Source organism: Mixophyes fleayi, chromosome 10, assembly GCF_038048845.1.
Source record: "Mixophyes fleayi isolate aMixFle1 chromosome 10, aMixFle1.hap1, whole genome shotgun sequence".
NCBI classification, from domain to species: domain Eukaryota; kingdom Metazoa; phylum Chordata; class Amphibia; order Anura; family Limnodynastidae; genus Mixophyes; species Mixophyes fleayi.
The window spans coordinates 35,539,951-35,610,979 of record NC_134411.1 but is presented as its reverse complement, the minus strand read 5'-3'; the positions used below and the strand labels follow the sequence as shown (position 1 = coordinate 35,610,979).

The 71,029-nt window shown below is 42.0% G+C and overlaps 2 protein-coding genes across 2 annotated transcripts in view; one reads left to right on the top strand and one right to left on the bottom strand.

Moving 5' to 3' along the window:
* PTPN5 (protein tyrosine phosphatase non-receptor type 5) overlaps positions 1 to 6,488 on the top strand; it is a 44,126-nt gene extending 37,638 nt beyond the window's left edge. Inside the window, exons 5-10 of the mRNA XM_075188493.1 lie at positions 685 to 846; positions 1,188 to 1,325; positions 1,516 to 1,626; positions 5,119 to 5,279; positions 5,676 to 5,789; positions 6,338 to 6,488. Of these exons, the coding sequence (XP_075044594.1) occupies positions 685 to 846; positions 1,188 to 1,325; positions 1,516 to 1,626; positions 5,119 to 5,279; positions 5,676 to 5,789; positions 6,338 to 6,431 (780 nt within the window). The 3' untranslated portion in view covers positions 6,432 to 6,488. The remainder of the gene's footprint in view (positions 1 to 684; positions 847 to 1,187; positions 1,326 to 1,515; positions 1,627 to 5,118; positions 5,280 to 5,675; positions 5,790 to 6,337) is intronic.
* A 15,049-nt stretch (positions 6,489 to 21,537) lies between these two features.
* On the bottom strand, positions 21,538 to 54,406 carry TMEM86A (transmembrane protein 86A). The gene is made up of 3 exons (XM_075188403.1): positions 54,259 to 54,406; positions 31,974 to 32,238; positions 21,538 to 29,386 (listed from the first exon to the last, which is right to left on the bottom strand). Exons 1-3 carry the CDS (start codon positions 54,277 to 54,279, stop codon positions 28,959 to 28,961), a joined length of 714 nt encoding a protein of 237 aa, XP_075044504.1. The 5' UTR covers positions 54,280 to 54,406; the 3' UTR covers positions 21,538 to 28,958.
* Positions 54,407 to 71,029: the final 16,623 nt, after the last annotated feature.

Below are 71,029 nucleotides of genomic sequence, written 5' to 3'. Positions count from 1 at the left end.
TTGTTACTACACTGCAGCAGCAATTGTGCTTTTTTGCCATCCTAAGCAAAATGTGTAGAGCAATTAGGAATTCAGGTCTTCCATTACCAGGGCCTGATAATCCAATAGACTGACTAGGCTGCAACCTACGGCACTAGGCTTTAGGGAGGGGGGTGTCAATTTTTTTTCGAAAACAGAGAAACATAAATATTGGGGGGGGGGGGGAAGGGGGGAAGAGAAAAGCCGGATATTAAATCATACTTGCCTAGTAGGCGACGTCTGGGACAGGGGCGTGACTAGAGAGCGGGAGGGGGCGGGGCGCCCCGAATCACGTCATTTTGGCCCCGCCCCCACGGGTAAAATGACGTTTTGTTGCGGGGGCGGGGCCAAAATGATGCGATTCTCGGTGAATATAGATCTCTGAATTATAAAGACTTAGCAGATAATAGATCTCTGAATTATAATGACTTAGCAGATAATAGATCTCTGAATTATAATGACTTAGCAGATAATAGATCTCTGAATTATAATGACTTAGCAGATAATAGATCTCTGAATTATAATTTAGCAGTTAACAGTCTATATTCCATGTAGCCCGAGCCAAACATAAGAACAGGAACGCAAAATACATTATCACCAAGTGAGATCTGACTGCTGTGCGTAGCTCTTATAGAAACACAATACACAAGGACAAACAATAATTAGAAATTAATAAAAAGAGAGAAAATCTTTAGCCATAATGCTTTCAGACACCCTATGTCTTACGTCTTTTTATATTTTGCAGACCCACATAGCAGAGTGTGCCTTATGTCACCCGATCAAGAGGACGACCCACTGAGTTCCTATATAAACGCCAACTATATACGGGTGAGCGGAGATGGACATTCCTTGCTCTGGGAATTTCACGTTCTATCTCCATGGACTGAAATGTTGTTGCCGTGTCTATATTTATGTTTTAGAGAAACAAATATGTTGCCCATAGCAACCAATCAGATTCCAGCTATCACTTATCTAGTACATTCCAGAAAGTGATAGCTAGAATATGATTGGTTGCTGTGGGCAACACCTCCACTTTCTATTAAATGCTCCCCAGACGCAAAAGAAATCCCATTTTGAAATAATTGTTATTTTATGCATGTGGGTTACCAGCTAATATCACAGCCGGCCCCCCGGCACGTTCCCCCTGACCCCTCCGCTCTGTGTCACAGGGTTACGATGAAGAGGAAAAAGTTTACATTGCAACTCAGGGACCTACGGTGAATACCGTAGGTGACTTCTGGAAGATGGTTTGGCAACAGCATTCTCCTATCATAGTCATGATCACCAACATCGAGGAGGTCAATGAGGTCAGTGGCTTTTATTTAATCCTGGACAAAATTAAATTTGGGCTCACATAAGAGAGATCCCTATGGGAGTGGTTGCATCCTAGTTCAGCTACTCCAGAAGGAGAACCAGTAAGTGTTGCTTATGTCCTGTGCATGACCACAATATAAGCCTGACCTGTCTTATCTCCTTATCTCCTGTCATTTTACTCAGAAATGTACGGAATACTGGCCCGAGAAACAAGCTGTCTATGACGGAATAGAGGTGACTGTGAATCAGATTATCCAGGAAGATGACTATGTATTAAGACTCATGACCTTAAAGGTTAGTAAAATGTACCTACTGAACTAAGACACGTGTGTGTGTGTGTGTGTGTGTGTGTGTCTGTGTGTGTGTGTGTGTGTGTGTGTGTATTACGTTCTAATAATAAGCTGCACATACATGAACCTGAATGGGTCCAAATCTGTGGGCAATTTGGTCACACACACACGTAGGACCAATTTGACGAAAATGTCTAGTGCAGGCCTGTATTAATGCACAGTGGTGGCGGCTGTCCTGTGGGCTGAAACAACAAGGCTGATTTATGGCTGTTTGAGGATCCCAACTTTGATCATCAGCTTTTTACGTAGGTTGAGTATTACAATCCGACCAAAAATTATAGCAGGAAGTACACTTAAGGTCAAATTCCACCAATGAAATATGCGAAATATCACGACCACTCACAGAATAGGTCAGTATTAAGCTGGACAGTTTTGATCATTTTGTCCATGTCTACATGCGCAGTTCTCTGCACTCTCTAGCGCCCTCTACATGTCTTGAGAGGAAAACAGCAGAATTATTTGCTAGGTTTCCTAACACATTACTGTATATCTATTTTATTATAAACCAACATAGGGAATAAAGAGTGCATGACATTTTGGGGACTCACTCTCAGGGCCTGATTAAGGGTTCTGGCCGCCCTAGGCTAATACGGCCGCAGCGCCCCCCCCCCCCCCCTCCTCCGAATGTATAGTTGTATAGGAACACTCCTGAATATGAATGTTCAGGTGTATTCTCCAGCATTCAAATTTAGACAGATTGTGCCATTGTCTCTTACCTGTCCTTGCTCTTCTCTCTTGCAACTTTGTTATCCTCTCGCTGGCTTCTGGAAAGTTGGCGTCCTTTTTTGAAAATGCAAAAATGTATTATAATGCAAACCCTGAATGATTAGGCCCTTTAGTTAAAACAAAACACTCCATTATGGCCAGCTAAAAGTACCCCATTGGACAGGCATATATAAGCAATATCTGAATATTTGTTGTCAATCAAATACAAACCTCTACCAGCCCCATCTCACTAATATTTAGTATTCTAGTGATTGCTGAGACCACCCATGTGACCACCACACAATCATGAGATTCTGCCCCCCAAAGCTGCTCTATTTTTTAAATACCCCCTGCAGCCATTTTCCTTAACCACAACCCCCCCCCCCCCCCCCCCGCACAGCCATTTTCCTTAACCCCTGCTGCAGCCATTTTCTTTACCTCCCACCCTGCATCCATCCCCCTTGCAGCTATTTTCCTTACCTCCACTCTGCTAGCTAGCTATCCCCCCCCCCCCGTCACATCAAAACTCCCCCAGTCACATATATCAGCCCCACTCCTCTGCCCTCCTTCATACATATCAACCTCTCTACCTCCCTATAGATTTTCATGGCAGCCCCCCCCCTCCCACCCTATAGATTTGTATGACAGTCCCCCTCTCCCTCCCTATACATATGCATGACAGTCCCCCCCTCTCCCTCCCTATAGATATGCAGGGTAGTCCCCCCCCCCTCCCTATAGATATGCAGGGTAGTTCCCCCCCCTCCCTATAGATATGCAGGGTAGTTCCCCCCCCTTCCTATAGATATGCAGGGCAGTTCCCCCTCCCTATAGATATGCAGGGCAGTTCTCCCCCTCCCTATAGATATGCAGGGCAGTTCCCCCCCCCTCCTTATAGATATGCAGGGCAGTTCCCCTCCCTCCCTATAGATAAGCAGGGCAGTCCCCCCCCCTCCCTATAGATATGCAGGGTAGTTCCCCCCTCCCTATAGATATGCAGGGTAGTTCCCCCCCCTCCCTATAGATATGCAGGGTAGTTCCCCCCCCCCCCTTCCTATAGATATGCAGGGCAGTTCCCCCCTTCCTTATAGATATGCAGGGCAGTTCCCCCCCCCTCCCTATAGATATGCAGGGCAGTTCCCCCCCCCCTCCCTATAGATATGCAGGGCAGTTCCCCCCTCCCTATAGATATGCAGGGCAGTTCCCCCCCCCTCCCTATAGATATGCAGGGTAGTTCCCCCCCTCCCTATAGATATGCAGGGTAGTTCCCTCCCCTTCCTATAGATATGCAGGGCAGGTCCCCCCTCCCTATAGATATGCAGGGCAGTTCTCCCCCTCCCTATAGATATGCAGGGCAGTTCCCCCCCTCCTTATAGATATGCAGGGCAGTTCCCCCCCCCCTCCCTATAGATATGTAGGGCAGTTCCCCCCCCCTCCCTATAGATATGCAGGGCAGTTCCCCCCCCACTCCCTATAGATATGCAGGGCAGTTCCCCCCCCCCCCTCCCTATAGATATGCAGGGCAGTTCCCCCCCTCCCTATAGATATGCAGGGCAGTTCCCCCCCCTCCCTATAGATATGCAGGGCAGTTCCCCCCCCTCCCTATAGATATGCAGGGCAGTTCCCCCTCCCTATAGATGTGCAGGGCAGTTCCCCCCCCCTCCCTAAAGATATGCAGGGCAGTTCCCCCCTCCCTCCCTATAGATATGCAGGGCAGTTCCCCCCCCCCTCCCTATAGATATGCAGGGCAGTTCCCCCTCCCTATAGATGTGCAGGGCAGTTCCCCCCCCCTCCCTATAGATATGCAGGGCAGTTCCCCCCCCCTCCCTATAGATATGCAGGGCAGTTCCCCCCCTCCCTATAGATATGCAGGGCAGTCCCCCCCCCTCCCTATAGATATGCAGGGCAGTTCCCCCCCCCCTCCCTATAGATATGCAGGGCAGTTCCCCCCCCTCCCTATAGATATGCAGGGCAGTTCCCCCCTTCACTTACCTGTAGTTGTGCCAACGTCGCTCCTCTCCTCAGATCAGCAGATAGGAAGTGAAGACGTCCTGCTTCCTGTCTGCTGCACAGCAACAGGCAGCCTGGCGATTGGCTGTGTGTTGCTAACCACTGACCACCAATGCTTTTGATCGTCGAGCCCTCCACCCCCCCCCCCCCCGCGGCGATCCCCAGCGGCGACCCCCCCCCCCTCCCCCCACCCCGGAAAAAAAAATTAATGAAGAAAAAAAAAAAAAAATACCCACAGTGCAGCGCCCCACGGGACCCAGCGCCCCAGGCTGCAGCCTGGTCAGCCTAGTGGTTGATCAGGCCCTGCTCACTCTCCTTCCTCAGCTGCAGGATGAATTATTCTAAATATGCAGAATAAATTATTCTTATTTTCTCCTTCCTGGTTTTCTTGTGAGTGTTCCAGCAAGGTCTGAATATTCGCCAGGTTTAGTTGGTTACATTTGTTACCCTTGGACATGACACGTTTCTGCTTCAAGTACTGGATATAGTTGTATCTCCAGAGCGGTTCTGTGTCATATTCAAAGGCGATAAAACTCTGATATTCAAGCCTTTCTGGAAAGCCCAGAAACAAGGCAGGAAATATAAAAGTGTAAATACAGTATGATTTCTTTGTTATGTACCGTTGGCGCAGTTTTAAGTTACCATTGGGACCAAGAAATGTAATGTTATCCCAGGGTCCACTAAAACAAGTGACTATCCGTGTTATGTCTCTGCCTTGTTCTAGAGCGGTGGAGAAGAAAGAAGACTGAAGCATTTTTGGTACACCTCGTGGCCCGACCAGAAGACCCCAGATCAGGCTCCGCCTCTCTTAAAGCTGGTGGAGGACGTAGAGGAGGCCATGCAAATCGCAGGACAGAGCAACGGCCCCATCGTTGTACACTGCAGGTGAGCCCGGCCATAAGCTTCGGTCTCAACAGGTCGCCGCCGGAAACACAAGCTCTCCGATGGTTTGGGATCCTTTGTATTAGTTCCCTGACAAAATGAAATAACACAATTTCCAGCTGTTCATTAGGACAAGCTGGCAAAACTACCAGTTGTCCTTGTATAGAAGAGACAGTGTCTTGTAAGTAAAACTATCCTTCACTGAAGAGTCCAGACAAGGTTGAAACAGGCTGTCTGTAGCTGGAAAATCTCCTTATCTCTTATGGTCTTCTTAGTGGGTCAGTCAAGTGAGATTGTCTCTTTCAGTCCATATTGTCTCATTTCCGGGATATAACCCTCCGTTGGTGGTTTAGCGCCGGGGTTTTCTGTTGATATCGGTGGCTATTCTCTGTCTTGCAGCGCCGGGATTGGGAGAACCGGATGCTTCATCGCTACCACAATTCTGTGCAAGCAGCTGAAGAACGAGGGGGCAGTGGATATCCTGAGGACAACCTGCCAGCTGCGGTTAGACAGGTAAAACCGTCTTCCCATAATTCCTGTGTAATTATCTCCCAGAATCCCCTGCAACTGTATCACACGCTGGCCCATATTTGAGTAGAAATATTGGACATTAAAACCTAGAAGTGGGTGTCCGCTGTACCAACAAATTAATAATTAGGGAGGATATTTTACTTCAACTATCTGAGTTTGTAATGCAACCTTAAAATAAGAACTTCAGCAAACTCGCAAATTAAGCAGAAGTGTTACAGTATCTAGGCGATTATTTAAGTTTTAAAAAAGAGCCAGAAATATGGGGGAACCGGCTTGCTGTTCTTGGAAATCTTTTGGGACAGTTTTGAATGCTGTATTTACTGTACAGCCAAACCAGATACCTATTCAAGGTACTACAGTGCAAGGAGCTGCATAGAAATGGTTCATTCGCTGTTTTATCTGTAATCTTCCATTTTGTGCTGTTCAGTTATTAGCAATTACCTCTTTATCCAGTAAACACACAGGAGAATGGGGAGTTGGATAGAGGGCGTATAATGACACTTTAAATATTGTTTTCTTTTCTTTTTCAGGGGAGGAATGATCCAAACTAGTGAGCAATATCAGTTTGTTCACCATGTACTGAGCTTGTTTGCAAAACACAATTCCCACGCGGTAGAGGAATAACCGTCTGGTGGATATTTGGTCTGGCTCAACTCAGACAGGAAATGGCGAAAAAGCTCATCTCCGGGAAAAAATAAATCATAAACGCTGGTAACATAGCGAGCTTAATGGAGACTTTTTCATTTTCAGGGGCAGGTCATGGGCAATCTGCACCTAATTACATGAGCATTTGGGACCCGACATTTGCCTTTGAAATTCACTCATGAAATGGGACCTTTCCTCACCAAAAACAAACGATTTCCATTGTAAATACAACCGGTCGCATCAGTTTGTAACAGGATTATATCAAGATAAAAAACAATCAAAAAAAAAAACAACAACATTTGTGTTTTTAAGTTTTACTATTTTTCTGGGGGGATACAAAAAATTATACAAAATCGCTTAGACTGCAGTGTTGAAATTTCCAATGTCATGCAGAATAATGTAACGTATTTATGCTGAAAAGTACTTTCTTGCCTTTTTTTCTGAACTGTTTTTAACATTTTTACCTACCGAATACTGTGTTACATGATTCACGGACACTTCAAACCTCTGTATTGAAAAATTCAATAGTTTCATATGGCATTCCGCCTAATACCTCATCTTGTAAAGTAACATAATGTGGAGCGGGAGGGGTTGGGGGGGTTGGGGTGGGGGGAGGGGGGGGGAGTCACGCCTTTAACCCCTCAAGTGCCAGGGGGGGGAGTGATATGTTTATTTTACAAAAAAAAAGTAACAAAAAAAAGCAGATTATATACTTTAGGTTGTTTACAGAATATTTTTATGAGCTTTTAAAACAAAAACTTTGCAGGCAGGCAGAGGCTTCTTAGACGAAATTACACTTGAAACAGCGTCAGTATTTGATAGCGATCTAAATGCAGAAAGCGTAATAAAAGATGATTTGTAATAAAACATGCCAGGGTAGATCACTGGGGGAGGGGCTAATCAGCAGGGGTGCAGCTGATGACTAGGGGGGGCTTATCAGCAGGGGTGGGGCTCACCAGTGTTCTCAGAAGGCCTATATTTTATATAAAAATAGATACAACTTTATATGTTATATGGTGGCAACAATATGACCATATGCTACGTGTTACCATTACTATGGAGAGGATAGGGCTGGAAAATTTTAGCCCAAGACTCAACTCAGCAGCCTATTTTAAATGAAAAATATGTAGATTGTCCAGTGACCCAGTACGGGACCGGCCCGGGGAACAGATGACCCCCCTGTCCCCTAGCCCAGAATATAACTATGTAGAGAAATCCCCTTCTCAATTGCCGTATATGTGCTAGCAATGTATTTATTATATGGATTATATATTTATTAGCCAGGGGTCCAGTATGTATATACAGATTATATAGATAATGCATGCTAGGAAGTACTTATATGAGCAGTGATCTCATTTCACAGACAAAATTTTATGGTAGATTTATCAAACCTTCTAAACTAGAGGTGTTGCCCATAGCAACTAATCAGATTCTAGTTATCAGATTGTAGAATGTACTAGATAAATGATAGCAAGAACCTGATTGGTTGCTATGGGCAACACCACCGCTTTTCCTTTATCAGAGGTTTAAGAAGTCCTTTGTCTGTTCCATTAACTGAAATTTGGGAATAGAATGTATTATCCTATAAACTTTCTGACTATGCTTATTATAGTGTTGTGTGTTAGACCATTTTACAGAAGAGGTTTCTAAGGATTTATAAAACTTATGGTTAAAAAAAAAAAAATCTATCTCCATAAATAGAAATAAAAAACAAAAGAGTCTGTGAAATTCAGCTCTACACTTGTTGCCAGTGGAAGCAGCCATTTTGTGGGCTGGACCAGTCTTCAAGAAAATGGAGCCCACCCATTCACGAGGAACCAGTGACATCACCGATGCAGTCATTTTGTGTAAGCCATAAGTGTACAAAGTGCCTCAGTGATGTCTCCAGTTTCTGGTCAATGGATGGTCTGTTTATGTTGACAGATTACCTCAGTAAAGGTGGCTTGTTACTTCTCATTATTAATAATAATATATATTATATTTAAATGTTCCCTTTTAGTGGGGTTAGATGAATTTGATCTATTATTCCACATTTTAAGATCATTTACTTCATTAACAATAATCCTGTTATCAGGGGTGAACATAGATATTTTGTTTCTTCAAAAGACTGAGGGCTAGATTTACTAAGCTGCGGGTTTGAAAAACTGGGGATGTTGCCTATAGCAACCAATCAGATTCTAGGTGTCATTTTGTAGAAGGTACTAAATAAATGAAAGCTAGAATCTGATTGGTTGCTATAGGCAACATCCCCACTTTTTCAAACCCGCAGCTTAGTAAATCTAGCCCTAAACATATTGAACATATAGAATTGTACCATTGAGATATAGAACAATTAATATAAAGAGAATATTTATTCGGATTCAGACTAAAGCAAATTTATTGTGCCTATTCTGTATGCTACTACACCAAGTATATTTCAGAAATTTCGACATATTATTGTTAAGTCATTTGATATTCTTGTAAAATTTAATTAATAGCCAATAATATTTGAAATTCTAATATAAATAGAAAAAAAAACCACTAATTTATATCCTTATGCTGATTTTGGGGTGCAGCCCCCCCTTCCCCCACAGAGCAACCAATCAGATTCTAGCTATCATTTTGTAGAATGCACTAGATATATGATAGCTAGAATCTGATTGGTTGCTTTTAAGAAGTCTTAGTAAATCTACCCCCAAGAGTTCATTAAATCCCCTTAACCCTTCCCTGTACACAGGTCTTCATAACCTTGATATTTAGCATAGAAAAAATATACTATACTTACCATAGCTATGTGGAACCTGACATTTGTGTAAATTCATAAACAATTGCTATATTATAGTAATGATTATATAGCATACACCTAGCCTCAAGAAGGAAATCACATACATAATTGGCAGTGGGAGAAAACATTATTAGTATACATTTTAACAGAAATCAACATTATTTATAATTAACTGGATAATATAGCATTAAAATGCCAGTATTATGTAGTGAAGTGCGTATCTAATTATATGCCAGTATTCATATAATATTAAACATATGTTTATTCATATATTTACTTTCTCAGTTACCATTTTACAAGCGTTTGATGCCAATTATATTGTGCAGAAATTGCTGGTTGCAGCTACTTGAGGCATTCAGCTCCATGTAACAGACAAACTGGCAAATGCTAATACATTGCTTTATTTATTTTTTTTGTTACCGTTTCCCTGTAACAAAATAGTATATAATTATACTGCTTCACAAACACAACCTACAGCAACAGCTAAACATCTTGTGAAAAATCAGATGGGAATTGGAAATTGTTGCATTGCTTCCATTAAATGCAAAGCTGGTAAACAACGTAGTTAGTTAAAGAGGTTCTCCAGATACAAGACGAGAATGAATTATAAAATGGGTGTGTCAAGTTTATAGGGAGGTAGCAGGAATTAAACCCCCCAAATCTCCTTACTGCAATTCTCCAAGCTGTACGCACAAGGGAAACAACTTAGATTGTAGTATAAACTTAAACTTTAAAGCAGCAGTGAGAGGAGAGTCGAACGGAGCCACAGGCATTGCATAGTTAATTTTTTTGCAATAGGCGGGGAGCCCCTTTAAGTAGCAGCTGTCGGGATACTTGACTGTGAGAACAGAGGGAGGGAGCAGCAGTAAGCAGACAGAGTTCTTGATTCCACTGTACACTGAGTTTTGATCAGACCTCAAATACCCTTGTGCTCAGTTATTGTAAAACAAGTATACATATAAATACAATAAATAACCGTGAAGCAAGGAAACAGCATAGTCCAGCAGCAAGTATCGCAGGCAGGATGCAGGGAGCAGCAGTAAATGGAGTGAGATCTTCATTGAGCTTTACGCTGACAACACCTGGTGCAGTGTGGTTGTACAGTCATCTCTGATCTGGAGATGTATGTTTGTATCCCAGCTACAGAGACTGTAGTAGAACTGTTACAGGTGAAGAAGGTGACCGATGTCATGTTGTTAACAACACTTCCACGCCTCAGGCGTTTGTACCTTGTATCATTTGATTCTCTGTGAAACATTTGGACGTGTGTTAACTGGTGACGTTGATATGTTCTTGGTCAGTTATCTGTGCCGCTAGCATGTATGCTGATAGTTAATCTAATAACATAGTGCAAGTAGCACTCAGTCCACTGCAAATTGTACTAATGAAATTAAGTACTATATATTCTATACCAGCCAAGGCCACTCTCAGTGCATGACAGATATCTCTGGTAATAGCTGCATATGCATGCTTATCAACACTCCCAAATAAAATAAATCAGGACAAACATTGACCACACCCCAATCCACTCACACCCCACCCTAATTCATCCAAGCTTTGCCCTGAGTTTACCCTCCCCTTTGTAAACTAGGAAATAAGGACTGTCCTGGGATTTTGGGACTGTTGGCAGCTATAATGTAGGATAATGCTGCATACAAAAATAAAGCATGTTCTCTCCATCTTTGTCAAGGGAAGAAAGGGATAAAACTACAATCTTTGCTCTTAGCGATCCATGAACTGCCACTTTAAACGTATGCATAGCACACAGAAATAATATACACAAATATACCTAAAAACAAAGTAACATAGCAACTCTACAATATATAAACTGAACATAGCCGAAAAGCACTTATAGTCAAAGCAGTATTGCAGCAACCGTAGAGCAGGACTTTTTAAGTATTTTTCTGGTTAAGTGGAAACCTGGACATCTGTAATCCCCTTTCAAAAATGAAACTGGATTGTTTATGAGCCATTTTCACCGCCTTTAAGTCCCCTGGATGTTTTACTACAAGTATGCCTTGTGCATTTGATTTCTAACGGACTGTGTACTAGTCTTTGTCATCTCCGATAAGATGTGTTTGTAAATAGCCGATCCCTCCTCTGCCAGCGCCTCCTCGACTCGCGTCTCTAATGTTTTTAATTATTTAAACGAAGACAAAAAAAAACTGCATAGCACGGGCATTTTTAGCATTTTTATGAATGTGATAGATATATCACCTCCAAGATGTTTTCACTGTCATTTTTATTGCTGTAAACAGATGTGGTTTTTGCATCAAAATAAAGGCAGATTTGAGAAATCATTCATTGTATATTATTTGGTCTCCAGACAAATTGTTTTGTTTTTGGGTTTTTTACATTAAACAGGAGCAGATTTCTTTTATTTCCAACTGAGCACAAATAAAATTGAAACAACAGCATTATTAATTTCTACTGCTACTACTGCTAGTAGCCTATTGCAGTATTTCATATATGACTTATGTGCTATGTTAGGAAATGGTATCAGAAATTCTTACTTTTTTAATAACTAGGGGCAAATGCAGGATTTATAAAGGGGGGTTTCCAATTGCTGGCATGGGGATGTCTATTTAACAAGTATCAAAGCAGTACCTACACCACCGCAATACCTGTTCTATTCATCTCAGGACCATCTATTACCATCTTCTCAGGACCATCTATTACCACCATCTGTTACCATCTTCTCAGGAAAATCTATTACCACCATCTGTTACCATCTTCTCAGGACCATCTATTACCACTATCTGTTACCATAATCTCAGGACCATCTATTACCACCATATTATATTGCCACCATCTAAGGACCATCTATTGCCATAATCTTAGGACCACCTATTACAGTGTTGGCTAACCTGTGACACTCCAGGGGGTAAATGTATCAAGCTGAGAGTTTTCCAGCGGGTTTGAAAAGTGGAGATGTTGCCTATAGCAACCAATCAGATTCTAGCTGACATTTTGTAGAATGCTCTAAGTAAATGACAGCTAGAATCTGATTGGTTTTTCAAACCCGCCGGAAAACTCTCAGCTTGATACATTTACCCCCAGGTGTTGAGAAACTACAAGTCCCAGAATGCTTTCCCAATATATAGCAGCTTATTGCTGGAAGGCTATGTTGGAACTTGTAGTTTCACAACACCTGGAGTGTCACAGGTTAGCCAACACTGACCTATTACCACCATATATTACCATCATCTCAGTACCATCTATTACCATCAACTATTACCATATTACCATTACAATCATCCATGGACCATCTATTGCCATCATATATTACCATATATTACCACCATTACCCATAGTGGTAACAAATTAATATGATTTTTTGATTGTTAAAAAGATGCCGTATTCTTTGACTTAAGCATGTTTTTAAATATGTTTTAATAAATGTCTGCACCTGCACATTTCCTGGAACTCAGGGGGGTGATTTGGATGAGGGTAGGTTCCAGGCACATGAAAGCACCCCCAAGTGTCATCTTAATTACAAATGGGATGAGAGGGCAAAAGGATGTATATTTAAGGGGGTTGATACAAAGGGGCAGATGCACAAAATAAGGGTGTCAGAGGCACACACGGGGAGACAGAGGGTGAGATGTACACATAGGAAACTAAACTACCTCTATTGGAAGGACAAGTGCTCAAGATCCCCTCATAAGTCATTGGTTTCCTATTTTTAAGGTCTAATTCCACAGCCTCTGAGAATATTGCAGTTCCCACCATTATTTCTGGAATCCAGTATGTAACATCTTACATAAATGGACAAACAGGCCACTGAAACAGGCAAATACACTGGACAGACTGATGACTGAATATGATGTCACCAGACAAGTTGAAGATGAAAGTTATATATGAAATTGAATGAATAAACTGTAATGTAACTCTAATGCTGATGGTTAAATGGAATAAAGAAATGTACAGACTTTCGGAAATATTAGGTATGATAGGGCTTCCATATGCCCAAGGATTTATTCATTTATGGATAACTACAGTCACCTTATTACCAATATAGTAATACCAGGGGTTAACAAGACACACACACACACACACACACACACAGGGGAGGTAGGGGGTATACATGGGAGGGGAAGGATTTAATGGCACAGTCCATGTCACGAACAACACTCACCTGAGCCTGCGTGACGCGTGTGTGACAAAGGGTTAACCAAAAAGCAACTACCTGGTCTGTCTAAAATCCTTCCCTATCAATGCCACACTCTAGCTTTGCCGTACCAACTATGCCACCACCAAGGTTTTTTATGAAGAGCTGACATTCTTATTTAGGAAGCCTTCGGTTCTCCCTAGAATTAATCTAGCACAATTTATTTTGAACAGAGTTAATACAAACCACAAATTTTCTCCTCGTTCCAATCATGTAGCGTCTTGACCAAACTGTTGCGTGAATTCGTAAGAACACAGAGACTTGAACTTATTAACTGTAATTTAATATGGAAAATATATCCACAATGCTTAAGATAGAACAGTTAATGAAAGACATACAAATATAATGCAATTGTTTCTTATAAAATAAAAAGGATAAAACACAGAATTGATAACTCACATACAATCAAGTTTCTGGTGATGGGAGAAGCAGGAAAAATGGGACACTCTTCAATATCAGATTAACTCCCAAAAGTGAACAATTTCTTATAGTCACAGTGCAGTTTTAAAACCAAGCTGCAGGGCCCAGAGACCCCCTTCCTGTGATGTCAGAACAAAAAGGTCTGTGAGAATGCAAATTAGGGTTTTATGACTCTGTTGGAGAAACACCTTTTAATCCAGGTTTTTGTTACCCTGTCCTAACTTTTCACCAGTATGACTTACAAACATGATTTTACCTCCACACAACAGGTCATAAGTTCCCCTTCATCTGCATACCACACATACCAATGGTAAGTATGATATTGGAGAAAATGATATGATATTTTCCTGTGACCCTATTCAGCTTGAATTTGTCATTAACATATAACCCTGTCTCTGCAATCAGCATGTCTGAGGCTTCCCAGACATGTGTTAGATTTCACTGTCTTGAAAGAGGTATTTTCAAAGGCTTTCACGTTTGCGACCTGTGTTAAATGATACAAGGTGCTACAATGGATCCAGGCGGCATGCAGGGGCGGAGCTTGATGAATCACATCATTTTGTCCCCGCCCCCTGACCGATTGTCACAATTTTGGCAAATTACAGCAGGGGGCTAAGATTACGGCTACATTTGCATCATTAAGCCCAGCCACTTATCTATTGTGGGGGCGAGAACTGGGAAAAGTGGAGGTGTTGCCCATAGTAACCAATCAGAAACTAGCTATCATTTATGTAGAAAATTGTAGAAAATGAAAGATGGAATCTGATTGGTTGTTACTGGGTGACACCCCCATCTTCCCTTTTTAGAATGTTTGATAAGTCTACCCCTCGGTCTCATTCCTGTTCTTTTCAGGAAAGTGCGATGACTTAGTAAGCAGTGACTTGTGATTTATTGCATAAAATAATAACAAAGCCTGGAAAGATGTGATAATGTAAGCATTAGCAATGCAGTATAATGTCAGAAAATATAAGTAAACCCTTTAACAGCAATTAAATGTTAGAGGATCTCCATAAATGAAAAATATAGATATAAGAGGAAAAACACTAATGAATTAGTTTCTGCAGTAAAAATCTACTTTGGTTACTCAACTTCGTTCATCCTTGCGATCCATAACCATCTGACCTCAGTACCCAGGGGACGCTTCGATCAGCACTCAGTCCAGTGGACAACCTGGCAGAGCGTCTCTGATGGAATTTGTCCAGACGAAGTACTCTCTGACTGTCCGACGTGAGGTTCAATGTGGGTGTGACCACGGTCTCTTCTTAAAACCCCCAACATTTACATACGGCCAATGAGTGCAAAGTAATAATACACATTACAAGCCTGAGTCATTAAGGAGAGCAAAAACATAAAAAAGGAGTAACTTTGCACCTGGGCAAAACCATGTTGCATTGGAGGGGAGGTAAATTTAAAACGTGGGGACAGATTTATAGTTGGGGTAAGGCATGTCCTAGATTAACTTTAAATTTCAGTGTAAAAATAATGCTATCAAGTATTTGTGTGCTACATGAAAAAACAGCCAGTATTTAACTTATGTGCAAAATAATAAACTAATTTGCACCCCTTGTATTGTAACATGGTTTGTCCCGGAGAACATTAACTCCTTTTCTTTGCCTTACTTTCCTTAATGACTCAGGCCCAGCATATGTCCAGTTATATAATCCTGACTATGATTGGTTAAGGCAAATATGGTACTTCTACGTCATAGGTCATATCCACGTGTACTAGGTGTCATCTAGTGTTTTCTGCAGCTGGTTAAAATGTGTGATCGCCAACCTCCCAATATGTCTGTCTACACCAGCGGGGTAGGAGGCGTGGCCACGGTTAGTGGGGCGTGGACACATGCCAGCTGGGCGTGGTCAAGCCCCCAGAGGGCTGGTTGCCCGTTACATACCTCCCCCAACATTCCCACCCACAGGACAGAGCCCTAAAATCGGGACTGCCTCACTGAAATTGGGACAGTTGGGAGGTTAGTGATCGTTAGTGCACTACATGGAAACAAGGACAATCTGCCAGAAAGTGTCAGTGCTCCTGATCTATACTTCGTCCAGGACTGATCTGCAGCCTATAGAAACTGCCATGTGCTTCTGGTACAACAACACCTGCGTACAAATTTTGTGAAAATTTGTCATGTGTTGTCTCAAACTGTGCACCAGACACAGCCGCTTCCCAGTCAAACTTCATCCACCTGCCTCAAACTGCCTCTTTCTTGTGGAAATAATTCCACATATAAGCCAATGACCCTTCCCACAGTGCGCACCCTAGATAACGTTGCTTGTATTCCTCCCTTGGAGGGCAGCACGGTGGCTCAGTGGTTAGCACTTCTACCTCACAGCACTGGGGTCATGAGTTCGATTCCTGACCATGGCCTTATCTGTGTGAAGTTTGTATGTTCTCCCCATGCTTGTGTGGGTTTCCTCCGGGTGCTCCAGTTTCCTCCCACACTCCAAAAACATACTGGTAGGTTTAATTGGCTGCTATTAAATTGACCCTAGCTTGTGTGTTTGTGTGTTAGGGAATTCAGACTGTAAGATCCAATGGGGCAGGGACTGATGTGAGTGAGTTCTCTGTACAGCGCTGCAGAATTAGCGCAATATAAATAGCTGATGATGATGATGACGATGGATGTGTACAGCGTGGTATATCTCCAGCTCTTTGTGACTTTGTATCTGAAAATTTATCAATTCTGATGACCTGGCAGCAATACATACACGGTATCTACGATGTTGCTGCAGTGAACGCAATTTGCATTGTTTAAAAGTGAACGGAAATTGCATGTATGTCTGCCCATCTTCAAGTACAAGAGGATTCCAAGAGTCGTTTCCAGTTAACTACGGGTGTAAGTACGCTCTAGGTCTAAGTTATGTGCTGTATGCAGACAGCTAGAACAAAATATTAAATACATTAACACCTCTTAATACTATGATCATTAATAAAAATACATTAAAAATATATATTTATTTTATTATCATTTTTTATTTTTTTTTACGGAAAATACATATATCAGGATGTCTAATGCCCACTAGACATAAAATGCATTTTTACAGTTTGTCTTAATTGCTAGAACAGCAGAAAATCAGAATACAGCAGGACCGCTGATTGCAGTAGGATATTACACCTACAAAGCTAACAGTCAGCAGGGACCAGAGCTTCAACCTCTGACAGACCTACTGTTCCAAAATGTCATTCTGAATACAATTTCTCTTAGAAAACCGAGAAAATGTAATATTGTTCTCCCGTTGAGTTAACTAGAATAATGCAAGTAACTATTAACAGGTTTAATGACTGTATTAATTTTGCATGGTCCTGGTCGACTTTAGAGGTACCATAAATTTGCCAACTTTTTGAGGGCTGCCCGACCAAACCAGAATATAATCAATGTATCTTTAGAGAATATGATGCGAGTAAAAAATTAATTCTCATTCAGAATGTAGCACTTGTCCCAAAGCCTCATGTGTAAGTTGGCATAACTTGAGGGAAAACTGGCCCCCATTGCTGTTCCTTACATCTATAGATCAAAGCAATTAGCATCTTAAAATTAATTGTGTTACAATGAAATGAATACTCAAATAAACTAAAATGTTTTTATTATATCCACTATATATAATACTTATAGTCACCAATAGATATCATCCTGCCAGACAAAGTCTTTTAAATTATTGAGGACTGCTGTGGTGTCCTTAAGATAAATTTGCAATTCAACAAATACTTATTAAGAAAGACATCCACATACTCAGACGCATGGTCTGTCAATAAACCAATAACCGCTATAACTGGTCCATTTATCAGACCATTTTAACTGCCCATATTGTAAAATTCCCTATTAACCATTTCATAAAATATATCTGTATAGCTCACGTTTGATTATAAGTGTTACAACTTAAAAGGTGGGTTTAGACCTGATTTCAAGGTACAGAGGAGTCATAAAACTATCTTTAGATCATTTTTTTAATTTTATTTCTAGTTCAAAAACATACTGGTGGGTCTCTTGCTGACAAAAATGGACCTAGTGTGTATGTTTGTGCGGTAGAAAATTTAGACTGTAAGCTCCAAGGGTCAGGGACTGATGTGAATGATTACAAAATATTCTCTGTACAGTGCAGCGTAATATGGCGACGATGTGTACATAAATAACAAAGTGACTTCTTGTGTGAACATTTCTACATCATGACTACCTTCCTGTAGTGACTACAGTCTGTCAGGCGAGGGCGCTAGAACACTATGATATATTTCCACACATACAAAGGAGACTCTATAGTCACTCAATATCCCTGTAAAGATGTGTCAGGGATTTCTATTATATAGCTATAATCAAGGGGGATTAAATTAGTGTAATGGGTGACATTCCCAAATGTTCTCTAAGTGGAAAATACATTAGGTAGGAGATAGCAGCCTGCAGCCAATTAAATTAAATGTTAATTAAACCTTAATTTTAAAATCAGATAATTGGATTTAGAAACACTGTAGTTCCTAAATTATATAACCAACAACTGCTAATATACTCAGTTACTTAAGTCATTAGTGCAAAGATCATAATAGAGGGCTTCAGACATCTTTTTTACAAACGAGGCATATTAATATTGCATACCAACAATGTATTACTGAATTCAATACAAAATATGGAATTTGCTGGCGCTATATAAATAAATGTTAATAATCCCAAAACTGATGCCCAGTTCATATCACATCTTAAGCTCTTAGTAGCACAATTAAATGACCCTGAGCTTGTCCCTGCAATTTGGAAGTTGTTTGTCTCCTGCAGATGTACCCTTTTCCGAGGTTCAACTGTAAGGAGTGAAGATATTCCCTTGTGTGTCAGTTGTATTTATAAGAGCTGCACTGTGAATACAAAGAACTCTAGTTGTGGTCACTCCAAGGGCATTCTATATTTTATAGGAAAATCACATACATCAAAACAATAATATTCATAATTGTTATTTGAGAAGATGGCTGTATATATAGGGACGATATAGAAATTGCATAACTCCCCAAATAATTAATCTAGAATATTCATGTTTTAGTGCACATGTTTAAAATCATACTCGATTTATTATATCTCTATCAAGTGAAAAACAGATATCATGTTTATAGAATTCCTAATTAAAAGTTTGTTGGGACAAGGTAATATAACCTTTGTGAAACTGTTGAGTATACACACAGTATACTCACTGTAGTTCAGTGAACGAAAGAGGAACGGGAGAGGGTGAGCAAGTGAGACTGTTTAAGAAGCTAATGAAAACTGTTAAAGAATGGCAGTTTTTGGGGACCAGTCTGCTACTGAGGCATTGCCCAACTTCTAGACTTTCCCCAGGCAGCTGAATTATGCTAAGAGTGTTTGAGCATGCTATGGCTTTTTCTGTTTTTACTCTTGCTTTATTTTAAAGAAAACTGTGTTGCATATGTATTTCTCTATATCAAGTTGTTATCATTATTTTTATTCAATAAGCATTGTGACTCTAAACTCCAGATACTAATGTTCTGTCTTTGTCTTCTTAAAGAATTCAAGTGCCTGATTGTCTAAAAGCAACATTATAAAACCAAGCTCTGAGAATTGTGCGGGCTACAGTAAAACTCTAATTAAATTAGATTATGATTGTACTTTGGAATAAGTCAAGGAGTAAGGCTGGGTACACACTAGAGGTTTTTCATCCAATCTTTATACCAATCTGCCGACATACGAACATTCGGTCAGATATCGTGTGAGTGTGTATAGTGACACGATGATCTAAAGTTGTCCCAAAGTGCCGATCATTGTTTCATTTAGTTGGTCGTACTGTTTAATAGTTTCCGACCAATCACCGACCGGTCATGTAGTGTGTACGCACTCATCATGCTCACGGTCTCCATAGAGTTTACAGAGTCGCGCTCTTTTCAGCCGATGCCGGCAATGAATGTCCCGGTGAATAAATGTAGAGAGCGCTGTAGAAGGAATAATTCATTTGTTCGTTCTGGGACAGAAAGTTTCATTTCAGAGTCATAGAAGCTAACAAAATTTGTTAGGACATGTGGAAAGCTATAACAAGGTTTTAATCAGTGTGACAATAATGAATATTGTGCTGTCATTCTCTGAAGACTAGAGGACCATAGGAAGAGCACAGATCTGAAGGTAAATCGTGTCAGTGTGTATGGATGTATCGTCAGACTGATCGGACCTTCAGTCGTAGGTACAATCGTTTGAGATAGCAGGTTGGTTGGAAAAATTCTTCAGTGTGTACCCAGCTTAACTGAAGACTTCCTAAAGTAAGTCAGTGTGAGATAAAATTTGGGGGCATTTTAGTCATTCTTAGACAGACCATGTGGTTTTTTTTTTATCAACCTTTTTTGACCCACACATCACACTGGGTTAGATGACCCTTGACGCAAAGTTGGAAGGTTTGGCTAAAACATTTTTCACGAGAGAAATGTGATAAGGCAAACAAAAAAACATAGAAACCACAAAAGTGAGCATTACATCATTGCACTATATAGACGATAAAGACTAAATTATTAGAGACATGAATCTGGATGTAAACCTGTCCACATTACTTTAGGGCTCTAGTTATAGCCACAAAATAATTTAGAGGGTAGAAAAAAAGTGATAAAGCTCCCCGGGCTTTTTTGGTATTTGTTTTTATAATGTGTATAATGTAAATAATTTGGCAGTAGCTTCACCAGTTTTTGTTTATCAACGTCCACAACTTGGGGCCAAGGCAACTGCCTCATTGGCCTTACCTTTCATACAACATTGAGTGACTTATATCAAGTCTCTTTTCTTTGGTGGGATCAGAGGGAATTCTCTTTTCACAGCAACGTGAGGGACCCGGGTTGCCCGATTGTATATATATTCAAAGAGTATTTTTACCACGGGAAATGTGTCATATGAAAAATGTGTATGATTCTTCCTGTCAGAAGACAAACGTTAAAAGGAAGTGGTTTTGACTTGGCACATTCCCAAAATTTCAGATATTTCTAAGTGTTTGTTGGTAAAATGTTCCGAGGGCTCCCTGCCAATGTGGGAATACGCAGTGCAAACGCTGCGTCAGCTGTGATGTCATCAGACTACTTTTGCTCAACTTTACCTCTTGTTATGGGGAATCCCATGGATTTGAGGGCCAAGATGGCTGCATCCGCCAAGGTCAGAGGCGGAAGTAGTTCCATTGATTATAGATCATGAGATTTGTTCCTTGCCATTCACAATTGGTGGGAACGCCTCGCCCGGAGATCTCCGCCATGTATTATTACGGCCGTCAGAGACAGGGATAATTATCATCAATCAGTTCAACATCCAGCTAATCACATCACATTCGTTATCTTTCACAACATCCTAAACCAGGAGCTGTAATTGATGTCACTTACTATTGTCTGAACAAGAACTTTCCATTTATGTGGATTAATTGCCAGCCCTATAGCTCTAGCTGTGAGTTCCAGGCCCTGTATTGAATAGGCCCGTTTTATATTATAGTTGACATTTTTTTGAATAATATGTAGTATCAAGAGTTTGCCAGTCATTGTCAGTACTTAATATGTCAGTCATTCCTCAGTGAGCCAGGGCTAGGCCTATACTTTCACTGTGGTGTCTATCAAGTCAAGTTTTCACTTAAGGTTAAAAAGATAGGGACTGCCATTAGACATGATTACTCTACTTCTTCTAAATTCCTGAAATCTAATCTATAAATATCAGCCCGGAACTTTGTAAATCCATAATGTGACCCTAAACCATTTGATTACAGGAAGTACAATATACTAGCGGATCAGAAAGCAGGAATCTTTATTAAATATTTTGCATTAATATCACATTCATGAATACAGATAACACAAACACATTGCAGATATACTCAGAAATGTATAACAAATAAAGTTGCATTGTCTTTTGCCTTTTGTTTCCATATAAACTGTATTGCGCCGGATATCCCTGATGTGCTGTACATGTAATCGCTTATGATCCCTATTTTCAAAGTACCATTAATCCCCCCTCTCCCTCCCCTTGTACCCTCAAATTAAGAGAAAGACTGACAGGCTCAGATGTAATTTATATCCAGCATTTAATAAGGAAATTAAAGGTTGGAATAAGTTTTCTGTGAATCTGTAAAAGCCAGCTCTGAATATTATAAGTGTTACCGTTGTCTCCACACAGTGGAGGTGGCCATTTTGTCGGCTATACCAACATCCAAGAGAATGATCACTAGGAACCGATTGCGTCACTGAAGTATGAATTAAGATGTGCCTAGTGCCTCAATAATCTAACTGGTTCCTAGTGAGCTGATAGGTTGAATATTGGTTCAGCTCACAAAATGGCTGCCACCAGTGTGTGTAGGAGATGGATATACTTATTATTACTATATATTCTTCAGTTTTACATGCTTAAAAGGCTTAAAGAGTATCTTACAGTATCTTATTACCACAAAGTAATTTGAAATGATTCTGTTTCCATCCATACTTAACACAACAATAATCGGATCTCTGTGTGATGTTATATCCCCAAGACGTTTACAGTCATTAACTAACTCTAACACCAGAGCACCTGTGTGCCATGTCAGTCATGACGTCATTGTGTCTGTTGGCGCACGCTTTGTGCTTGGCTACTGCGCTCAGGATGGCTGCCAACACGCGTTTCGCCACCTACCACTGCCACATCTAACCCAACGTACTCTATACGCTGACTTCCCTGACACTGGAGCTGGAGAAGGAGAAGAGGAAGGTGACTTCTCAAGGATAAACCTTCTGAAAGGGAAAAGTGGAGGTGTTGCCCACAGCAACCAATCAGATTTTAGCTCTCGTTTTGGACAATGTACTAGCTAAATGAGAGCTAGAATCTGATTAGTTACTATGGGCAACTCCTCCGCTTTTCCTTTTTAAAAGGTTTGATAAACCTACCCCTAGGGTGGCAGGAAAAGATGCTTTGCAGCGTTGGGTGACCCGGGAGAACAATCCAAACTGATATCGTTTGCCAAAATAAACAGTACTTATGGTCATGTGAAATATTCCCACTAAGGAAACACGCGGATAGAATTGTCACATTGAGCGGTTTTCACAGAACAAACTTATAGATGAGAGTTTAACATGTAACACTTGAATTTTCCTGATTTTCGTCCTTGCAGCAGAAAATAGCTATTGATGAGTTAACCGGTGCGCGACCGGAGTGAAAGAGATTTAAGTCTAACAGGTCGACTTAAAATTGTCACTTAAAGATTGGAAAACAAACTACAGTAAAACCACTGACCCTGAGAGAGGTATATGTATCAGAGGAATGCATCGTGTATAATGCACAGGTAACAGCAATATTTTTATAAACTCCTGTAAGTTATAAGGGTATAAACGTTGCTTAGTGATGACATCACTACAATATTTATTATGACACATTATAGCAAACAACATACCCCCCCATCATACATTATAAAGTTATTACAGTTTGGTTTCCTGTATAAAAACTCACAGCCTCTTGCCCCGTGTCTGTAAGTGGTCAAGTAACTGTTCAATGTTCTCTAATAAACGTATTAAAATGGGATTTCCAGAACATATTATTATCTTACTACGTTCATCCCTCTACAATACTGTCCCGAAAATGCAGAGCGTTCAAGTTTGTGATCCCTGAAAAGATCACTATCCAGCCGCTTCTGATTGGCCGATTGTGTATTGACCCCGCCAGCCAGCCGAATTCAATATATTATATGAAGCCGTCTGTTCAAATGACTTAATTGACATTTCCTTTAGGATTACCACAGGAAAGAAGATTTCGGTTTCATTTGAAAGGGTAAAAACAACATATATTGGGGTAGATTTATCAAAATGTCTGAAAAGAAAAAGTGGAAGTGTTGCCCATAGCAACCAATCAGATTGTAGCTATCATTCTCTAGAATGCATTTGATAAATGAGAGCTAGAATCTGATTGGATGCAATGGGCCACACCTCCACTTTTCTCAATAGGTTTGATAAATCTATATCTTTAATGTAATTTAATTTGTATTTCATATGGAAAATTTGACTTTGGCGTTTATTGATTACAGTCACAGCCCTATACCCTCTTGTGTATCTGAGACATCATTACATGACTATATTGTGTACAAATAGGAGACTTTAGAGTGTACGAACACTGCCCTTTTTCTACGCTATCGTGGGTGGTTAGTGTAGACACTTGTACGCCTGACGTAAGTAAATTGTCTATCGAGATGCGCCCGACTGAACATAAAAGATTTTTTTCTTGCTTACGTTTTCTGCGTCCAATGTGAGCCCCACAAAGGTGAAAAAAGTGACTATTTTTGAACATTTTGTGTTATAAGGCTGTACCTCTTGATTCCCCCCCCAGAGGTTTTATTCAAACACTATGCTCAAAATTGTAAAGAGCAACAAGAGTGACACCTAGCAGTGCCAGATTTGCAGTGAAGGAAACAGTGACACGGCTAGAGCATGCATGCACATGTATGATTTTTGGGAGCAGACGCAATGTGTTCCGACAATGCTACAAGCACCTTTTTATGCCAATGACAATCGGTTTCGGAAAGGCAAAGCAGGTCGCCTTTCCTATGAGAGTGTGACGAAGAGGCTATCGGAGGACAAGTAATCAGGCCAGAGACGCTGGGTCATGTGATGAACGGATAACGCAACATTCCGCTCTCGCTGCAATAAGGTTTGTCAGCTGCTAGTGAAACACAGCACCAAGTGCATCCCGCTGTAATGTAATAACTGAGTACACATCGTACAACCTCCTGTTGTTTACACTCACCTCTATATATTTACAGCCATCTTTCCGTAAGTAAGAGGGATTTAGATTCTCTTTTTATAGCTTATATATGTCTCACTGACACTTTAGTATCGGAGAGGCGTAATGTCTCTGACACACAATACCAGACAGCTATTGAGCTTGTCCTGCTGTAAAACCTACTCTGGAAAAAGTGCTTAACCCTGCGACAGTTGCAGCAGAGTCGTCTTTCAGTCTCCGCGGCCGAGGGGGTTACGTGGGGACGTTAAAGTAACTTAGAAATACAATTAAAGGGAAATTGGCCCCAATATCTATCTCATTGGAGCAGGCCCCGTCACATAAAGCCACACGGATGCAGCTGTTACGTATTTAAATGGCGGCACCAACGAGTATCTTCTGTTACAACGTTTTGGGGGGTTGGGTTGACCCCCGCTGAACGCAGGCTAGCCCTACCCCCATATGCAAGAATTAAGTTTATTAACCTGGGAAGCTTACAAGAAACATTTAATGGTTCATAAACCCATCAACACCTTCAATGATTGATTTGTGTAATACTTTAATCCAAAAATAATTGTGGGTGCAGCGATAGAAAACAAGAGGAATAAAAGACATATTTGAAACACCCTGGGGTTCTTAGCGTTGCACACCGGAACGTACAGGAGTCCGAAATGTGAAAACAAAGAGAGAACTGCGGAAAAGATGAATACTGCAATATGTACAGAATAATGTAACAAAGACAATGACTGAAATGTTATCACCCGAGGACAGCGAAACATTTCAGCAAAGTTACTTTAGTTTCTACCCTTCTCAGGCATTACGCAGTTCTCCAAGGTTGAAGCTGTGAAAAAAAAAATTCACCGTTCAGAACACAGCGGCCTTTAAAAATGAATAATTTAACAACATAGTCTATAAAAAATGCATTGTAATGGATTTTTTATACCCTTAAAACATCCTTTTAAAATACTTCTTTTTTTTTTCTTGCTTCAACCGGTAATAAAATATTTGTAATAAAACACACTGGCCCAATATAGCAAATTGCGTATGCAAACTGTACAGCGGGAGATTTGCTCAACTCTTGACTGATAGGTACGTTATAGACGCATTGCTTTCTGCTCTTAATCTGCATACACAACTTCTAGCTCAATTACATCTAAATTCTATGGTCAGGTTTAAAGGGCAACATTTCTAATATGTTACGAAATTTAGAATAAAACCCTTTACATTTGATTTCTATTACGGTTTTTGTTTTTGAGAAAAATAACTGCAGACATGTAAACAAATGGGATGGAGGGCCCTGCTCGTTAGAGAGCTTACAATCTAATCTTGTTTATTCCACTTGGGTGCAAAACCGACACATCCGGCTTTTCCCGTTGGCTAGTGCAAACTTTTGAACCTCCAGGAGGCCGCCGTTATTGTCCGTATATCCAAACAGGTTTCAATAAAACCATAAAAAGCAGCGAGCAAACACCGGAGACTCTTTTTATAGCGTTTATAAATGAGCTTAATAATTATTATTTCCGCTGGGAGGAGGGTTGGCAAACCTAGCCGGATGCCTAGGGCCCCAACGTTTAGGGGGCACCTTAAACACTGAACAAGTGACATCATGATACAGTGAAAGAGATGACAGGACAAAAATGACAAAACGGAATAATAGAAGCCAACCGGAAAAAAAAAACAGTTTAGATTTTTTAAAGTATCAAAAATTCCAAAATGTTTATACAGATTTTATAAGCCCTTGTTACCACCCTACATACCGACGGAATCAAAATCTCCCCAACTTTACTGACATACGGACTTAGAGAAGTCTGCGGCCTGCAGGTCACGTCAGAAGTTTATCTCTCGTCCTGTGCAAAGTTTTGGGTCGCTTAGTGAAGATTGTCTGTGGAGACCTTTATACCACACCTGAGTAGGGCCAGGGTTTAGGGTATAGTACATGTAGCTGCTGGCGCTGCCAAGGGGCACCTAAGCCTTAGGCAGCGTTCACGCCATCATATGTTCTTATAATGCTATTTACAGCCACGGATCTGCATTATTTTACTGAGCGCTGATCCGTTTCCATGGTTAAGATATACATTTCTGGAATATGGTATAGCGCAGAGCATCACGCATGATGCCATAAATAGTGATGATACTTGTACAATTAACTGTGTCATACAAGGTGTTAGAAATGAATGAGCATATATGGAAAAGAACAGGGAGTGGTAAAAAATAAACAATATAAAAAGATCAGTTCTGCTGTTAAAATGTCACATTAAGTTGTCAAGTAACCCTCTGCAAGAGCCAAAGGTGATGAATCATTAAGACAATCATAAAAACCAGACAGTCATACTAAAATGCTTACTTAGTAATGTGAAGCATATATAACTCACAATAACCAATCAAATGTCAAATTTGACCTTGGTGACTCAGACTAATCCAATGAAAACAAAGTCTGATTGGTCGTTATGGGTCACTGCTACTTGCACCATGTTATTTAAATGAACCTGTCACCAACACGAAACCGAAGCGGCCATTTTGTCAGCTGGCGCAATATTTATGAAAAGGCAGCTTATGACTAGGAACCAGTTGGGAATTCACAGGCTGCATTCCCATTAATATGCTGTCATACCTCCACTCTCTTAGGGCTAGAGTTACTAAACCGTCCAAAAGGGAGAATTGGTGGTGTCGCCCATAGCAACCAATCAGATTCTAGCTATCATTTATCTAGTACAGTCTAGCACATGAGAGCTAGAATCTGATTGGTTGCTCTGGGCAACACCTCTACATTTCCTTTTTAGAAGGGGCAATTAGACATCAATACTTGTGATTTTTTACACGATTGCACCAGAAGCCAAAACGCAGCACCAGATATAAGAATGAATTTCTGGAAGTGTGAATAATACGTTGTAAAGTCCTTATTCAATATGTACATCATTTTGGCGTATGTATAAAGCAATGTATGACCCTTTTCACTTAAATCATCCTGCATATATAATTCACTTGAACACAGATGTACCATAGAATAAATGCTAAATACTGTTTAAAGCAGAATTTTCCTTTGCTTAATACATCTAATGTATATAGGTCAGATCCTAGGAGCTGAATACTATTTAATGCAAAAGATTATGCCCATCCTTGGGCACTTCTTAGTTCTATAGAAACACAACTAGAAAAAAATAAAATAATAGCTCTATTCAAAACATGAAATAATACCGAAATACACGTAATAACGAAATTAAAAAGATGATTGCACCAAAGGTATATAATAAACACTAAAAAATAATAATAATGAAAATATATAACAGGTCACACGGTCAGGGGAAGTGTCATAGTGAAAATCTTTAAAAATATTCTCACTGTATACAGTAGAGTTACATAGTCCAGCAAGTTCAGCCTTTAATAAACTGATTTTAACGTGTTGTTCGTTTATGTGAAGGAATCAGGAGAAGCGTTCAACTCTGCAGTATGAAGTAAAGGTAAATTTTAGAAGCTCAAGCAGCAGGGGTGGGAATTGTGTCTGCGAAAAGAGGGACAGGAGGCAAAACAGCAGTAATCTCCTGCATGTATTCCTAAAGTGCCTAAGATCTAGCCCTGGATATGCCCCGTTAGTATATTTTATATTGTCAGAAAACGCTAAACAACTTCAATTAAGAGAAATAAATAGAAAAAAAAAATTATTTTTTTAAATGCATTTGGATTGCGGACAATGAGCGCTAAAGCAGGTTTTGGCTGTGGTTCTTCAACTGGCGTGGGACTGGCTGGGCATGCTGTGCTTTGTAGTGCCACACAGATGAGGAGCCACAGATTGCCTACAAGCGCAACCGTGTCTATTCAGGTACGCTGCAGCTATAGGGCCGCTACCTTCCTGATCCAGCTTCCATCTTTGAACCCATGGTACTACAAGTCCCTGACGAAAGGGGCAACACTGACGAACGTGCAGCGTGAGCTACTTCTCAGTCTCCAAACGGCACAAAACAGCACCAGATTTATATGTGTAATTGTAGTATATCGTTAATGCTTCCAATCTGCGGACAGAGATGACAATGCTAACAAAACAGCCACTCTGGTGGGATGCAAAGTCCATAATGGGGAATTCAGCGAGGGTCAGTTCCTAAAAACTGAGGGCTGCATTCTATAAATACAAAGTGGGTGAAACCTCACTACAGGAATGACACTGTATATAGTGATTGGTACCCTGACTGTAGATCACACTGCTGTATCGAGCCCTCTGGAATACATATTATATGTTATAGGACGTGCGTCACATACAGAAGCCGCGCACATACCCAGCCTAAAGCAATGTAATGAGCAGGAACCTCCTTGATTACCATGAACGGCATTTGTCGTTTAACGACCAACAAACCATATATAACAGGGCACCAGCGAAGCAGGGCGTTACTGCTTCAGAGAAGCAAAATCACAATCGAATGCACTGGAGACGAATATATCTCTTGGGGGGACATGGACCCACTCTTCCAAACTAGTTCAAGATCTTTTTTACTTTTTCTTCCTGTAATCTTCATCATCCCTACACTCAACGGCCGACAGGGCTATCAGCATCTGGGCTGCATAGTAAGTGGCCATGATGATGGTTCTGGAGCAGGGGACGGGGAAGCAGAACTTGTTGACGGCGATAGTCAGGTCGGACACGATGAAAAGCACGGCACCCATGCAGGCCGAGAGCTTGGTCCATGTCCACAGGTCGTTGCAGAGCTGCACTCCGGCCACCGCCCGCCAGCCCATGAAGGCGATTAGGGCCGTGTACAAGGCAACCAAGAAAGTGAAAGGACCTGAGAGGTATGAGTACAACAGAGTATATAAAAATCCGGAGATCAGGCCCATCACGGCTCCGGTCCGTAGGTCCAGGGGCTTCATCCCGAAGGCAGAGGAGTACAGGACGTGGGTGATCGCAAACATCGACAAACCTGTGGAAAGACAGCACAGAGGTGAGAAACAAAGTCATTCTGACATATATGTACATAGAACGATATACGAGGATAGCAAAATGGCCTTATCTCGGTGGGGGCGTAGCTGCATCATGATGGGGCGTGGTCACATCCCTGGGGGTGTGCCTAGTACTGTGAAGCGCTAGGCTGCCCTTAGCCGCCTCCCCTTCCCTCCAAACAAACATATAACCAGTAGCGCATGTGCGCAGCACTCAATCACCGCTGCTCTGCTATGCAGAGGAGTGGAGAAGGAAAGATACCTCCAAACTTTCCCACTGCCGGACAGATATGTCCACGTGTGGGACAATGGGACTGAGCCCTAAAAGGGGGACTGTGCCACCCGGACTCTCGGGAGAGCAGGCCAGTCTCCCGCATCCTGCCTACTTCCTAGTGACATGGGCAGGGGACATCCATGACTTGATTTGCAGTGAATCGCGTCATTTTGGCCCTGCACCTCCTGTGGCAAAAAGACACTTTCACGTCACTGTGTCGTGGGGACGGGGCCATAATTACGTGATTCGCCGCCCCTCCCTCCGTCCTCACACTTCACCTCCCCTCGGCCGAAATCCACCTGAGCCAGGACACAAGATTGGGCACTTTGAGGGAAGCGGATAGCTAATCATACAGTACACAAGGAGATACATCATGAATGGCCAACCTGTGGCTCTCCAGGTGTCATGAAACTACAAGTCCCAACATACCCTATCAGTTTAATAACACTTGGACAGACACAAGTTGTCTGGCCTGTCGTACACCAGCCTGTGCTTCGATGCTGCTGAACAGCACTGCAACCAACACTGATTTAATCTGCTGTTTATTTAATTAGAAATAATGTTTAAATGCACAAAACAAAACGTTTACAACAGAATTATTTTTTTCTGCAAGGATTTAGTTCCCAGCCTGAATTCTGGCCCCAGTGTATACAGAGCCCTTTATCTCATTATCCCAGTATTGTGTCTCCCAGTTATATAGCAGCTATGGAAGCCAAGTGATGAACTCTAGAACCCTGGGATGTACAGAGGATCTTATTCAACTACGACCGAGGAGGGGGGTTTAACAAACACTTTCTATGTATAATACAGAGCACAGAAACAGCGCTATGGCTGCCAGTAGTTACAGCTGCTGACCCCCCCCGTCGCCCACTCCCAACGTCCCCCAAACTCCCCCGAATGGCAACAAGGAATAAAAAAAGAGAATGTGGGAAACGGATTTACAGTCTGAGGACGGAGAATGAGCCCATTGTGGGGCTCATGCACAATGCAGATCTCTCAGTGTTGGGCAACGCTGCGTGCTCTCCGAGAAGCCCTGTCCTAGAGACGAGCTGAATTCTGCTATATATATATTATTGCACCATTTATTTATAATAACTCTGAAGCTTTGCTTTGTGTTGGACAAATCACGCAGAGAAATGCAGAAATATAGAGCAAACGTACAAAGCTGTGACGTCCCGATGCTCCCTCTTTCTCGTGATTAATTTGAGCCACAAATGAGGCTACACCAAGCAGTTTAACTTAACGGAATAATTGAAATTAAAGTGGCAGGAGGGTGGACATTTAAACTTTTGCAGAGGGCGCCTCTAGTTTTCTGAGGAAGACACCAGAAAAGAAGAATAAGCACCTTGATGTGTATAGGGCAGACTATCGATTAAAGTTACAGATTGTAAGCATTTCCAGGGACCGTCCTAGGAAAATCCAGAACCCTACCCTTGGCGGAAATGGATAATACAATATTGTAAACAGGGTGGGGCTTTGCAATTTAGGGGTGGGGCCAGAGGCAGAACAGAGGCGGGGCCTACAGCATCCCAGTTTCCAAAACAGGAACATTGAAAGGTTATCTTATTGGTTCTTTCGACAGCATAAAGACAATCTCTGCAAATAAAACACTTATTAATTGGTTTCAAGGTTTTGTTTCTTTTGCATATTTGCAGCTTTAAGTAAAAGCAGCTTTATATTCCTACTCGAAAAAAAATCAACCTAGTCTTTGCCTGGGAGTAAATTCATCTTCAAAGAATAAACCGTTGTGACTCAGATAAGTTGCGATGACTATATGAGTTACTGGCATGTGGGCGGCTTTAAATGTAAATGTTATTACTATTTTAATTCCAGTGGCAATAAACGTTCTGTGAATCTATTAGCATTTGTAGGGTAGAAAATTGGAAGAAAAAAAAAAAGTGGAAATTTACACAACTAAAATACAATTTCATGAGCTGATGACAAATAAAGATTTTAAGATAAAGCAGTGAGTACGGGGAGATATTTTTTAAAATGAACCTTTAAGTCTATTGATAGATGCTACAGGAACCGTCTTCGGGTCTGGAATGGCTGAAAACAGAGACTAGTCGCTTGCGCTTCTCTACACAGACAGCTTAAGTTCTGTCAAGGTATGGAAACTTTTACATATCTATGTAAGTATGTTACATGATGTCCTTCAGTTCCAGATTCTGTTGCCCATTAAATATCATACAGAGTTCTGCTGCAATATTGGTATCAGGCAGAACCAGCTTATTGTAACCCTGTGTCGGCCAAGGCTGCCGGCTCACATTAGGCATTTTCCGCGCTACACTCACCGTGAACAAAGTATCCCTGTTCCTGCCAGATCAGAAAGGCGTCTCCCACCGCTGAGAATATTAATCCTACAAAGATCCTCTTGGCGCTGCGATGGCTGAATAGGAAATTGACGCCGTGAGCCAGGAGGAAGACCCACAGGCAGAATATGGGAAGACACTTGATCAGGGCGCTGAACCAAGTCGGGCTGGAGGTGGGCAACCACAGCACGAAATAAACGCAGGTGGCCTTGAAAAATGGGACCAGCTTAGGGCCCTCGCACTTGACCTGTAGAGACAAAAAAAAAAAATTTGCAAATGTTCATGGAATTTTAAAATATTTCAGAATGTGTTTTTTGTTTTTACTCATCCCGAACGAACTGTTAAAAATAAATTAAAATTCAAAAACATGAAAGAACCTAAGATCTTAGTCATCGAAAAATAATTACATGCAAAATTTGGTTGCAAGGCACGTGACTCATACAGATTTACCCATACTTGGCTATTTTTAGGCACTGAAGTCCGGGAGATCCCGGACAAGAGGCGTAACTAGAGGGCGGGAGGGATGTGTCATTTTGGCCCCTCTCCCCACATCAAAAATGGTGTTTTGATGCGGGGGGTGGGGCCAAAATGACGCGATTCACCGCAAATCGCATTTTTTTGGACAGGTATTTGCCGGATGCGGGAGACTTGCCTGCTCTTCCGGGAGTCTGGGAGACCGACCCGGATTTCGGGAGTTTCCCGGACATTCCGGGAGAGTTGGCATGTATGGATTTACCGCACTAGAACCTAGAGCAGTGAGGAGTAACAGTCGGCCCTTCGAAACTCCACTTGTTGCCCCCAACTCCTTCCTGCCTTACTGACACATGGATTTGTTATAGAGTGTAACACTTGTATAAAACAGTTGCTGATGTGATTACAGATTAAATGCATTGTTTTAACTTATTAATGAAATTAAGGGTTATGTGCGCCCCTTATGAAGGTTAGAGGGCCGCCCACGTGGCCCCCAGGGTGTATCAGGTTGCCCAATAGTGGTCATTTAAGTTATGGTACCCTAAGCCCCGCCTTGTCCTCTTTTACATTCCTTAGTATCACTCATCATCATTTATTTATATAGCGCCACTAATTCCGCAGCGCTGTACTCACTCACTCACATCAGTCCCTGCCCCATTGGAGCTTACAGTCTAAATTCCCTAACACATACACACACACAGAGACAGACAGACTAGGGCCAATTTGATAGCAGGCAATTAACCTACCAGTATGTTTTTGGAGTGTGGGAGGAAACCAGAGCACCAGGAGGAAACCCCCGCAAACACGGGGAGAACATACAAACTCTGCACAGATAAGGCCATGGTCGGGAATCGAACTCATGACCCCAGTGCTGTAAGGCAGTAGTGCTAACCACTGAGCCACCGTGCTGCCCACTGACCATAGTCCAGATTTTGGTTAGATTGCGCCAATCTGAACCCCACAAGGAACACAGCTACATCCTAAGTGGGCCTGGTTTTATCGGAAATGGGCGTGGTTGGGCGGATCAAGACTTTCTCTAACTTCTGGAGACAGTCCCAGGTTTTAGACCTTTGATTTGAAAATTTTAGTTCAAATGAAATGTCCTTATTCTTACTTTAGGGGCTTTAAGCTGTTGTTTATTGAAACACATGAATATATGACCCGACATACGGACTCTCATGGTTTAGAGTTAGGACCTCCCTATCTGCAGCAGCACCGTGAAGTGTCGGGGGGGGGGGCTTATTATATATTTGCAATGGTGTTACTAAGACTAATGCATTTTCTGTACAAATAGAAGGGAATATATTTAGTCTTTGTTACAGGCTGACAGCAATGTGCTGAGCGTTTTGTGCGAATTTCTTCTCCAGATAGCGGCTCCCGCTCGAGCCCTCGCTGCTCATTATAAATTCACTGAGCAACTTCCATTTTGTGCATCACGGTTTAATTTGGTTGACGGATCCAAGCTAAATCCATAATTAACTACATATTGTTGGAAGAAAAACAATATTACAAATGCGCAGAAAACAGATCATCCTCTCATTCTAGACGGCTAAACAACAACATTCATAACAATAAGACAAAGTTAGTTTCATAACTTATAAAATATGTTTAAAAACAAAGGCAGAATCTAGCATCTAAACCACTTGCTGCATAATGTGAGAATCACGAGGATTCTGCATTATGGTTTGGGAGGAGCAGAGACCATCTTATCTATAAGACTTATCTGTAAAAGTTAATTTCAGTCTAGAGTTACTGCTTAAAAACACTGTCCTTTTAAATTATGCAACTGCTTTAAGTTCCCCTTTAAACTATCCTCTACTTTCAAAGTACTTTTATAGAACAAGCACCACTATAATCAAAGAGGAGTATCAATTCTGGGTCACATGCATATTTAGAAATTGAGACCAAACTAGAGATGCTCAGGCTCAGTTCCCCCGAGAACCGAACACACACACGGTACTTTCGCGCTCCCTCGGAATTGAAAACAATGCAAAATGTCATTGTTACGTCGTCGGATCTCACGATTTTTGTATTCTACAAGTACTGCCCTCTACGGCGATCCAGCGCCATTTCACAGAGGGACACAGAAGGGGTAGCACAGTTCTTGGCAGTCTCTAGTGCAGTTGGGCAACGTCATAGGTAGAAAAGAAAGAGGAGGGGTAGCAGTGTTCTTCAAAGTCTACAGTGACATTCAGGAGAGCTCCATTGCTCCATTGCTAATTGTCATTGCTGAAATACAAATACTAGGGCTGGCAGGCTTGGTCTTCTAAATCTGCAGTCTTTGCTTGAAAGTGTATGAAAATAATATTGTGACCTATGAGGTGGTCAAAATTGACTGAAAATGACTTGATATTAGTGTTATTGAGGTTAATAATAGTGTAAGAGGAAAAAAGCAAAAATAAGTGATTTTAGCAACAACAAAAAAATTGGGATTTTAGGGGGGGGGGGGGGGAAATCGGGATCCAAAACCAAAACATGCAAGGACAGTTTTGCCAAAACCAAAACCAAAACACGAAGTTAATCCAGATCCAAAACCAAAACCAGAACACAGGGGTCAGTGAACATCTCTAGACCAAACTTTATTAAATCATTGAAGTTACTCCTGCCCTTCAAATATCCGATGGGCATCCCAACATCAACCTAAGGCTTCCAGGAGGTAAATGTATCAAGCTGCGAGTTTCCGGCGGGTTTAAAAGGTGGAGATGTTGCCCATAGCAACCAATCAGATTCTAGCTATCAGTTTGTAGAATGTACTATATAAATGATAACTAGAATCTGATTGGTTGCTATAGGCAACATCTCCACTTTTTAAACCCGCCGGAAACTCGCAGCGTGATACATTTACCCCCAGGGGGGATAAAGTATTGCAAACGTAAAAAGAAAACTGGAATGAATAAAAATAAACTTTAGATAAATAGAAAACTTTCAACTGAAAAGTTTCAAAACATAGAGACTACCCAGACTGCACACAAACTCCGTCAATAATGTTCAAAGGCAAAAAGCAGACAGACACGGCGTTTCACCCCCAACGAGCGGCTGGATCTGGCAGGAGGGATGCCTCTATACTTAGGATTAATTTCTGGGACATGATTAATAATTGATTACAAATGTCATAATGCATTTCGCTCGCACTGGAATCAATAGCGAAGTGAATTGATGTAATTACTTTCTACAAGAGACATGTTCAAAGGGAACATTGTGCTATAATGACTGAAATCAATAACATTAATCCAAGATAGAAAAAGTAATAAATTAATAATCCATTGCATACTTAGAAAAGGCTTAAAACAATTGTAGCTCTTTGTTTGAAAAGTTTCTTGGAATCGTCATAAATAAAATGAAAGTTTTGATACTTCCATAACAGGATGTAAGAAATGAAATAGGACTAACTTGGGTCTGGACTGTTCTTCATCATCATCATCTATTTATTTATATAGCGCCACTAGTTTCGCAGCGCTGTACAGAGAACTCACTCACATCAGTCCCTGCCCCATTGGAGCTTACACTCTAAAGTCCATAACACAGACAGACAGATTAGGGTGAATTTTGATAGCAGCCGATTAACCTACCAGTATGTTTTTGGAGTGTGGGAGGAAACCGGAGCACCCGGAGGAAACCCACGCAAACACAGGGAGAACATACAAACTCCACACAGATAAGGCCATGGTCGGGAATTTAATTCATGACCCCAGTGCCGTGAGGCAGAAATGCTAACCACTGAGCCACCGTGCTGCCCGTGTTGTTCTTAAATACGACTATAACAGTCATGGAATTTGTGTATAATTTGTATTCAAAGTTTTACTAATCTGGGACCTCTCATTGTGAACGCTACGCTATGAATTAGTCTTGCCCCTTTACCCAACATTCCATCTCCATTATAAATTTTTACTGGGAATATAGCACATTGGTAACCAGAGTCTTGACCGGAAATTTTAGCGCTTATGGACGCCCCTAGCTCTCAACTATAGCCCAATTAACGTAAAAAATAATCTACTGAAAAACGTGCCATCGCAAGCAAGTGAACCCCATTTCAGCAATTAAAAATTGCTGGTGTAGTTTGGTTTTTACGGTAGAACACCAGAATCCTGGACCTTGGATGTGTGGGAGGTCTTGGAGGAGGGGCCCCTCTACTCTGGGCCCTCTGACACTGGTTGCGGAGTATGTTCTCTTCCAAAACTATGCGCCCTGGTGGAAATTTAGGCGCCTCGACTTTGCCCAAGTCTCCACGCCCAGCCTTGGTTACTGACCTCCACAGATTTTCCAATGTGCAAATAACTGTTCCCATCCGTCTGACCCCTCTATTTTTAGATGTTCTCCGAGTTTAATGACCCTTTATTTATTGTGTTATATTCTCAGCTCCTGGGATTTTAATACTTAACATTCCGCTTCCTTTTCGGTCCCAGACACTTTTTTCTCTAACTTAAACATTGGTTTTAAGAAATCGCTCCCATATAAATGTTTAGCCAAAAAGATCTAATTAAAATATAAATATACATTACGGTTACTTAAAAAAAAAAAAAATTTGTGAGCACATCAGCCCCAGAAGCTTTCACGGAGATCACCAGCTTTTCTGATCGTGTAAAAACAAAATATTTTCATTGAAATTGGGTAAGAATTAAGAAAGTAATAAATAAAATGTGCTGTAATGTACAAGACCTTATAAAATGAACAGACCTTGTCCTCTATATCACACATGTAGCCGGGGAAATATAACTGCTCCTGAACACCCTCCCTTACCCCCTCTCAACAGCTGATGGGTTTGTCAACCAACACTCAGGTCAGATGGCAGGATCGTCTCGTGTTGGCCGGATCTAGAGCCCTAACACTGAACTTTAGAGTCCTACATCTTTCCCTTCACATCTGAAAACAGATCAGGCCCAATGGCGGAGAAAGAGGAAGATGGTCAGAGGTTTTCTTGAAGCACCCCTTAGTGACTTCTTGTGGCATTACAATTACAGTATCTTAAAAGACCGCTATCATCAAAAAGTTACATAACTTATGCTTACGTTCCATAGGCAAACCAAGGGGGGTTTCCTAGTGCCTGGAAACCCCCCTCCAAGCCTGGGGCACTGTATAATTGAGGTGACTGGACCCTGCCCCCGCTTCACACAGCCCTGCTTGAAAAGAGAGAGCTGTGTGCACCTAACAGTAGTGTACGCAGCATTGCCCATGTATATTATAGGGACAGGAAGAGTTGGAGAGCAGCCAATCACTGTCTAATATTATAGCCACACCCCCATGCATGCTGGTCACACCCACTGGCGGCGAGGTGTGGTAACCCCCCTCTACAAATCCTGCGTTTGCCCCTGTGTTCAAACTAAGAGTATTATCAGTTCTGTGTCCATAAAAGTTTTCACAACAGTCTCTAATTTTCTCTTTTACTGTCTAACTGAACGCCTCTACATTGCGAAGCTGAAGTTGAAATCTCTGTTGCTTTTCTCTGTTTTAATGGCTTGTCCCTTTCCAAGGTGCTGAAAATAAGAGACATCTGTAATTAGCCGAGTGTTTTCTACAGCTTAAATAGCCAGACTCATTGAGTGAGCACTGACACATATATAAACAAATGAGACAGACTGCTGTGCAAGGCTCTTGTAGAGACACAGAGTCATTAAGGAAGGTAAGGCAAAAAATGGAGTAAATGTTCTCTGGGACAAACTATGCTAATCAATGCAAGGGGTCCAAATTAAGTTTATTATTTTGCACATCAGTGAAATACTGGCTGTTTTTTCATACTCACCAACCCTTTTAAAGCTCTTTTCGGGAGATCCCAGGCAGGGGGCCTGGATGGAGGGCGGGAGGGGCGGTGCACGGTTAATCGCCTCATTTTGGCCCCACCCCTGCGTCAAAATTCCATTTTTGTCGCAGGGGCGGGGCCAAAATGACGCGATTCACGTCATTTTGACAGCAAGAGGCCATTTGCGGGATATTTGCCTGCTCTCCCAGGAGTCTGGGAGATCTACCCGAATTTCGGGAGTCTCCCGGACATTCCGGGAGAGTTGGTAAGTATATGTTTTTTTCATCTAGCACACAAATACGTAATAGCTTTATTTGTACACTGAAATTTAAAGTTGATCTAGGACATGCTCTACCCCAACTATAAATCTGTCCCCACATTTTACATTTACCTCCCCTCCAATGCAACATGGTTTTGCCCAGATACAAAGTTACTCCTTTTTTTATGCTTTACTCTCTTTAATGACTTAGGCCCACAATGTACACATCTTATTTTAAATAACCCTATATTATTACACTACAGAGAATTTTGTCAACTCTGCAGGAGGTCAGGGATTGGCCAATCCAGTCACCTACTTCCTTTGGACAGAAAATAATCAATTATCTCAAACTATTCCTCCCATGGTCAAACCTATTATTAGAACACAAGGTCCTTGACTAGAGGCATCCAGAGGAAACGGGTGAATAAATCAAATAGTAAGAATTACACTCAGTAAACAAAACGAGAGGAATAATACTATGCAGATGGTCAGTATTACAGGGGCAAAGCTTTCAAACATGGATCTGTGCCCAGAAAATGGGGATAGTTGGCCGCTATGAAAATTGGGAGGTAAATCTCAACCTAATCCACGTTTGTTTAATTCTGCACTAAGTAAACACAACGTTACTTTAATAATCATTTACGTCTCCTAACTTTCTTTATTTACATTTTGTTTTACTTGATTTCACTTTATTCAGTGCCAAGTATCCCCCCCCCCCCATAAGCGGTTAACCAAAACTTGCCAGACACACACAATGTCTGTACTATTAACGATCGTGGGCGTAGCTAGAAGTGGGCGGAGTCTAGGCTGCTATTATTGTTATTGTGGCCTCTGGGAAACCGTCCAGAAAATGATATTTCCTGCACTGCAATGTTTAGAGTAATTTGCCTTTCCTAACAGAAAGCAGGAGAAACATTGGTTGGATGTGCAATATTAGCACGACTCGTGTTTGTCTCCATCCAGGTGACTTCGTTCTATTTACCGGGCGATTTTCTGCTCTGATTTTGCGCTTTCATGAGCGAGAGGCAACTAATGACCCTAGTACTGCAGGTGACAAATCTTTTAGAACGAATAAACCACTTCAAAACTCTGTGGGACTGAGTCATTAAGGAGAATAAGGCAAAAAAAGGAGTACATTTGATCCTGGACAAAACCATTGTAACAGTGCAAGGGGTGTAAATTAGTTTATTATTTTGCAAATAAAATAAAAATACTAACTTTTTTGTCATGCAGCACACAAATACTTGATAGCTTTATTTTTACATTCTAATTTCAATTTGATCTGGGACATTCCCTACCCCAACTATAAATATGTCCCCACGTTTTAAATTGACCTCCCCCTCCAATGCAACGTGGTTTTGCCCAGGTGCAAAGTTACTCCTTTTTCTTGCTTTGCTCTCCTTAATGACTCAGGCCCAGTATTTCTTTCCTGCAATTCCTGGAAATTCCTGGTCAAAAACTCAAAAGTCCTGGTAAAATTTTCTATCAAAACATTTAGTTAACATGCTGGGGTAGGAACTGACAATTACATATTTATCATGTAAGTGAACAAAAATAACTTGACTGTGTGATTTCATTTTCTTTCAGCAATTAAGATACAGAGTGTGACACACAGACACACACATACATACCCAGAGACGACTGCTGCATGTACCATCTATTCTGCCCTTACTGTGGCTAAAATATACGTTATAGCGTGACAGACTCCCGTCTGACCATATATTACAGTTGTGGCTAATCCGGGGCTCTCAAGCTGAATCCCACTCTTTGTACTTTTAAATGTGGCTGCCATCTGCAGGTACCCTGGGCGCCGGCAGTGGTTGGACGGCCCACAGCCAGCTTCCCCAAATCAGACTTATTTAATGCTCTGTTATAGAGGATCATTCAGCGTCACACTCTCTAATAATGCACGGGTCTAGCAGTGGTCTCCAACTGTTTTCAGTTTGAACCCTAAGTACCAGTGTGGCATTATTATGGCATTCCTGCCAAATCTCCTGTCTTATGCTGGATAGTCCTGCTTTAAGGGCTCTGCCACGCCCGCTGACAGCTTTGTTCCGCGTTGGGGTAGCTGGCGATGCGCAAACCTGCCACTGGTTCATTTAAAGTGTGGGGTCGGACCAGCGCTCGTAAAACGCCGAATTCCTCCCCGGTTGGACGTGATCACAATAAAGAGCGCACATTATACATGCTCAGGAGATTCCAAGGTGGCACAAATTGTATTTTATGTTACACTTAACCTTATTTTTTGTACCTAGAAGAAGCTATTTTTTTTACCCGGGTCTTTACTGGCCGGACATAATCACTATCATGGGTAAAATAAGCAATACCATTCATAAAACATAACCACATTATTGCATATAATGCATTTACTTTGACTCAGCATCGGACCAATCATCCCCACCCAACATTACAATAAGATATCCGCTTCTAATCTAATGCTGCTTTTACATCTAATGCTGATTAGAGGGCGCTCTGTTTAAGAGGTCCCGCCATAAACAGATATAAACTGCCATTAGCAGCGTCAATATCTCCAAGCTACATAAGATGCAGAAGTAACAATGATCCTGGAACGGGACTTCTGATTATGTGACAATGGGGAAGAACCTCAGACCTTCAGATCAGTATTAAGATCTATTGAACGACACGTAGGAGTTTTCCAGAACAGACCTCTAAATCTGGCTGCACACAGGCCGATCCCGCTGTTCAGAACAAGATCACAGTCCAATTCCGCCACTTATTTGGTTGGCCATACATGATGAGATCCGTCCATACGGTGCTCAAGTCATGTTGTTGGATCTCTGGTCAATCCCGCTGGTTATAACGGCATACGTCTTAATAACCTGGACAACCGCGACCAGATTTTATAGAGCATGGAGTTTGCTTTTGGGTAATACAGACTTCGGATATACGGCCAATCGCCCAATTGTACCAGTGATTTCACAGCACCGTTTAAGACGCCTGATCTTCTGAGCACCACGGTTAACTTTAGTTATCTCTAATCCAAATTCAATCAAACTGATGTAGCTTCTGATACTACGCAAGGAACCGTCCATCTGGGTTATAATTAGTTTTCTAGTCTGTAGTTTATATGTGTCAGCGATTAAAGGGATGAGTTCTAAATCTCGCCCTGCACCAGCTAACCTATAAGGGCTACCCACGAACATATATGACCCTCTGGTACTGAGAGAGCTTCTATACAGGAAACTTAAGCTGTTTCCAGATCTGTGTCACTGTCGCTAATGTAAAAAGATGACTCACATCTCATTCCCACTAACCAGCATTAATGCCGATTGTATCATTAGTACAAGTATTAAGAGGGCACAACGCACAGACATTATCCCCGACCTTATACCAATAATCCATCCTGGCACAGAAAAATCACATCCGGACGGCTGATGGCTTTAGAATGTCTAAGGTTCAGGAACATGAGTAAGATACAATCTTTAAAAAAATGTCAAATAAAATTAAAGCTAAAACTTCCAATTTATTTTGTCGCAGTAACATACGTAGTTGTGATAATCTTTTTTGCGTCTTGTGCTTATAATCCCCCTCTTTATTATGCTGCTATCTGCGTAGTGACCTTAATCAGACGCTAAACATCTTCATGGACAGTAAACAGTGAGAACTTTAGGTCATTATGCTGGCAACACACAGAATGATCTGGACGTCTGGCCTGCAGGATGATTCTGAGGTTCAGCTTGAGCCCTGGGGCAAGAGACTAATGTCTGACTCGGCTACACATCTTGTGACCAAACTTGGACGAGAACTGGTCCTCTCAGACCAACGGCCATACAACTTAATGACCGGTGCCTGTTAGTGCTGAATAAATTGCATACAAGTATAATAATAATCATAGCAGCTCACATAAGGGAATTGTAGTATAGAGGAAAACATGTCCGTCTGTGTCTGCGATACTGCACAATATGGATCACCAGGGTGATCTATTCTGCAAAACATAAAACGACGAGAGCTAACAGCGATGCTCAGGGGGTACCCCAGCACACATCGGGCACCTGGCTGCCCTGACATTGTGCATTGATTAGAAACTAGGAGAGCTATTTGTCGGACTTGTAACTTCGGCAGGTGATGCACGGTGGAAGCAGACAGGTCTGTATGTTAAACATAGCTGCCTACTCTCCCAGAATGACCGGGAGACTTCCAAATTCTAGGAGTCCTCCCGGACTCAGGTGAGAGCAGGGAAACCTCCCGGATCCTGGACACAATTAATTAAATGGCTTGGGCAGGGCTTATGACGCAAATCACGCGTCATCAAACTGATGATGTGTGTTTTGGGGGCAGGGCCAAACAACGCAATTTGCCGAGACCCACCCCCACGCGTCCACCTGTCCCCCCACATCTCCTGGAAGCAAGCTTGCCAAAGTTGGCAAGTAAAATGTTATACTTCCAGAATGTACCTTTAGTTACACTCTGATAGAAAGTGTATCTAACTAGTGGTGAAAGTTAGGTAGGGAGTTGTCTTGGCAAAATAGACCTTAAAGGTCTATTACATTTAATTCAGGAGAAATAAAAGATGGATATGTAATTAAACAATACTGACTAAGGTTTTATCAAAAGCTGTATGAATTACAAACTTTATGTATTTTGGCCATTCTGCGTTTGCCAAACATACAGGGCAAATACACCGATTTATCCGATTAGCACATACATTACCCATGACTATGTTCTGGCGGGGAAAGTGGCCAATTAAAAACGCTCATTTGCAGGAGACAAGATGGAAATGCGCATGATGGAAAAGGCTAAAAGGTAACTTTAAAGTCCACCCTACAACCACTTCAAGACCCACCCACCGTTAATTCAAACATTTACATCTTTCTCCTACAACACGGCTCGATTTTAGTTTAATTTATGTTATAAATCCATTGTGGGAATGAGGGAATATCAGGACTGTCTTCATTACACTGGAATTTTTTATTACCTTGTGGTTGTGAGCTTAATAATGTGCTTTCCTGCATAAAATACATCTGTAAGGTGAAAGTATTGTCCGTCATCTAATCTCCAAGACACAATAAAATTCAAGTCCTTTATAGGAGGCAAAAGGACTCTGAGGCTAAAATAGGAAAGTGTATCACAGCTAATTACTGATTAGAACAAACTCAGACACTTATCGGACATCAGTATCCAAATATAAATACTTGGGTACATGGCTGGACACCAACTTGGTTTTCATGTAGACACTTGGACATCCAAACCTTATTACAAATCGGTCCCGCTTTATAGAAACAAACTTCCATGTCCAGAAAGAGCATAACTGATACTAATAGCAATTATAGACAACGGGATACAGTTTATGGTACAGCCCCTGAAATTACCCTTATGAAGCATGATACAATTACAATTCTGACGTTTCATTTTCCTATGTATCTACAAAACACACCAGTGTGATATGCTATCTTATCTAGGCAGCTGTGTGATAAGCTATCCGATCTAGCTTGGCTGTCATGGAGTCTAGACATAGAGTTACTTTTGCCCTGTTTGTCCTTCAAATATTTCCTGAACAAGTTACCCAATTAGATGATCAGACTTCTTATTACCCCCATGCAGCTAACAACACTTATCACCTGAGAACTACCTCCGGAAGCCAGATAATAGTTTCAAAGCTCTGCCTTCTCTTACTGAGCTCCCCATTTTTGGAACATCCTACACGAGTCACTTAAATCTGCCACCTGTCTGAGATCTGAATTCTGTTATTCGGCTCTATACATATATTTGCGATTTTAAGGCTTAGTGCTTTTTGTCTGTAATTCAGGGGTCTATTTATCAATCGGATCCTGTCTGCAGTGAAAAAATTTTTTTTTTCATGGCTTAAGTATATATATATATATATATATATATATATATATATATATATATATATATATATATATATATATATACTTCCGCCGCTATTATAACAAACACCTTCTCCCCGGCGCAGTGTTAGCAAAAACCCCATGTCACAGCAAAGAATTTCCTCCACTTATCGCTGCGTCTAAAGCTCCAGTCTTGATGGCGTGAGCCGCATTGTGTATAATGCACATGTGTGGCAATAAGTCCATGCATGCGCACGGTCTGTCTGTATGCACCACCGATAGCTGAGGTCCCCAATGTTAACCAAATTGCTAAGAACCCCACGTATTTTTGCATTGAAATCTGTGTTTTCGCCAACGTTAACCCTTTGATAAATTAAGAGAAACTAATATATTTCCTTGCAGTAAAATACTTTATAAATAAAAAAAACCTAGGAAAGCCCCCACAAAATGTGCTCTCGTCACCCACTGAAGCTCATTTTAATATGTTGTTCTGCTACCTGGTTTTTGCCTGTTAGCACTAAACAAGAATGGTGCATGTATTCGCCAACAAAGATCTCTGTCAAGTATCGCGCAAGCTATTGATCTAATATGGGCCCTTTGCCTGGGGAGCAAGAACAGCTCAGGGCGGCCTTAATTCACAGTGTTAAACCGACCTGTAATCAGATTATCTAATTTAAAGGGCTAGATTAACCCGTAGCCAATCACTGTGCCTCTCTCTTCCTCGACCACTCTGTAAGTTTTATCTTCAGTAAGACGGAAGGGGTCAGACCAGGCCATGACTAGTACTTACAGAAGTGGTAGAAACATTAATTGGGATTGCCAACATCCAGGTTAAAAAAAGGAAACATTAACTCCTTATGTTAAGGCCATTCACCCCACTTACACCATAAGGTATATCTCCCAACTGTCCGGGTTTAGGTGGGACAGTCCCGAGTTTAGACCTGCGGTGAATTGGTGCTGTGTCCTTGCCAATGAAAGGGTTTGGAATTGAGCAGACAATAAGACATCCTAGTGCTTCGAAATCGCTACACAGGCGCCAGGGGTGTGGCTATGAACCCCCATCGTGATTTGGCCAGGCCCCATCCTGTGTGACCCTGCCCCTTCTCCCGCTGCCACCTACCCAAATGTAGGCAGGTCTGATGTAGTATTATTCTGGATTACATATACTCTATACATAAGTCTCTGTAAATTACGCTAACAAGGCATGCTGGAACTTGTAGTTCATTAACAGCTGGAATGGGTTAACTGAGCCTGGCAATGCTGGCATGTAAAGCCCCAAAACAGAAGATCTACAGGTTATTTAAGCTGGGAATGCTGAGACCTGTAGTCCCACAGCAGCTAGAGCACCGTAGATTACATAATAGCCACACTTTTACATTTCTCTCAGAAAACAAGAAACAGAATATACAGCAGGTGGAATGTTAATCCCGGGAGAATTCCAATCGCCATTCTTCAAGGAATTTACCCCTTAATGAGGAATTGTAAATACCTTAATATATTTTACTCTTCTGGGTCAGCAGAAAAGAAAATATGATTAATAAAGAATTGTCAGGTTGTAACTTGTCTATGACGAGATTGTTTAAGACGTAAACTACTTATGTTGATGTTTAATTGAACTTATCTTTAACAGTCCGTATAAAGCGCTATAAGGTTTAGTTATTCGCAAACACTGTAAATGGATCTGCGAAACAGCCAAACCTAACAGCCTTAGAACGTTTCTTTGTTTCATGTGTCGCATTCGTGTGTTGAATAAATCTAATTTTTGCACGTTGGTGCAACAGTGGGCAGAGTCATGCGCCAAGTCCATGCTCACAAATCAACACCCTTCATGCCAACTGCCACAATCGAAGCGTTGAAAACATTTTTACCAGCGCAGATGGCGTCATCTTGGCGCACAAATCCATGCGTTTACCCGTAAAACTGGATGTATTATCTAAGAGTAAGACTGTTGTCACAACAGAGAATTTGCACCGACCGTGGCACTGATCATTTGCACTTTCGGAAATGAGACTAATTGGGCGACCTATCAAAGTGACTTCTTTCCAAACCACAATTATAAATTACGTCTACTGTTTTAAAACCATGAAATGTTTTATAAACTTGTGCACAAACTGCACCTTGATTTATTTATGATTGAATGTCAAATACTTTGATTTAGAGAACATGCTGAAACATGGTTATATTAATTAAAAATAATAATTTTATTTTGATTAAAAGTTTTTTTTTTTAAAAAAGCAAAAAAAAAAGTTGGATTTGTTAAGGGTTGCCGAACTGGTGAAATTTGGTCAAATTTCAAACCGGTTAGAAAGTTTTAAACTGCTCTAACACTTCACTCCCTGACAAGTCAGGTTGTACCTCTCAAACTCTCACCAGAGGTCGGAGCAGTTTTTTCCCCAGGGAACCAGAGTCATCATCATCATCATCATCACCATTTATTTATATAGCGCTACTGATTCCGCAGCGCTGTACAGAGAACTCATTCACATCAGTCCCTGCCCCATTGGAGCTTACAGTCTAAATTCCCTAACATACACAGACAGACACACAGACTAGGGTCAATTTGTTAGCAGCCAATTAACCTACCAGTATGTTTTTGGAGTGTGGGCAAGCGCGGGCTGGCAGATACCAGCCCGGGGGACGCACTGGCGGCCGCATCACATGACACGGGATGCGGCCGCGTCATTGAAAATCAACAGTAACTGCATCCGGGGGCGTCCGGCCCTATCAGTGGTGAGTCTGAGCGGCCCGGGGGGGGGGGGGGGGGGGCGATGCCCCCCTGCCCCCTGGTCCGGCCCGTCCCTGAGTGTGGGAGAACATACAAACTCCTCACAGATAAGGCCATGGTCGGGAATTGAACTCATGACCCCAGTACTGTGAGGCAGAAGTGCTAACCACTGAGCCACCATGATGTCGATATTTAAATATCCCAGTTCCGCCACGACTCTCAAGCTACACCTCAGAGCTGGTTCCCTCAGTCACCCATCATACCAGGGTGTCACTCATATACATCCATACAATGGGGCAACACAACTAAACTGTTCGGCTGCATTATTGTGAATATTGCTTCAGTCAAAAAAAAAGTCTGCCTCCACCGGGTATAGGCAAAGGGTCAACTTTAAAGGCTTTTCAGTCTAACTCCTTTTTAGGTATATTTCTATCTAATTAGTCCACATACAAAGATGTACCCATGACCTATCAGCAAGCACAGGGCTCGATCTAGGAATTCATGTCAGTATAAAGTTAGAGGCTCTGAGTCATTAAGGAGAGCAAAGCAAAAAAAGGAGTAATTTTGCTCCTGGACAAACCATGTTACAATGCAAGGGGTGTAAATTAGTTTATTATTTTTCACATAAATTAAATGCTGTCTTTTTTTCATGTAGCACACAAATACTTGGTAGCTTTATTTGTACACTGAAACTTAAAGTTGATCTAGGACATGCCCTACCCCAACTATAAATCTGTCCCCACATTTTAAATTTTACCTCCCCCTCCAATGCAACATGGTTTTGCCCAGGTGCAAAGTTACTCCTTTTTTTATGCTTTACTCTCCTTAAAGACTCAGGCCCAGAGTGTTATCCACAGAGCTCCTTTCACGTAACAATATTTTTTTCTACATGTAAAAGCACTCTAATCAACAAGAAAAATTAATGACTCGACACACGTGGTGCACAAACATTAATTTGCTGTAATGCAGTGCACAGGGCAGGCTAGATCCGGGTAAATGAATATTGGCACCGTTATCCAGGCAGCTCCTCAGCTTACGACCTGTCCTCGGTGCCAGTTACAAGGGGGAGATAAGAAGAGGAGGAGGAGGGGTGTAAGCCGACTGTCTCTAACATCCACCAGGCTGGAAACTAGATCAAAAGCCGCAGCACACAACAGCATCATTTAAATATTAAAACCTTTTTTCTTTTTTTATTATTTATTTTTCCTCCTCGTCTTTTGCAGTTACTCTCTGTAATCTTTTTGCACGCTTGGTTTGGCTGCAAGAGAAGCCTTCGACATACTGTCAGCGACCGAGCCACGGCACATGATACAGTTGTTGTTTGTCAGAGGTTTCTCTCTCCTTCCTTCTTTTTTTTATTTCTCCTTTGTCCCCGGCTCAGTGGAGAAAGCATTGAGTGCAGCAGGGGAATGCTTCAGGGAGAGAGGTGAAAGAGGAAAGTGACATGCCCACAGGACACCGCCGGATCGGTGTCAGGAGCAAGGCTGTTACCGCTCTGTAGTCATTCACTGTCTGATCTAATGGAGCCCATTGTGACAATATGTTTAAAATGGAAGTAGTGGCAGCAGATGAAACAAATCTCACAGGAGTATTTTCTTATTTAAAGGATAATTCAACATTTTTTAATATTATTTTTTTGTTCTTCTTGGGCTGAGATGAAAGCGTTAATTAAAAAATGAACACATAGGTACATTTCAGGCAACATTCACTCCCCGGGGTCGTAAAGGTCCGTCGCCTCTCTACGCTAATCGCTTGGTCCGTTTTAAACAGGGAGAATGGTCGTCAATTCCCCTCCCCGTTGAGCAAATCCATGAATGCATCTATAAGTTTTTTTCTGAATGACTCACGGACATTGTCTGATAATAAGTGGTCAAACGATGATCGTTCAGCTGTTGTTGTACTACAAGTCTCAGCACTACCAGACACAGGTGTGAATTAAACTGGCCACAGGCGGCCAAATCCTCCCGCTTGGCGAGAGCATCAGAGGATAGGACCAGGGACATATTTGGCCAAACTAGACAAGATCCAGCTTCCACCCCTCTCTTTAGGTCATTTTGGGCAGGACTAGGATCTGTTAGTTCTGCGGGAAGATGACCACATACACAGAACCATAGCACTGACCTGTGGAACAACAAACTAATCCCAGTCCCATACATCTCCCAGACACTTTATCAAAGCTGCCTCCATACCCAGAGATATTGCTGGGAAATGGGGTCACTTCTCCTGAATTCCCCTGACCGAATTCTTTGTCTGGATGGACCCAAAGCAACCAGTGATCCTGGTCAAAAGGAGAAAAAAACAGATTTGAGTTTGATCGAGAATGACAGAAATTGCAGCAGATTACCCCAATCTTAACGTGTAGCGGTCATCGGTCGATCGTGCTCATTGGCCAGTTCTAGTTAAAGGAGTTGTCCACCTATTGTCCACCCCTCCATAATCAAATATACCCCCACATATAGCAAATGGGGGACTAGGAAATCCCACCTAAATTATGAATTTGAGAGCCGGATTGAGCACAATCAGAGATGCATTCAAATTGTAGAAGCCATTCATAGCGCTTTAATAGAGCAATATTAAAGCGCTGTAGGTGGACTGAGTCCTCTAAGCGGGTTATCAGCTTCAGGTAACAGGGGTATTTTCAGGGCCGGTGCTAGGGTCCTTGGCACCCTAGGCACATTTTCAAAATCGGCGCCCCCCCCGCCCCATTTTCAAAATCGGCTTCCTCTCGGCTCCGTCTGCTCCCCTCCACTCACTGACACTGTCGGGCCGTGATGATGATGTCACGGCCCGACAGTCAGTCAGTGAGTGGAGGGGAGGAGACGGAGCAGAGATTCGACGGTGGTGATGAGCAATAGTTCCTCCCCCCCTCCCTGTGGATGTATGTGAAGCTGTACGGTGGCCGTGAAAGGTATGGTCAGCGGTCACCGCACAGTTTTAAAGAAATTTTTAATCAGTGGCGCCCTCCAGAGCCCGACGCCCAAGGCAAGTGCCTAACCTTGCCTAATGGGAGCGCCGGGCCTGGGTATTTGATACATGTCGTGGCATGTTTGATTAACGAGACGTTTAAAAAGTGGACAACCAACTCCCCACCCACAAGCAGGTCGAGTGGTTTGGCCCAAACGCCAAACTAGGGACCTAAACAATCTGGTCACCCATAGGTGGTACCAAATTTGGCTATATACTAGAACTGAAATAAGTAAATTTTCATCCTTTATGTATCTTGATTTATCTATGCAACTTATCTGTAAACTAGAGTCAGGTCCAGTATCAGGCTGTAAGGGCAAAAGTACAAGAACAAATGTCCAGTAAGAATTTATCTGCAGAAACAGAGGTATTATAAAATAAGCACCAAGAGTAGTCTTTCTACAAAGCTAACATTGGCTTTTGATGAATCTATAATCTAGAACAAATTTAAAAGCACGTTGGCTCAGTGGTTAGCACGTCTGCCTCACAGCACTGGGGTCATGTGTTTGATTCCCGACCATGGCCTTATCTGTGTGGAGTTTGTATGTTCTCCCAGTGTTTGCGTGGGTTTCCTCCGGGTGCTCTGGTTTCCTCCCACACTCCAAAAACATACTAGTAGGTTAATTGGCTGCTAACAAAATTGGCCCTAGTGTGTGTGTGTGTATGTTAGGGAATTTAGACTGTAAGCTCCAATGGGACAGGGACTGATGTGAGTGAGTTCTCTGTACAGCGCTGCGGAATAGGTGGCGCTATATAAATAAATGATGATGATGAAAAGAGGGTCTCTGTAAACAAGAAATTAGGTGTTAGTGTATAGCTCCAGTTTATACAGTAGGATAAAATGCTTAGTACTTAATGAACTGTATATATAATACGGTATATAATATATGGGATCATGTGCTCCTTATGTGCATATTGGAAGTCACAGAGGAGCTATGTGACCATATAAAAGCACAGGGCTGCTTTACAAAAATCAGAGTATATATATATATATATATATATATATATATATATATATATATCACATAATAATATACAGTAAGGGGTACATATTCCTTATAATAAGCATAGCTTTCCCAATTAACACTAGTTATGACTCCAGGGGGAATATATATGAACCCTTCTAAAAAAGAAGAATAGAGGTGTTGCCCATAGCAACCAGTCAGATTCTATGAATACATTCTTGAGAATGACAGGTAGAATCTGAATGGTTGCTATGGGCAACACCTACACTTTTCCTTTTTTTAGAAGGTCTGATACATTTAACAAATCAACAGTTACAAGTGATGACATCAGAAGTCCCTGTTTATACAGATGTTACTCACATGAGTTTATACATAAATTACCATCTCTTTGGGGGCACTCACATAGTTATTAACACTCGCAAATAACGTCCAGGGACACTGCTGCCAGAAAGGTACATGTAACACGTTACACGCGGTACAGTGTAGACAGGAGCTTGGTGCAATACAATCCTCAGAACGATTTGCTCACTGAGTATTTTTGGCTCTTTGCAATTAAAGAAGAACTCCGCTCAAAGCGGAGCCCGGATGGTGGACACCTACCCTACAATTGTTACTAGCCCAGATTTATGGTACTGAGAGCATCATCTGTTTGGATGTCAGCTCCTTACTCAGATACCTGGGTCAGTACATACGACCTGGTGACAGATATTCAATCTTACTCTTGTCGGCCAAGAGGAACTTCAGGTTCCGGTACAGTAATTTTTAGGGGGCCCCTGTATAGACGGATAGGACAGCGTCCCAGGGGAAGAAACCCCACCAAACTTCTACATAGGGGGGGCCTAATGGGGGGGAACTTGATAAATTCAGTTAACTTATAAAACTCAGAGAATAAACAATACATAATGAGTATCATACCATATATACAGCATAGGATGTGTTATTGCACATAACAGTTGTTAAAAAATCAAAAAACAGGAACTCATATTTAAAATCTGGGACTATTTCCCGAAATAGGGACAACATGGAGCTACCGCTTACTTCCACTACTAACTAATAAACCCAACAACATCAAGAACTCATCATCGGTGATGTTTTGCAGCCACATTTTGCTGAAGAACACAAAACTAAATTTCTTTACAAGGATCACAGAGTTTAACGGGATCCCATAAATCAAAACGCAGGTGAGAATTGTAGATAAACAATGCATGCGTACTGTAAATATGTCTAATTAATGAAAAATTGCATTTAAAACTATTATCAAGGCTATTAACTGCACCCCACCGCAGTTCCAACGGCCGGGAACGTAATGGACCATTCTCTAATGCACGACTCCCTGGGGATGTTTAAAGTAGAGATGCTCACTGACCCCCGTGAACTGGTTTTGGATCTGGATTAGCATCGTGTTGTGGTTTTGGTTTTGGCAAAAACGCCCTCGTGTGTTTTGGTTTTGGATTTTTTAGAAAAAAAAAACTAAAATATGCTAAAATCACATAATTTTGCACTTTTTTTGCTCCTACGTTATTATTAACCTCAATAACACTAATTTCAAGTCAATTGCAGTCAGTTTTGACCACCTCACAGGTCACAATATTATTTTCATACACTTTCGGACAAATGCTGCAGCGACCTGGCTGGATGGTAAGCGACAGAGCAATGACACAAACACGCTGCAGTTCCTAGCACATCTAGGGCACATTGGCACACAGCAGTGGCAGAAAAGAAATATGGGGGTCCGCCCTAGCTCCGCTTCCCCCCCCCATTATGTTGGATCTTAAAAAGGAATTCAAAACTTGCGAGATCCGACGATGTATTGATGACGTTTTGCCTCGAAAAAGCGCAGCAGTACCGAGCTGACTCGGCACGGTACTCGTATCTGCTAAGTTCGGGTATATTCCGTTTTCGGGGAACTGAGCCTGTGCTTCTAGTGTAAAACAATACAGCACAGTGTATTGTGTCAGGACCGACAAATGGACTACTATGGCCGAGCCAACCGTTCAATCAGCATCATGGAAATACTGCAATGAGCACTGCAATTCATGACCACAGTAATAGATTGAATAGAGTTCTTCTTAAATCTATTTGTCAAATTCAGTTCTGGAAACACTCTAGTTTGGCCACATGGTGCAAAAACTAATGTAGAATAATATAATAATAATAATAATAATAATAATAATAATAATAGTGACTCTCAGTCCAATATACTACTTGCATGGCATAATAGGCATTAAATATACATAGTCTAAAAACGTTTTTTTCCATTGGTTACAATGATTATATTAAGCTGGATGGATGCTGTGCGTCCCTCTTCAGATATTTCACTTACTGTAATCCATTCTAATAAGACACTGCAGCGTTACCTGATTAACAGTCCCTGCTGTAAGCAACACTGGACAGCAATGTGGACTACAGTATCTTTATTCACATTGTGGCCTAAATTCCATCCAGGAGTTAACAAAATAGCAGAAGCTCATGAGTGTAATTGAATGGATAGGGACTTTGTTACTGTCACTGACAATATAAATGAGATACAGTACAAGATACTAGCAATAATATCCTCCTATTAATATATCAGTACTCAGAAAAGCATTGCACAAGCATCTTATGCAATATGTCACACAAGGAAGCTGATAATGGTGTCTGGGTGCCAGAACAGTGCAGCCCAAATTAGTCCCTGAGTAATATATATATATATATATATAATAAATACAGTACATAGCAATTGCTCAGTGCAGCCCGATTTAGTCCCTGAGTAATATATATATATATATATATATATATATATATATATATATATATATATATATATATATATATACACAAATAACCCTTATTGGAATAAATACAGTATAGCAATTCTTCTGCTCTGTGCTTGGGGGGAGGGCGATGCATTCTCAGCCTGACATTGGGTTAAAGATCGGGATCACTGCAGTGGCAGGTCGGTAGCTGTGCTACATGCAGTGATTCCTGTGTAGAGGGGGGTTATCAGGCCCCCCCAGTAGGAGAACCTGAGTCACGTGTCCTGTATTTTCATCCTGTGACACACACACACACACACACACAATGCACAACACTGGGATTATTGCACCCAAAGTAAACACTCTGGATTTACAATGTAACAATACTGTGTAAATATTACTGTGCATTAGATGAACCGGAGAGGAGGAGGGTGGGGGGGAATTAATCATTATTATATATACAGAGGAAGCAGCAACACAAAGAGAGGTGCACAGTTACACAGCACACACAATATACAGTATATAGGTCTATATTCTAACATGGCATCCTGTGATCTGCCCACGTGATGGGTACCCTCTGCCACCATCCTGCCCCCCTACTCACCACTGTGACGGGTGACACCATGTCTGCAGTGCTGGATCCCCTCCTAGTCGATCCCTTGCCCGGGATCCCTCCAGATCCAAAGGTTGAAATGTATCAATGTGAGCACGGCTGATTGTTATTGTATCCTCTTTCAGAATGCCGTGACGTCAGGACTGGGCGGAGCCAGGTGTCAGTGAGGGGCGGGGCTTGCTGCCTGCTCTCCAGCTGCAGAGCCTGCACTTAACCCCTCCTGCACCGCAGTCCTGAGTGACATCTGCAACTGCAGTATGTGTATTGTGTGCACAGCCTATCATAATATTATTCTAAATAAGTTACATTATTATTATTGTCATTATTATTATATTTGTTTTATCTTACAACATATTTTTATTATAATATTTATAGCGGTGGCCTTATTTGTGTTGATTCTGTTTAGTTGTTTTCAAAGGTGATACCCAGGGGCTGGTTGGAAAAGTTTAGCTCAGGGTGCCAGACTGGGCTCAGCAGCCTTTTAGGAATATTTTAAAAGAAAAAAAAATGCAGGTAGTCCAATGACCCAGCCATAGGTCACTGGTCTACCTGAACCGCTTGACCCATCTAGTCTGCTCATTTTTTTTATTAACCTATGGTACCTTAAACCCTATTTGATCCTTAGCTCTTTATAAGGATATCCTTATGTCTATCCCAAGCATGTTTAAATTGCTCTACTGTATTATCCTCTACCACCTCTGATGGGAGGATATTCCACTCATCCACTACCCTTTCTGTGCAGCAGTTGTTCCTCACATTTCTTCTGACCCTACTTCCCCCCAGTATCGGTGCATGTCCTCGTGTTCTAATACTTCTCTTCCCCCCAGTGTCAGTACATGTCCTCGTGTTCTAATACTTCTCTTCCCCCCAGTGTCAGTACATGTCCTCGTGTTCTAATACTTCTCTTCCCCCCAGTATCGGTGCATGTCCTCCTGTTCTAATACTTCTCTTCCCCCCAGTATCGGTGCATGTCCTCGTGTTCTAATACTTCTCTTCCCCCAGTATCGGTGCATGTCCTCGTGTTCTAATACTTCTCTTCCCCCCAGTATCGGTGCATGTCCTCGTGTTCTAATACTTCTCTTCCCTCCAGTGTCAGTGCATGTCCTCGTGTTCTAATACTTCTCTTCCCCCCAGTATCGGTGCATGTCCTCGTGTTCTAATACTTCTCTTCCCCCCAGTGTCAGTACATGTCCTCGTGTTCTAATACTTCTCTTCCCCCCAGTGTCAGTACATGTCCTCGTGTTCTAATACTTCTCTTCCCCCCAGTATCGGTGCATGTCCTCCTGTTCTAATACTTCTCTTCCCCCCAGTATCGGTGCATGTCCTCGTGTTCTAATACTTCTCTTCCCCCCAGTATCGGTGCATGTCCTCGTGTTCTAATACTTCTCTTCCCCCCAGTATCGGTGCATGTCCTCGTGTTCTAATACTTCTCTTCCCTCCAGTGTCAATGCATGTCCTCGTGTTCTAATACTTCTCTTCCCCCCAGTGTCAGTACATGTCCTCGTGTTCTAATACTTCTCCTCCCCCCAGTGTCAGTACATGTCCTCGTGTTCTAATACTTCTCTTCCCCCCAGTGTTAGTACATGTCCTCGTGTTCTAATACTTCTCTTCCCCCCAGTGTCAGTACATGTCCTCGTGTTCTAATACTTCTCTTCCCCCCAGTGTCAGTACATGTCCTCGTGTTCTAATACTTCTCTTCCCCCCAGTGTCAGTACATGTCCTCGTATTCTAATACTTCTCTTCCCCCCAGTGTCAGTACATGTCCTCGTGTTCTAATACTTCTCTTCCCCCCAGTGTCAGTACATGTCCTCGTGTTCTAATACTTCTCTTCCCCCCAGTGTCAGTACATGTCTTCATGTTTTAATACTTCTCTTCCCTCCAGTGTCAGTACATGTCCTCGTGTTCTAATACTTCTCTTCCCCCTAGTGTCAGTACATGTCCTCGTGTTCTAGTACTTCTCTTCCCCCCAGTGTCAGTACATGTCCTTGTGTTCTAATACTTCTCTTCCCCCCAGTGTCAGTACATGTCCTCGTGTTCTAATACTTCTCTTCCCCCCAGTGTCAGTGCATGTCCTCGTGTTCTAATACTTCTCTTTCCCCCAGTGTCAGTACATGTCCTCGTGTTCTAATACTTCTCTTCCCTCCAGTGTGTCAGTGCATGTCCTCGTGTTCTAATACTTCTCTTCCCCCCAGTGTCAGTACATGTCCTCGTGTTCTAATACTTCTCTTCCCCCCAGTGTCAGTACATGTCCTCGTGTTCTAATACTTCTCTTCCCCCCCAGTGTCAGTACATGTCCTCGTGTTCTAGTACTTCTCTTCCCCCCAGTGTCAATACATGTCCTCGTGTTCTAATACTTCTCTTCCCCCCAGTATCGGTGCATGTCCTCGTGTTCTAATACTTCTCTTCCCCCCAGTATCGGTGCATGTCCTCGTGTTCTAATACTTCTCTTTCCCCCAGTGTCAGTACATGTCCTCGTGTTCTAATACTTCTCTTCCCTCCAGTGTGTCAGTGCATGTCCTCGTGTTCTAATACTTCTCTTCCCCCCAGTGTCAGTACATGTCCTCGTGTTCTAATACTTCTCTTCCCCCCAGTGTTAGTACATGTCCTCGTGTTCTAATACTTCTCTTCCCCCCAGTGTCAGTACATGTCCTCGTGTTCTAATACTTCTCTTCCCCTCCAGTGTCAGTACATGTCCTCGTGTTCTAGTACTTCTCTTCCCCCCAGTGTCAGTACATGTCCTCGTGTTCTAATACTTCTCTTCCACCCAGTATCGGTGCATGTCCTCGTGTTCTAATACTTCTCTTCCCCCCAGTGTCAGTACATGTCCTCGTGTTCTAATACTTCTTTTCCCCCCAGTGTCAGTACATGTCCTCGTGTTCTAATACTTCTCTTCCCCCCAGTGTCAGTACATGTCCTCGTGTTCTAATACTTCTCTTCCCCCCAGTGTCAGTACATGTCCTCGTGTTCTAATACTTCTCTTCCCCCCAGTGTCAGTACATGTCCTCGTGTTCTAATACTTCTCTTCCCCCTAGTGTCAGTACATGTCCTCGTGTTCTAATACTTCTTTTCCCCCCAGTGTCAGTACATGTCCTCGTGTTCTAATACTTCTCTCCCCCCCAGTGTCAGTACATGTCCTCGTGTTCTAATACTTCTCTTCCCCCCCAGTGTCAGTACATGTCCTCGTGCTCTAATACTTCTCTTCCCCCCAGTGTCAGTACATGTCCTTGTGTTCTAATACTTCTCTTCCCCCCCAGTGTCAGTACATGTCCTCGTGTTATAATACTTCTCTTCCCCCCAGTGTCAGTACATGTCATCGTGTTCTAATACTTCTCTTCCCCCCAGTGTCAGTACATGTCCTCGTGTTCTAATACTTCTCTTCCTTTGTAGAATGTTTCCCTCCTGCACCTTGTTATAACCCTGGATATATATGACAGTTTCTATCATGTCCCCCCTTTCCCTTCTCTGCTCCAAACTATATATATTAAGATCTTTTAGTCTTTCCAGGTAGGTTTTGTGCTGTAGGCCATGCACCATTTTAGTTGCCCTTCTTTGTACATTCTGTAATGTATTTATATCCTTCTGGAGATACGGCCTCCAGAACTGAACACAGTATTCTAGATGAGGCCGTACCAATGACCTATACAGTGGTATTATTACTTCTTTCTTTCTGCTACTGATTCCTCTCCCTATACAACCCAGCATCTGACTTGCCTTCCTCACTATGGGACCGGTCCAGGGGGAGGATGCCCACTGCACCCCAGCCCAGCCAGGCCCTAGTGCTGCCTATAATGGAGCACTAAAGACAGTTGTCTCAGGCAGTGAGCTCTGAGGACCAGCACAATGACAGTAATTCATTTTCAACACATTTTCTCAAATTAAAGCCGGAAGTATATATATATATATATATATATATATATATATATATATATATATATAGGAATATCGTTAGTGGTTTGGATGGAGGGATGAAGAAACGCCATTTCAGTTGCCGCATTCGGCAGCGAGACCGCTTGGCACTACCCGAGACCACTTGGCACTACCCTGGTTGCTGTCTGGGTACCCAGCCGCCATTCATTATCTGTGTTCATGAGTACAGAGAACACGTTCTTGACCAAAACTCTGTAACAATATTGCTGCATCTCTGTCCTTGAACATTGTATTATTATTTCCCTGGTGAATAGGTCGAATGACAATGAAAGTGTAACAAGTAGAGTGGAGGCTGCTCTTGGCATCGTCAGCCAATACAACTAATATCGGTGCACCCCATATGCTACTGTCCCTCTATCCAGCCCCCACCTCCTCCATTGCTTGTACTGGGGAAACTAAGTGCTTGGTAATGTAGTATAAAACAAACTCAACTTTATATAAATCCATTTCAGTGCTGCCCTCATCTTCCTAGCACAAGATTGCACAATGCTCTTATATGTAGCCAATGTTACTAAATGTATTTCCAGCTATTTTACTCTTTGTGCCGTTGACTACTATGCTTGGCGTCTTCAAGTATTGGGACAGTTTCCCACAAAACCTTTATCTGTTCCCTACAGTTTATATTGCATTGTATCATCACATTCACTATTAGTGTAATGCTTGATAAAATGCTAACGCTCGTTTCACCGTCCAGCATCCTCATGTGATACTTTCATCACCCTCCGAGGCAACAAATGAATAAATTAGTCCAGGAAAGGGAATCGAGTACGTCCGTGTGTCAGCTCTCCGGCCGATTCTCTGTATCAGTAGAGAGATTTACTGTGTTCGGTGCCTGAGCCGATCCCCAAAGCAACCCCAGGCAATGCGTCATCTGCCAAACCCCAACAGAAGCCAAGATGTAATGGTACCCAACAGTCTACTGTTGGGCCTTGTTGGGTTCTATGGGCATCTATGTAGGGGAAGTCACCTCCTTAAGCCACCCATGGTGATGCTTTTAAGGCCAGCCGCCCTCCCCCCAGGCACTCTCTCCGTGTTCAGTCTCTGGATACTGCGTTATATAATAATCAGGAGCTCGATAACTGGTACAATGAGTTCTGTAGAGGTAGAAGAGTAAGGATACTTCTACTGTACTCACACTGTCCGCTACCCAGTTACTAATACAGTGATTGCAGGAGGAAGAGCAGGTGATTGGGTGATGCTCTGTGCTTACTCCTGTACCCACTGAAGTGCAAGGGGAGAGGCAGGGATCAGGTTGTTGCCCAGGAGGCGAGGTTACCAACTTGTCTTTGCCGCCCCTTGCATGGTGACGCCTGAGGCAAGGTTCTTATGTCTCCTTATGGAAGGAACAGCACTGGTTGTATGGATAAACCTTTCGCTACCTTCTTTAAAGGGCAGTTGGCATCTAATCTTGCTTTATAGGACTTGTTATCCTGCAGGTCAAATTTATGTTGCTTTTTTAGATTATTATATTTGAAATTACTGGCAGAAACCATATATTAGATAATGTCTTATAGTTTTAGTATTTTACTTCTAGTTTAGCGTTTCTCCTTTTTTTTTTTTGCTGACATCTCATCCCAAACAAATTAGTATACAAATGAAAAAGCTGTTTACAAACTATGCCCCCGCCGCTGTGACTTGGAGTAATGATAGCCAGGGTCACTTCATGAGTTTAATTTTCTTTTAAATACACTGATAAGGCTATTTATAAACACACTCACCCCAGAAATAACATGTGCCGACAGAACTTCTTCAGCTCCAACAAAACACTTACAATCTCCTGCTATACTTATCTGCTCGTTTAAGTCCTAGCACCGACTGTCACTAATACTGCGCCATCCAGAATTTGTTCCTAAACTTGAGCTTCATCCCATGGCACGGTCAAATGAGTCACAATAGTTGCAAATCATGTCAAAAAATTTATTTTCACTTATTTTCTAGGATGCACGTAGAGGGAATGCAAAAGAAACATATTGTGTGTGTTTTTAACAAACAAATATATATATAAATCAGGTATACACACGTCCATATTCAACAAGGGTCGGATGTGAAGACACGTCTGTTGATGAATACGGGTCTAGGTCCGCGCTGCTCTAACAGACACTGCAGGATATGTCCAGTACCTATGTGAAATATAAAGCTATTAATGACAAAAGTATTTTTTTAATTTTTCCACCCATAAAATACATTTCTTACGATATTAATAATGTCTACAGTACATAAAATATATTTTTACAGTTGCTCCTGATTACAAACACATGTTCTAGCTGTATACACAGCCGTCATCATTAGTAATCAGCACTTACACCTGACCTGTAGCTGGTGCAAGTGATACGGCAGAAAATCACGTACCTGAGAGATGCCCAAAGCTTGAATCAGACGCTGCTGTGTGCACTGGAGCTTGGCACGTCCTTACTGTACACTGACTACGGGCATATGCCCGATGCCCTCCCTGTTCTGCCCATAAAATTGTTGTCTGTAGTAAGAATCCTTTGCGCCAGAAGATGATTTGGACGTTGCTGCGTTCTCTGTCCTATGGTACGTTTCTGGGCGTGCGGAGAGCGGTTTTATGCAAAATACGGCACATATCTGCATTTATGTTCCTTATGAATCAGGCCATGAATGTGATATTTTGTTGTACTATTTCACCAAAGCTTTTCCCTGGCTCCAGTTGTCATCATAATCATTTCTTTATTTATATAGCGCCACTAATTCCGCAGCGCTGTACAAAGAAGTCACTCACATCAGTACCTGCCCCATTGGAGCTTACAATCTAAATCCCCTAACACACACACATACACACACACATACAGACCGAGAGAGACTAAAGGCAATTTAATAGCTGCCAATTAACCTACCAGTATGTTTTTGGAGTGTGGGAGGAAACGGGAGCACCCGGCGGAAACCCACACAAACACGGGGAGAACATACAAACTCCACACAGATAAGTCCATGGTGGGGAATCGAGCTCATGACCCCAGTGCTGTGAGGCAGAAGTGCTAACCACTGAGCCACCGTGCTGCCCAGTTTTCCTAAATGACCTTCACTAAGTCTAAAGAAATCCTTGATTGCGACCCTAACTTCTAAAGCGTTGGCTTATGTGAGGGCTACTACAGCTGTATATACACAATTGACCATTTATGGCACAGTGTTTAGTGCATTGTTGCCAACTCTCCCGGAATGCCCAGGAGATTCCCGAATTTTTGGGAGTTCACCCAGACTCCCGTGAAAGCAGGGCAACCTCCCGTAGCCTGCTCTCTTCGTTGGCGAAGTGGGGCGGGGCTAAATGTGCCCTCCTGGCCCCACCCTATGCTGTGATAGGTCAATATTGGTACATGGGGTGGGGCCTGGGAACGCAAATAACATGGCCACACCCCAAGACAGAGACCCCTCGCGGGCAACATGCTGCCAAAGTTGGTAACTGTGGTTTAGTGTAACGAAGTGTAAAAGGTTTGATTAGTTAAACAGACAGCGCATAGCTTGTACCCTTTAGGGCCATTTTAGCTCATATACGTACAGAAGTAACGACCTTGAACATAACTTTGATGTTTTGCAGGTTCAGACTCAGCATTTTACCTTGGTGTTTTTATAGCCTAAGATATATCACAAAATCATGACAATTACAGCCACTGCGGAGATCAATATAAAGGAATACGTATCAGCACAGACTCAGGTCTAATCTGGGGACATCGCTGTAGTCCCATCACTTTGTATGAAGCTATAGAATGCTTGTTTTATACTTACACCTTAAATACAAAGACCAACCCGTCGTCAGATTTACTGCCAGTTTTGCGCCGATTAAAGTCAAAGAGAACCAAGCGGTAAGAGTTGCCCTTTGAGTATATCTGCACCCATACGTTAGTTATTGGCTGTGATATTAATGTGCGCTGACTGCAGAACAAGAGACCATTATGTGAGAGCAGGTTCCTCTCACAGCCGCGCTCAGCTGAAACACAAGACTCTGCTTTCTCTGTTCTTTCATCTGCGGATAACGTTACTGATATAGAGGACAAAGAGGCATCGACACAGCAAAGTCTAATTGTGGACTGCGGGGAACGAGTCATCTCACCTGAATGGATGAAAAGGGCTTTATCATTGTTTTTACTATTATTTTTAAATTAAAAAATACATTTTGAATAGAAGGAGGGTCATTTACAACTGGTAGGCACAAAAATGTGTGTCACATTTTATTACTTTGCGCTCAGCAGCAGTTTACACTATGATGATGCATAAATTTGCCACATTTTGCAGTTAGAGTGTGATAGGATTGTGACTCCTTTGTCAGTCCTACCAGTGTACCCACTGTAGATGCACAAGTGCCAACTTCTTATATGGCATTTGTCTTCTAAGCTGCCATTCTTCCACTAATTCTCTAACTATCAGATGCCTATGGCCAAATGACCCGGAGCTTAAAGTAACTGTTGCCCAACAGTCAGTCCAATAACCTGTACCGAAATTAACTAATCCCATTTCATCGCCTCGATTCTCTTCCAGAGCAGTCCACGGAGACGCATCGTACCTATGTTGAGGCTGAAATCTTTGCTCATTTTTCTTCACACTCCATCGAGGTGCGAGGAGCAGAGATTCCGTAATGGCTGTCAATGTGTGCAGCCGGACATCGTGGCGATATAGCGGCTAATTGAATCTCTGCCTTAGGGGCGGAATCAATTAGCCCTGAGCAGAAATACGCCAATTGTGGTACAGGAGACATGGCTAATTTTTGCTTGCACATCAATGAGCAAAAATGAGCAAGGACTAGTGGTTAGCACTTCTGCCTCACAGCACTGGGGTCATGCGTTCGAATCCCGATCATGGTCTTATCTGTGCGGAGTTTGTATGTTCTCCCCGTGTTTGAGTGGGTTTCCTCCGGGTGCTCCGGTTTCCTCCCACACTCCAAAAACATACTGGTAGGTTAATCGGCTGCTATCAAAATTCACCCTAGTCTCTCTGTCTGTGTGTATGTATGTTAGGGAATTTAGACTGTAAGCTCCAATGGACAGGGACTGATGTGTGTGAGTTCTCTGTACAGCGCTGCGGAATTAGTGGTGCTATATAAATAACTGATGATAATGATGATGAAGAATTCTTACCTTAAACATTCTTAAAAGACACATTGTGGGATCTTGCGGCTAATCTTCCCCTTAGAAACAAAAAATAAGACAAAATAAGGCCTCCCCAAATCACCCCTATTATCTGCCCACCACTGTTCTTGAACCACCTAGCCACTCCTTCATTTTGCCATACACATGCCCGCTATGCAGGTGGTCTTCCTCCTCCTGGGATCTGGATGGTCTTACAGTACAGTGGACTATTGGAAAGTGTGCTAGTCTATGACCACCAGCTGCATTTCTACAGTAGTTATACACACACAATATAGCTTTATTAGGGGTCAGCTGAATTCATCAGTCTCGTTACAAATGAAAAGCAACAAGAAGCTTTTCCAGTGCAATTACAACAAAAACAAGAGATTCTACGTTCTGGGGTTCTGTTTTGGGTACAAGTCAGAGCCCCCACCCCTAAGTAATAAACACATACTTTAATGGGTAGGAGATATAACTCTGTATAGTAATATAGTGTTGGCTTTATGGCTTTATCTCGGTGATATTTTTGTTGCAAAGAGTGTGACAATAGGCCGCATTCCTAGACAAGTTGGGACATTGCTGAAGATTATGCAAAATAACATTAAGTCCCTATGAGTAAGTTTGTTATTGGAAACAGACATCTAGCTCTGTAAATCTGTCAAAATAAATATGTTGTTAGATGGAATGTTAAACATCACATAATGTTCGTACAACAAGACACCCTCCACCCTGAAAATAATTAAATACGTGAAGACACCTGGGGCTAGATTGCAGAATTGGTTGCAAAACGGGAGTAAATTACTCTCAAAATAAAGAGCACAAAAAAGCAGCGTATTTACCATAAGTCGTCGTAGCCGGTGTGTATTTGCATCTGCCCTGCAGCAGATATAACAAATACTTTAAAAAGTCATGAAAAGCAAAACATGTGGGAAATGTAATCTAATAAAACGTGCCGTGAACTCTCATCTCTATAAAGATTTGGAGCAGACAGTGATCTAGCAAGACAGTGATAGTTCTAGTAATGTTCTAGGTTAACGGACGTGAACGTGCTTCGTTCGGGGCCGTTTCTAGATGACTGTGCGCCACCAGCCAACCTACATCACAAACGTCTGTATGTGCTGTGTCCTGTAGCCAATAAGGGGGCGGGACCTAGGGCAGCGCAGTTTAGCGAGCAGCCAATCACGGGGCTGATGCGTGGTGAGTGAGATGTACGCCAGTTTGCGTAGCCTTTCGTGTGCAAACGTACTTCTGAACATAAATCAGGTTGTATATGTGATAAAGCAGATGAACTGAACACATTAAAGGTTCTAGAACACATCATGACATCTCCAGATTCCTCACTCACTCGGAAATAAATTCATACTTTAACTGGATGAATGTGTCCATTATTTATCATGTTCTAGGTCACCGAACTCTCATTGCAAAAATACTCTGTGCTCTCTGGCAAGGCGAGTCATCCCTATTTATAGCTGAAGAGGGAGAATATATTAAAATCAATATTGAGAGTGCTACTCGTCTTAAGAGCTCCCCTTTGAAGGAATACACAAGACTTGCGGTATTGATATTTCAGCCATTAAGACCTATTAAGGTTGTTTGCTTTTTCTTGTTGCTTTTTTTAGTCTTTTTTGGTGGCGCCATGTCCTGCCCTGCTCAGAACCTGGCAGCCAATCAGAATTCAGTGTAGGACAGGAACTGGAGCAGCCATTGACCATAGCTGTTCCGAAACCAGGCGATAGGAAGAGCGCTGGTGGGGGATGGGCGGAGAATAATTTTTGTATGTGACACTCAAACAAAAAACTTTGGTGGCCTCCTGGGGTTCAGGACCTTGAACAACCACCCAGATTGTCTCTGTTCCCAAATACCAGTCATAATACAATCAGACGTATCTATATAATTAAAACATGATCATATTGTACCTCCTACCCCACTGGGTTTGCAGATACTATTGAAAGAGAAAAGAGTGAACCTTTAGCTTCACTGAACCCCAAAAAGGACTAGAAGGTATCTGTGCAATGTGGGAATAATAGGTCACACAAAGACTAATAAATTATGTACCAGATTGTTATATCGAACACAGCAGTTCATAGAAACAGACACAAGTAATACACTAAATAACCATCACCCCTCACAACTCAGTCACACTCGGCACCGCTAGTAAAGAAACTAAACAATCCACAAATTGTGTCCCAAATAGTCCAGGATGACAGGAAGAGCAGCCCCCAGACCAGGCTTGTTGAAAGAAGACTTTTAACTCTGTCCACTTTTCAAGCTCCTTTGGCGATTTCCCCTCTGCCAGATTGAGTCCATTCATTAGTTTCCTTCCCCTGGTCCCTAGGAGTCTTTCCCCTGGCTCTGGAAGGACTGGGGCTGTTGGTCCTGAAACAACGAGACTAATTGGATTTACACAAATGAACGTATCCAGGTCAAGGTAAAGTTGTGAATTGGCACCAAGGTGGATAGAGGGGTGCCAGGTGGGCTTGGTACCCCTATTTCACCACATCCTGTCCCCTTTTAGTTGATGCATACTGTCAGAACTGAGTTTGGACGAACTATTATGCTGGGTCTCAGGTCATCATCATCATCATTTATTTATATAGCGCCACTAATTCCGCAGAGCTGTACAGAGAACTCACTCACATCAGTCCCTGCCCCATTGGGGCTTACAGTCTAATTTCCCTAACACACACAGACAGAATAAGGTAAATTTTGATAGCAGCCAATTAACCTACCAATATGTTTTTGGGTTGTGGGAGAAAACCGGAGCACCCGGAGGAAACCCACGCAAACACAGGGAGAACATACAAACTCCACACAGATAAGGCCATGGTCGGGAATCGAACTCATGACCCCACAGTGTTGTGAGGCAGAAATGCTAACCCCTGAGCCACCATGCTGCCCATAGGTCACGTGCCCATTCTGCCCTCAGGACTTTGCTCACAAACAGAACCCTCTCCGACGACTGTTGGTGCTGATTGATGATCTGCTTGGCTTCATCAGATTTTGTAAGCTGCTCAAACACTGTCTGAATGTTCATTGGGATATCCCCTCCTAGAGATGTCTCTTGGTCCTGCTAGTAGTCTGGTTTGGGGATCGTTGCTCAGTCTACTCTCTATGGTCCAAATTCCTTCATCTGCCACTAAGCTCTGATAGTCAATAGACCACAGAGTCTCCCAAAAACAATACAGACCCCTTACTCCCTCAAAAAAAAAGAAAACATATTTTGTTGACGTGTACAAAAATCCATTCATCCATAAAATTCCCCTGGTTTGGAGACTTCCCAGAAAAGGTTAATATCTTGGACATGAGTGATGTTGTCATCAATATGGAATAGCTAAGGAAGTTTACCAAGGTTAGTAAGTATGATGTGAATCTGAAGGTTACTATAAACATAAAGAAGTGTGAACAAGCAAAGTATCATTATATGAGATGACTATGTGTAGATGTTGAGATATAATTCATGTAAGAGAATTTATCACGTAGCTGTGAAGTATATTGTCACTCCAGTGGGTTGTAAATTCTCCATGATCCGGCAACGTTAACGTTGGATTTTAGAACATTGATGCTAATTACGTGGGCGTCTTTGTGTTGACCTCACCGCCCTATATCAGTTGTGAGTCTTACCGGCCATATATATGTTAAAAAATATCTGAATACAATTTGATAAGGAACATTCAGGTCCCACACGTAACAAGTAGAAATATTCATCATTAAAGTAAAATTTTAAGATAACATATTTACCGGTTTCTAGTAATATTTGGTGTTCAATATTTTATTTCACGGTTTTCCCTAGTAGTATAACTTTTTAATAGATGAAGGAGTAATGCATTATTGGCTCCAAGAATCTTTAAGTATATTTTAATCTGATTTAATCCAATGTGGTTCTTGTAGGGAAACTATATCAGGTTTCAGTTTATGTAGTTAAGTAAATAGTGTTTAGCTGTGGGTACTTATTCCTTCCTAATTACATTTTAGATTAGATTTCAGGGTTGAGATTTGAGCCGGGGTTGTCATAATTAGGTTTAATCTATACTTTGATTTTATATTATAGTATTGGAAGAAGTAAATAAAAATTGCTTTGTCTCCTTGTCTCTCTGAGTAGGGATCTAAAATGTGATATTGATCGTGTCTCCTCCACTGACTGGCCAGATATAACATTTATAAATAGATCTTTCTCAACTTTTTCTTAGCATGGAAAACGGAAAAAAACAAAACAAACAATCAAACTGGTTTAATCTCGGTGAACTACCAAAATTCTCAGGAGAGATACGAATAGCATCTATTTCACCAGAGGTAAGATACACCCTAGCTGTGTATAGAGAATCAGAGAGAAGAGTCCGCTGTGTATTGTTCACAAATAATCTGTATGAATTTCAAAACTATTTGAAAAGACCTGAACTTGGAGTCACTTGTAAACTTCATAGTTTAAATCAGTTTATTCCTATATGCCTCCTCTATGGACCAATTCTTCATGCATGATGAATCAATACGGTATTGATGGCCGATCCAATAGATATTTCCATTGATAGACATTACATTAAGGAGACAAGTCTTTAATTTTCCAATGTCAAGTAGGCCTGACGTTTTTTATGTCTCCTTTGGATTTCTAAGACATCTACCTTGTTGATAAATGTTTGGAGAGTTTCCTACTGATGGTGAATTGTGGCTTTGCCAATGGTCAGATCATAGTCTAATGTAGATGTCCTCTACTCCACTACAGCTCGGACATCTGTTTGAAAATTTTGCATAAGAGCTCCAAATTTTTTCATCCAGTGTACCTCCCAACTCTTCAAAATATGGAATCAAAATATGTAACTCATGGAGCAGTATACATGAAATGGAGCATGGTCATGTCAACCCTGGGAACGTGCCTAGTGCTTCTGAAGGACATATCTCCCAACCAGGGCCGTAACTAGGGGTGTGCGACAGGGGCGACCGCCCAGGGTGCAACGCTGAAGGAGGGCGCAATTTAGGAATATTTTAGGTTTATTCGGTTAAAATTGAGGGCTAGGGGGGGGCGGCGTTTGTTTTTCTTGCCCCAGGCGCTAGAATTCTAAGTTACGGCTCTGCTCCCAACATTCCGACCATCGGGACATAAGGTGCAGATGGTTGGGATAGACACCGAAATCGGAACAGTGGAGTCACACAGTATATCACAGCTTGCTGCGTATGGGGCTGCGTAGCTGCAGACTGGTCAGAGTGCCCATGCTGATCTCTGTCCACCGCCAAAAACGCCAACAATGAACTGGACCATGGAGCAGTGGAAGAAGGTGGCCTGCTCTGATGAATCACGATTTCTTTTACATCACGTGGACGGCCGGGGGTGTGTGCGTCATTTACCTGGGGAAGAGATGGCACCAGGATGCACTATGGGAAGAAGACAAGCCGGCGGAGACAGTGTGATGATCTGTGCAATGTTCTGGGATATTTTGGGTCCCGACATTCATGTGGATGTTGCTCTGTCACATACCACCTACCTAAACATTGTTGCAGGCCCAAGTACACCCCTTCATGGCAATGCTATTCCCTGATGGCAGTGCCCTCTTTCAGCAGGATAATGCGCCCTGGCACACTGCAAACATTGTTCAGAAATGGTTTGATGAACATGACAAAGAGTTCAAGGTGTTGACTTGGCCTCCAAATTTCCCAGATCTCAATCTGATCGAGCATCTGTGGGATGTGCTGCACTGGAAAAACAAGTCTGAGCCCTGGAGACCTCACCTCGCAACTTTCAAAGGATCTGCTGCTAACGTCTTGGTGCCAGATACCACAGGACACCTTCAGAGGTCTTGTGGAGTCCAGGCCTCAACGGGTCAGAGCTGTTTTGGCAGCACGAGGGGGAACTACTTAATATTAGGCAGATGGTTTTATTGTTGTGGCTGATGGGTATATCTGACACTAGTCTTGGCAGCTCACAGCAAACATGGGGGACAGGACATAATGTCCTCTGCCTGGGCCATGTACTGAGAGTCGCTTCTGTTTTTTAGGATTGTGCCAGTTTACATTGTGTGGAATATAATTTTGAAGGCTGTTCTTTATTTAACCAGTTTTTCTATTTATGTCAAGCTGAACTGATGTCCTTGTTTTTAAATAGTTCACTGTTGAGTCAGTAAATTTTTGGTGAGTCTTCTCAAAGAGGGAGGGAGAGCAAGGTTTCATTCTCTCAAGGTTGATGTTACAGTCTTGCCTGGGATGCTCTGAGGGTCAATCTGTATTTTGGTTTGGATGTAGTCAGTCTCTGTGGCTGTGTGGTTCCACCTCTGATCATTCAGGTTCAGTAATTCAGATTCGGGACGAGTTCTGTTTTATTTTAGAAAAATGATGTCATAATGATGAATTTCATATCCCGTCTCTCTTTCTTGTAAAGAGGATAGGTTGGGGCGTTGATAATGCATTTTGTAGTACCCTCTGGATCTCCCGTAGGGAAAGTCCAAAAAGCAGACCAGTTATGAGAGACAGGTATATAAATATCCCTTATCCCTTTTCTCAAGGAAAGTGTTTTTTTCATTTTTTATTTTTTTTGCCTAATCCGCACTTAGCAAGGAACGCCCCAGATCTGCTAAGCTCCCACCACGCCATGGTTATTTTGTACTCCACAAATCCATACGCCCACCAACAAAATCAGGTGCATTTGAGGAAAAGTAGACGATCGATGACACAAAAGAGCATTTGGCGCTATTGCACTACTGTAGAGAGACAACATACAAACATTCACGCAGATGGCACTACAGTAATAATCGAACGAAGGGACATGGTACCGCAAACTAGCAATGCTAGCCACTAAGTAACTATGTATGCAACACTTATTTGTTATCGATAGCTAAGCCGCTCACTAAAAGGATTTTGCCCTATGCCTCAGTGACCGGCAGATATGCAGGTATGTCCTAGTGAGAGGACAAGTAGCAATGCCATGAACAGTGGTTCTGACAATAAAATTGACGCCACCAACGTGTGCACGTAGTTTATTACCTCTGTCTTCACCCATACTGTGCAGATTACTTTTATGTAATTTTGTTTATACGTAAAGGCTGATCCGAGTGGGCAGCACGGTGGCTTAGTGTTTAGCACTTCTGTCTCACAGCACTGGAGTCATGAGTCCGATTCCCTCACTATGGCCTTATCTGTGTGGAGTTTGCATGTTCTCCCCGTCTTTGCGTGGGTTTCCTCCCACACTCCAAAAACATACTGGTAGGTTAATTGGCTGCTATTAAATTGCCCTTAGTCTCTCTCCGTCTGTTTGTGTGTGTGTTAGGGAATTTAGACTGTAAGCTCCAATGGGGCAAGGACTGATGTGAGTGAGTTCTCTGTACAGCACTGCGGAATTAGTGGTGCTATATAAATAAATAGATGATGATGATGAGTGTTCTTTTCCAGCCTGCAAGATCACGTTGTTATGAGTAAAAACACTGCTCTCCGTCCTCTTACTGAACGCTTCCTTTGTGGTTACTGTAACAGAGCAGAACTCAGCGTAGATAATCATCCAACCAATCATCAAGAGATATAAGTAACTTTCATGAGGCAACTATCCTGGGAACAGGGAGTTCACTGCAAAACTCAGGGACATCCGCATCTCAATTAAATTACACCGTCTACAGGGACGAATGTGCCATTTTCGCATATTGCATCTATTCATTTGCAGAACATATTAGTTTAACTGTGTACACTGGAACTCTCCAGGGCCTGGCTCGGCGGAATGAAAGGATGGCTGTGAATAAATTAACAATGCTTTAAACAGAACAATCACTTTTTAGAACTCGTAT

Bases quoted from the DNA above. Each gene is read 5' to 3' on its own strand.
- TMEM86A (XM_075188403.1), bottom strand. From the start codon at position 54,279: ATGGTGTCACCCGTCACAGTG. The intron at 32,239-54,258 runs GTGAGTAGGGGG...TTGTCTCTACAG, and splicing joins TGGTGTCACCCGTCACAGTG to GTCAAGTGCGAGGGCCCTAA. The intron at 29,387-31,973 runs GTGAGTGTAGCG...GTCTTTCCACAG, and splicing joins ACAGGGATACTTTGTTCACG to GTTTGTCGATGTTTGCGATC.